The sequence below is a fragment of the Gigantopelta aegis genome, chromosome 6 (genome assembly GCF_016097555.1).
Source record: "Gigantopelta aegis isolate Gae_Host chromosome 6, Gae_host_genome, whole genome shotgun sequence".
NCBI lineage: Eukaryota > Metazoa > Mollusca > Gastropoda > Neomphalida > Peltospiridae > Gigantopelta > Gigantopelta aegis.
The window spans coordinates 75,002,971-75,063,918 of record NC_054704.1 but is presented as its reverse complement, the minus strand read 5'-3'; the positions used below and the strand labels follow the sequence as shown (position 1 = coordinate 75,063,918).

The window sequence follows — 60,948 nt, the reverse complement described above, 5'->3', positions numbered from 1 at the left end:
AGATTTTCGGTGGGGAGGGGAGGGGGCTTGCCCCGGAACCCCTAATATCTTGCGCCTTCCGTTCTCGTTTGTTCAAAGAATTCATCTGCCCCCCACAAACGACTGGTCAAAGGTCGTGGTATGTGCTTTCCTGTCTGTGGGAAAGTGCATATAAAAGATCCCTTGCTGCATTAAGAAAATGTAGCAGGTTTCGTCTATTGAATTACCAAATGTTTGACATCCAATAGCCGATGATTAATATATCAATGTACTCTAGTGGTGTCGTTAAACAAAACAAACTTTTACTGATTATCAGCAAATTTGCTTTTATATACTTTTCATTGGATAGGACAGCACACACCACAACCGTTAATATATACCACCAATGGAGTACTAAGAACTTAGGACACAATATTTGTTTCTTACACAACCTCACATTTACAGAACCCGTGTTGTATCGGAACAATAGGAAGGTTGCAATTCGCGTGTACGGAAAAGTATACACGTAAAAACAGCATATGCGTTTTATATCAAATTCCTGGGCTCTGTACACTGTACAAGTTGTTTTATAGGCTTAAACATTCAATGTCATTTGCAAGTCGTATACGAATGTGTACTTTAGTTGGTAGCTGCACAGTATATACTGAAAAGATATACGAATTACATATTATTTAATTTGTTTGTTTTTTCATATATCGTTCCAGAAATGTATTGCAAAACATATTTCTCGTTATATGTATTGCAAAACGTATTTCTCGTTAAATGTATTGCCAAACGTATTTCTCGTTAAATGTATTGCAAAACATATTTCTCGTTAAATGTATTGCAAAACGTATTTCTCGTTCCAGCCAGTGCTAGACAACTGGTGTAACAAAGGTCGTGGTATGTACCATCCTGTCTATTTTGATTGTGCATATAAAAGATCCCTTGCTGCTAATCGAAAAGAGTAGCCCATGAAGTGAGGACAGCGGGTTTCCTCTTTTAACATCTGTGTGGTCCGTAACCATATGTCCGACGCCATATAACCGTAAATAACATGTGTTGAGCGCGTCGTTAAATAAAACATTTTTTCCTTCCTTCCTATTGCAAAACGACACTACAAAACAGTTTTTAATTAAGTATATGCAACATATGAAATATAATGCACGATACTAATCATGCGTAACCTCCGTAGTAGTTGTTACTCTTAATTCAATTGTTTTGTGCTCAGTGGAAGGCTGATGTTTGCTTGAATTAAATGAAAATGCCCTAATCAGATTCTGGATAACGTTTATTCATATTTACCTTACCAAACGGCAAGGGTTCATACTGAATCGGTACGCATTTTTTTTACATGGATTACAACTAATATTGTGAGTAGAATGATAGAAATACATGGTTAAAAGTTTTCAAGCCAGCTCAATTTGCCCGAATATATCCATCGTTTTTGCCCGAATACGAAGATTTACACCAGCACTGAGGAAGGGGAAGTTGACCACTCCCTCCCGTCTTGTACGCATATAACTAATTCCTTGTATAAACCAAAGTAAGGTACGGTAAAATGGGCACCTCGTGTGGTATTGATTTCCAAGTAGACCTCTGACCTATATACCAAGGTTTGATGGGCATGGACATAGTGTGTCTAGATATTATTTATTTACCCTATCCTTCACCATAATATATTGAAAAAAAATGCTTTGAGCAGGGGTGGGGATAGGAGTCCGACCTCCGAAAAGCCCCACTACACTCGCGCCTATTGTCCCCACCCCTATGTCATTGTCTAAAAGTGTAGTCACAGTAGCTGCTAATGCATGGTAGTGTAGTCTGTTATAGTGTGCCATACGGTTCAATACCTCCAAGTATTTGAGGTTCCTGTTAGGATTACTTCACTTTTGGTCTATATCAGTCTATAGTCTACCCATTGATAATCTAGCTGTCCCCATAAGAAGCTGACGCTCCCGCTGACATAGCTCTCATAGTCACTATGATATGCAAATCCTCTCCTCGCGTCTAAGGATAGACCTCGAAGGTTATTTCAGTATTACACTACCGTAAGTATTTGTCACATTGTGCTAAGATTGAACTAAGAGAACTGGGAACTAATTTTAACACACTGAATTATTAATATTATCGGTAGTGAATAACGCGTATTAAAATTGTATATATCAGATTAATAAACTATTTTTTCCTGTCCCCCGCTGAGTTCATTAATTTGAAAGATTTCGAAGGTTAACTTAAAAGCCAATAATCAAATGGATCAAGCTTTAGTGTGAACCCGCATGAAAGCTGTCCATTAAGTGTAAAATATAAAACACACACAATTCTTCAAATAAATAATGACCGTCAATACGTAAGTGCATTACACGTGGTTAAAGAGAGACGGAAAGGAAGTGTGTCTCACCCCATGCTGTTACAATCATATACGTTGATTTTAACAAAATATAGTCCGCAGAGGTTAATTAATTGCTAGCAATGACGTCGATTGTCGAGCGGTAACGCAACGCGGACATGTAGCTGCATAACCTTGTTGGTAAAAACTCGACCAGAAGGTTTGAAAGTGTCAGTGTGCATAAGGTTGTTAGTGCTAAGAGGATGTTGCATGGGAGTCACTAGATCACAACCATACTTAATAAAACCTAACCTTATTCAGAAGTGAGGTGAGTTGACCGGCGGAATATATCTATTTAATCCTTTTTTAAAGTTTCATTTATTATATTTATGTATTTATTATTATTAAATGTGGGTTTTTTTTTTTTTTTTTTTTACATTTGTTTTCATGTTGCGACTTCTGATTTATTTTATGCGTTTACAAACTGAATCCGCCACACACCGCTCGTGAATGTGCTTATTATTTGGTCGGCGACCTGTTACAGATTTTGTGGAAACCAAGTTTAGCAGTCGAGAGAATAGTCTAGCTAGTTCCCGAGTTGACCAATCCAGTGAGAAGAATCCATGTTCATCAGCGAGCTTTACAATCACGACACTGAAGGTGCGTGTGTGTGTGTGGGGGGGGGGGGGGGGGGGGGGATTCACCATCAAACATTTAAGTATTTTGCCATCTACCAGTTTTGATCGGCATAAATGGTTAGTATTCTTGAAGCGACTGCAGACAGTATGCAGTTTAGTTTTTCAAGCAAAGACCAGAGAATACTACGACAGTGGCCGTCAACTACCATTTATTTTGCAGTGAGATTTTTCAAAACGTATCTAACCAGCAAAAGCGCATTGGAAACGTTTTCAGACGAGTTCTATAATAGCTGGTATTAAAGAGACACGAGTGTACAGGTAGTATTCTATTTCTTACATACGAAGGACAGTCGAAATGTTCATAGAAATAAACACCAAAGTTTGGTACACCATCATAATTTATTTAAGTTATTATGAAAACGGGTCCTTTCATACATCTGTTCTATCAATAATACGACTCTCTTTGTTGTATTTTGTCATAGTATTGCTTAACGGTAACCTACCCTCGTGAAACCGTGAGCCGTCATCAAATTTCTCACCAAGGAAGGTGAACATGCAATCTAAATTCACAAGCGTAAGATTGGTGATTATTGTCTGTTTGAAAGCCTTCCTTCATGGTATCCGATCTGAAGACGATGAAAGTCTGAAGGTTTCAAAAATTGTAGTTGATGGGTCAGCCAGAAGACTTCTAGTTTGCTGGCATCAGTAGCTTGAAGGATAACTGGGTTCAAAGCCGATTATTTTAAAAAGTAACGTTGAAACATTTGTCTGTTATCGTTTTCAGTACCTAGTTCTATGAACGTTTTGATTACATCTCGTATCCCTTAAACAGGTTCAAAAGAAATCTAATCGTCTTTCCAATTACAACTTAGGTTGTAATATAGGTTGTAAACTAGGTTGTATTTGAAAAATACAATTAAATGTCTTGTAATCTTGCTCTTGGACAGATAATTCATGCAGCATGAGTGGATATTGTTACCAATGCAGTGTTATTTTCTGTGGCAATAATTGCATACATTTATTGCAGAGATACCATTTTTAAAAGGGACTATCCTGATTTTTCTGTCATTGGAATATGTTTTCGACTAACAGACCATTTTTAACTGTCTGTATATACAATGTCTCTTTTGTTATCCTAATATTTGTAGAACCCCAAACTGTATTTTACCTCCAATTAATTTCGTGCATAAAAACAAACAAAAATTATATTAGGAAATAAATTGAAATTTGATCTACTACAAACATTAGGACGACCAAAAACACATTCGATATACTCCAGCTGATGTTCTAAGCAATAAACTGTATTCAAGATGTAACTTTAGTTGTTATAAAGGAACACATTCGATATACTCCAGCTGATGTTCTAAGCAATAAACTGTATTCAAGATGTAACTTTAGTTGTTATAAAGGATTTATTATTTATAAATATGTTACAATGGAAGCAAATTCTGGACAGTCAATTTAAACATATACTGTCAAATATGTTACAATGGTTGCAAACTATGGACACTCAATTTAAACATATACTGTCAAATATGTTACAATGGTTGCAAACTCTGGACAGTCATTTTAAACATATACTGTCAAATATGTTACAATGGTTGCAAACTCTGGACTGTCAATTTAAACATATACTGTCAAATATGTTACAATGGTTGCAAACTCTGGAATGTCAATTTAAACATATACTGTCAAATATGTTACAATGGTTGCAAACCCTGGACAGTCAATTTAAACATATACTGTCAAATATCTCACCAGTGGTAGAAATGGCAGTATTAACTACTTTATTATTTTTAGGTTCATTTGAAACATTAACCCAGTCGGATACTACATGTATTTGGTATAAAAGTAAAGTTTGTGTTATTTAACGACGCCACTAGAGCACATTGATTTTTTTATCTTATCATCGGCTATTGGACGTCAAACATATGGTCATTCTGACACTGTTTTTTTTAGAGGAAACCCGCTGTCGCCACATAGGCTACTCTTTTACGACAGGCAGCAAGGGATCTTTTATTTGTGCTTCCCACAGGCAGGATAGCACAAACCATGGCCTTTGTTGAACCAGTTATGGATCACTGGTCGGTGCAAGTGGTTTACACCTACCCATTGAGCCTTGCGGAGCACTCACTCAGGGTTTGGAGTCGGTATCTGGATTAAAAATCCCATGCCTCGACTGGGATCCGAACCCAGTACCTACCAGCCCGTAGACCGATGGCCTAACCACGACGCCACCGAGGCCGGTGCGTATTTGGTATAGTTCTACCTTCAAGCACAATAATACCAAATACATCCATATTAATTCTGGCCAGACAAAGCAACACTTTATGATAATAAGTCCTGTCAGATACCTCGACAATGGCATACACGACAGTATTTAATGCTCTATTGAAAGTTGGTGACGCTGTGAGATTCTATTTGGGATAATGCTATACTCAAAGCCCAAAACGCCCAAAATAACCGTACCAGTTATGGCTGGAACTTGTTAAGAAAAAGCAAATGGAAGGCAACATCAGAGATGCATTTTCTAACAGACCTTGATATCACAGCGCTTAAAGCTGGTGGGTACTGGGTTCGAATCTTAGTACTGGCTTCAACTCTGAGTTAGAACACAGCGCGACGAAAGGTGAAGGACGACTTCTTTCTCAGTTCTATCACGCTCAGACGAAAAATTAAAGTTTGTTTTGTTTAACGACACCATTAGAGCACGATCATCGGCTATTGAATATCGTCAAACATTGGACAGTTGTGACATCTATTCTTAGAAGAAATCTGCAACATTTGTTTTCCATTAACAACAGGGAATCTTTTAAACGCACTTTCTCAAATATAGGACAGCACATACCGCGGCCTTTGATCAATTGCATTTACTTCGAGGGACGATCTGTCTCGGTGGACCCATCGTTTTTTTTTACATCTGAACCAGTGCCTGACGACAGGTACGCCAAAAGCCAGGCTATGTGTCTGTGGGAAAGTGCATCTAAAAGACCCTTTGCCATGTTTCGATAGGAGCAGTTTGTATAGCGACAATGGATTTCTTTTATACTCTGTAGATCAAGTGTCGCAGTAACCATTCGATATTCATCAAATAGACACACGAGTTGTGATTGAAAAGTCCTCGGCCTAACTATGAAGGCACCGTGTACATAAAATGATAATGCAAGACCGACGGCTAACCACCCGATATATAGCTAGTGAAGAAGACATCTCGCAAGAAAGACTTGAGAACATCCCGACGATTGAGTTGCCCATGGCGAATGTTTCACGAAAGGTGTGCTTTTAGAGTCTAGAACAAGCCATACAAACTGAATGCGTGTGACGTCATTACAGATCTGAGTCTAGACTCAAAAGTTTTATAAACACATCCTGTAAAATGAGTTTGCTGACAGGTATTATGCAAATGATAATGATGTCATTTCCGCTGGTGAGTTTTTTTTTTTATCTTCAAGAAGAATCCAGGTATTGCATTACCGTTGGCAGAACTGTGTAGACCTCCAAGGTGACTACTTTAAAACGTAGCAGGTAGGCATGCTCGTAGGGTAAGTTCGTCCCAGTTAGGCCAGGAACATTTCAATCGTCCCTTGTAATTTAAAGCATGCCAGGGTCTTATAAAACATTTGTTCTTTTTATTCCTTCTATTACCAGTCACTAATAACTAACGTCTGTTCTAGACAGTCCAGATAGCTGAGATGTGTTTAGGTCAGCATGCTTGAACTTGAATTAGACAGAAAATATAAACAATTTAAACTCAATTGATGACATTTAAAAAAAATATATATTAGGCCAAAACGATTTATTTGTCTTACAGAAATCAGTTGCGTGGTGGCAGATCATTTAACCTGTGGAGTGAACAATGACGAGATTAGTTGATCGGATTCTAAACTCGTTTTCTCAGACTCACAAACCACTTTCTGAAGATGTCACGAAATCATGGCCCAAAGATAATAAAGAAAATAAAGAGAAACTTTTGAGTTATATAAGAGAAAATGTCATTGGCTGTGATAAAGAGTTCAGGGGTCCGTTTGGATTGCGCAAAGGTATGTTGCAAAATTTAATGTTCATTGGTTACAAGTGTTTTAGAACTGATGTCCTGATTGTCCAGTAATCGTTATTACATTTCCACAAATATACACAATTTCACAACAGTATTAATTTTATTCATTAAAATACACACTGGATCATTTTGGATTATTTATGAAATGTTTTTCAGAAATTTATGAACGTATGTACATAGTAGAAGACAATACCAGCAGATAATATATACTAGTTAATTGATTGTTGATCAATATTACATTATTGATGGTTGAACGTTTTTACCATGTTTTACATGGAATTGTACAAAGGTATGTAAAATTATTCATGGTTGCCAAAAGTTACTGTTTTACATTTGGATTGCACCAAATTATAGTTACTGTTTTACATTTGGATTACACAAAGATATGTTAAACTAATGATGGTTGAAAATATTTCCTATGATTTATATTTGGATTGCACAAAATATATGTACATTTATTGATAGCTGACATATATTTACTGTTTTTGTTTTACATTTAGATTGCGCAAAGGTATGTTATATTACTGAATATTGGTATTTGCTAGTGCTACTATTTTATATGAACTTGCTGGTTATAAACAGTGTAACAAGACAATGACATAAACCGCTAAAATATATTTGTCAAGAACTATAGTATAATAACAGGAGCGGATCCAGGGGAGGGTGCTGGAGTGCGCACCCCTGCACCGAACTTCAAAGAACCATGCAAATCCTCCATGCAATGCTGCAATGCGTGTTAATGTACTTTAGAATACCGTAGGCGCCTTTTTGGACATTGCATCCCCTCCCTAGAAACATTCTGCAGCCGTTTCTGTAATAATAAATTTAAATAAGTAAGAACATAAGTTAAATACCACCAACAATACTACTGTAATAAGTCTTCCGTCTACGACAATATCAAACATAGAACACAGCATGCCTCAGATACTGTTATCAAACTCAGTAACTAACCACAACTTCCTGGTGTGTACGGTCAAGGCTGCTGGTCACAACAGATCAACAGTCGGGTTAGAGAGAAAGATTAAAAAGTAGGAAGGAGAGTGAAAAAGAGTGAGAAAGGGGAGGGGAAACTAGTTTAATAAATCTGTAAACGTGTTTTATGAACCGTTGAGTCTACGTCAGTAAAATGCGAACAAAGTTATATAGTGAATATCAAAGGGTTGAATTTCAACAAATAAACAGAACAAGTTAAAGTTAATTATATATTGCACATGTTCATCATTACAGAAACGTGAATTGTCCGATATTATTAGGTTTAACAAATATATTAGGAAAATCTCACATATAAAATGCAGGGGGTCGAAATGGGTAGATGTCGATATTTAGATCGACAATCTACAAATTCTTCCGGCCCAGATCAAAATCTCTCGGACCAAACATGATTACTAGTAACTCAAACTAATGTCTGAATATAAACGTAAATTAATTACCAGTCCGACGGGACGACATACATTAAAAATCTCCCGGGCCGTGGTGATGTTGACCGGCAAAAAACCGGTCGTGACAGTACTATTTCGACCCCTGAAATGCATGATACGTTAAAAGAAAAGAAATATCCAACCCTGTCAAATCTATGAAATTACGTTTGGACGCAGGGTTGATTTATTATGTGTAGCCTAATTTTGTAACATTCCAAATGTTATTATACGAATAATGTGTCATAGAGCAAGGTTTATATAACTCACAACTAGAAAAAAAGCGCCAATGTGTCAGACGCGGACAAATATTCAGTTGATGAAAGAAGAACACAATACTTAGTACTGTAATCTGTATGCAGATGCATACGCACCAAGCTGGTAATAATGTTGAAAAAAAAACCCCACAACATGTGTAATATGCGTTACTTCTTGTTTATTTTTAAAACCTGTGTTTTGTTTTTAATTTCCAATGCAATGTTGCACATTTCTTGTTTTACAGTCACTTACCTGGATTTCATAGCCTCGGGCAGGTAACTATTTGTTATTATTTTATTTTACTTTTACAACAGCAATACTGTATACATAGACCTATGAGATGACACTTTACTGGGGGAGGGGTCGGAAGAAATCTGCTCTAAAATAGGCCAAACATGAAAGGAAAAGCAAGAATTTAACCCAGCTCAAGAAAATAACTGCCCATGAAGATTTGCCATTAAAATCAGTATTCTGGAATAATTTCAATTCAGTTGTATTGTTGATGGGGCTAACGCTATTCGAGATCCCCCATCACATATACCTATTGTTTTAAAGTAATATTAATTCCAAAAAATATTTAGGCCTATTACGTAACTATTACTTTTAATATGTTCTTCTATTATCAGTTGAAAAATAATAACCTTTCCAACGCTATTTGCTAATTATTTTTAAAAATGTTTATCGTTTCATATGTTATATTTCATTATGTGTGTTGCATACATGGGATGTTTTATCTATCTTAAAAGGACATTCCTGAGTTTGCTGCAATTTTAAAGATGTTATCGACTAACAGATACTTTTTTAACAATTGTAATTGCATATCAATTTTTTTTTTGTGCATAAAATATCTGTGGCTGTATATTAAACATGTTTCTGATCGTTCTAATATTTGTACTAGGTTGAATTTCATTTTATTTCCTAAAATATTTAGTTTTTGTACGTACGAAATTATTTGAAGACAAAATCCAGTTTGAGATTATTACAAATATTAAGACGACCAGAAACACATTGAATATACAGACACTGATATTCTAAACAAGGAAATATATTGAATATGTAAGTTTAATCGTAGAAATATTTTATTAGTCGGAAACATCTTACAATGCCGCAAACTCAGGAATGCCCCTTTAATGTTTAAATAGTTGTGTTTTCTATGTTTCTTCCCTCTTCGGAGGGCCGGGACGTAGCCCAGTGGTAAAGCGTTGCTTGATGCACTGTCGGTCTGGGATCTATCCCCGTCAGTGGGCCCATTGGGCTATTTCTCGCTCCAGCCAGTGCACCACGACTAGTGTATCAAAGGCCGTGGTGTGTGTAATCCTGTCTGTGGGATGGTGCATATAAAAGATCCCTTGCTGCTAATCGAAAAGAGTAGCTCATGAAGTGGCTGTCATTCTGTCTGTGGGGTGGTGCATATAAAAGATCCCTTGCTGCTAATCGGAAAAAGTAGCCCATAAAGTGGCGACAGCGGGTTTCCTCTCTCAATATCTGTGTGGTCCTTAACCATATGTCCGACGCCATATAACCGTAAATAAAATGAGCTGAGTGCGTCGTTAAGTAAAATATTTAATTCCATCCTTCTTCAGAGCTCTGCGGTTCATAGAAGACTACATCCAGGACCAGGTTCTTCCAGACTATGGCAACACACACACGACAACAGGCGTGACCTCGCTACAGACAACACTGTTCCGTCATGAGGCAAGGTTAGTATATACACTTCACTACAGACAACAGTGTTCCGCCAAGAAGCGAGGTTAGTATATACACTTCACTACAGACAACAGTGTTCCGCCAAGAAGCGATGCTAGTATATACGTTTCACTACAAACAACACTGAACCGTCATGAGGCGAGGTTAGTATATTCACTTCACTACAGACAACACTGTTCCGTCACGAGGCGAGGTTAATATATTCACTTCGCTACAGACAACACTGTTCCGTCATGAGGCAAGGTTAGTATATACACTTCTCTACAGACAACAGTGTTCCGCCAAGAAGCGAGGTTAGTATATACACTTCACTACAGACAACAGTGTTCCGCCAAGAAGCGAGGTTAGTATATTCACTTCACTACAGACAACACTGAACCGCCAAGAAGCGATGCTAGTATATACGCTTCACTACAAACAACACTGAACCGTCATGAGGCGAGGTTAGTATATTCACTTCACTACAGACAACACTGTTCCGTCACGAGGCGAGGTTAGTATATACACTTCGCTACAGACAACACTGTTCCGTCACGAGGCGAGGTTAGTATATTCACTTCGCTACAGACAACACTGTTCCGTCACGAGGCGAGGTTAGTATATACACTTCGCTACAGACAACACTGTTCCGTCACGAAGCGAGGTTAGTATATACACTTCGCTACAGACAACACTGTTCCGTCACGAAGCGAGGTTAGTATATACACTTAATTATAAACACCATTTTATCGCCACGATGCGAAGTTAATATTCACCTGACTACTGACAACACCTTACCGCTATAAGGCGATGTTATCTTATATACTTCAATACAGACAACACTTTACTATCACAAAACAGAGAGGTATTTGAACACAACAAAAATATAATACATGTATAGAAGTAATACGAAGTTAAGATACTAGATTTTTTATCGACGGATTTGAATACCGAATACACTACAAACAAGTCAGTGTCACCACGGGACGATATTATTACATACTTTACAATACAAAACACTATACTATCACGAGGCGAGGTTAATATATATGCTTCACTACAGACAACACTACTGTCACGAGGCGAGGTTAATATATATATGCTTCACTACAGACAACACGACTGTCACGAGGCGAGGTTAATATATATGCTTCACTACAGACAATACTGTACTGTCACGAGGCGAGGTTAATATATATGCTTCACTACAGACAACACTGTACTGTCACAAGACGAGGTTAGTATATATGCTTCACTACAGACAGAACTGTACTGACACTAGGCGAGGTTAGTATATATGCTTCACTACAGACAACACTACTGTCACGAGGCGAGGTTAATATATAAGCTTCACTACAGACAACACTGTACTGTCACGTCACGAGGTGAGGTTAATATATATGCTTCACTACAGACAACACTACTGTCACAAGGCGAGGTTAATATATATGCTTCACTACATACAATACTGTACTGTCACAAGACGAGGTTAGTATATATGCTTCACTACAGACAACACTGTACTGTCACGAGGCGAGGTTAATATATATGCTTCACTAAAGACAACACTACTGTCACGAGGCGAGGTTACTATATATGCTTCACTACATACAATACTGTACTGTCACAAGACGAGGTTAGTATATATGCTTCACTACAGACAACACTGTACTGTCACGAAGCGAGGTTAATATATATGCTTCACTACAGACAACACTGTACTGTCACAAGACGAGGTTAGTATATATGCTTCACTACAGACAACACTGTACTGTCACGAGGTGAGGTTAATATATATGCTTCACTACAGACAACACTACTGTCACGAGGCGAGGTTAATATATATGCTTCACTACATACAACACTGTACTGTCACAAGACGAGGTTAGTATATAGGCTTCACTACAGACAACATCGTACTGTCACAAGACGAGGTTAATATATATGCTTCACTACATACAACACTACTGTCACAAGACGAGGTTAATATATATGCTTCACTACATACAACACTGTACTGTCACAAGACGAGGTTAATATATATGCTTCACTACATACAACACTACTGTCACAAGACGAGGTTAGTATATAGGCTTCACTACAGACAACACTGTACTGTCACGAGGCGAAGTTAGTATATATGCTTCACTACATACAATACTGTACTGTCACAAGACGAGGTTAGTATATATGCTTCACTACAGGCAACACTGTACTGTCACGAGGCGAGGTTAGTATATATGCTTCACTACAGACAACACTGTACTGTCACGAGGCGAAGTTAGTATATATGCTTCACTACATACAGTACTGTACTGTCACAAGACGAGGTTAGTATATATGCTTCACTACAGACAACACTGTACTGTCACGAGGCGAAGTTAGTATATAGGCTTCACTACAGACAACACTGTACTGTCACGAGGCGAGGTTAGTATATATGCTTCACTACAGACAACACTGTACTGTCACAAGACGAGGTTAGTATATATGCTTCACTACAGACAACACTGTACCGCCGCAAGATGAGGTTAGTATATATTACTTCAATGTATTGAGGCGATATCATCATTGTTTTTACATTAAAAAAGTTTGTTCAATTTAACGATGCCACCAGAGCACATTGATTTTTTTATCTTATCATCGGCTATTGGACGTCAAACATATGGTCATTCTGACACTGTGTTTTAGCGGAAACCCGTGTCGTCACATAGGCTACTCTTTTACGACAAGCAGCAAGGGATCTTTTATTTGCGCTTCCCACAGGCAGGATAGCACAAACCATGGCCTTTGTTGAACCAGTTATGGATCACTGGTCGATGGAAGTGGTTTACACCTACCCATTGAGCCTTGCGGATCACTCACTCTGGGTTTGTAGTCGGTATCTGGATTAAAAATCCCATGCCTCATGTTTTTACATTAATTCATGAGTGCATGCCCCATCACAACTGTATATATTCCATTGGGCTCTATCTTGTGCAAGTTTGAATTTTCTAGAGAGAGAGGGAGGGAGGGAGGGAGGGAAGAGAATTAGTAAGATAATATTGCACCTCCGTAATGCAAGGTTAGTATTTATATTATGTTGAATTTAAAAATGATCTTCTTGTGTGACAGGGACATAATTCGTAACGCTGTGAATGCCAGCGAGCACGACTCAGTGATATTTGTGGGAAGTGGAACAACTGGCGCAATCCATAAACTTATCCACGGACTCAACCTGAACAGTCCGCCTGTAAGTAGAAACAAAACATGACGATGAAACGGTTTATAATATTATTCGGTGAGCTGCAACAAAGATATAATGCTACAATTTTATATAGTAAGAACAATTAATTAATGTACAGTAAGTAACAACCAAACATATTTATAATATCACGTAAAACCATTTAAGTTATTTATAACATCACAGTGAGTAACATTAACATATTTATTTTAGTACCCAGCACGTAACAATAAAAAATATTTATTATAATTATATGATACAGTATCAACAAACCCAGTTATTATGTGATACATTAAACACCCTCATTAAAAATCACAGTAACTACAAGACTATTTACAATATCAGTAGCAACTATCATATATCATAGTAGGAACATATTTCATTTGTGTTTTCATATAGTGTGTAGTAACGTCTGATGTTACATCCATCATCACAGTGTTGTAACAACACCATTCATAATGTCAAACTATTGACAATAGAAACCGTTTATAGAAAAAGAAAACGTGTGATTCCTTGTGAGTTGTAATAACTTCTGTAACGTTAAAACCACATCTCACTATAGGGTTGAATACATCGGAAATAATAAATCTATATATTATTATTACCGTAAAGGCATACTGTCACGGATTTAAGGACTTTATTTCTCTAAAAATGGATAATAAATAAAAATGACATTACTTGTTGGAAACCAAAACTAACTATCGCATCACCTTAACTGAACCATGGTGAAGTGAAATCCAAGTCAACCATCTCGGCAATTTTAGTTTTCAAATTTCGGTCAAAATCGACATGTATGTATTTTCATTTAACATTGAATTTAGTCACTGCTGAATAACGTTCACATTATTTGAAAGTACACTTTTCAGCATATTTCGTGATTACAGGTCGTGTTCATAGGGCCGTATGAACATCACTCGAACATTCTACCCTGGAAGGAAATCACCCCTGAGGTATGTTTCTTATATAAAAAAATTAATAATCATACACAATACTCTTTCTTTTTATATTTATTTTTAGTGGTCTGTACATATACTAAAAGGCAAAAGTTATTGTGACTCACAAAAGACAAAAGACAAGGATAATTGATGATACGATTTTACTGCCGTGTATGAAACGTTATAACATGGAAAGAGAAATGTCCGAAAGTATGGAAACAAGCAATAGTACATGAAAAGGGCGCACCTGCCATATGCAAATGAGCCACACCACTAGAGAGGGTCCAGAGCGAAGTTCACACAGTCAGTGACGAGTGTGTCCACCTTGAACATTGATACAGGCCTGGCACCGTCGTCTCATTGAGGCCACTAAAAGCTGCAGAAAGGGATGATACGGGCTGTGAGGGTTGCTGGTTGGGCGAGGGGTTGTCACGGGTGGTCGGTCACTACGGGGACGGTCCCTGACCTGGTTGTTTTGTTGATATCGTTGTCATAAGTGCCATATGGTGTTTTTCTGGACGTTGAATTGACGTGCGATGTCACGCTGCGATGTCCCAGATTCAAGCATCCCTATGACTCGCCATCTGTCATTTTCACTGAAGCGTGGCATGACGAAATTGTATCAAACAGTTCACTAATGGTGTTTTTCTGACTTCTGGACTTTTGAAGGCTGCACAGAGTGGCAATGATTTGCGACTGAATGTCTGGCCTTTTATGGTCAACATGTTTCTTGCACAAAGCATGTAATCGCTGTTTTGTTGCATTTCTTCGAGCTGTTTCGTGCACATTTTCTCTGGTTTACATCCATAAATCCATTCACAAATTTATTACTCCAACCAATACATGTCATAATAACTTTTGCCTTTTAGTATATATGATCACGTTGGAACAGCTTTGCAGTATTTGTCTATCACTCGTACGATGTTTGTTTTCAGGTATTCAGAATAAAACAACAGAAGAATGGTTTAGTCGACATTGCTGATTTGGAAAACCACCTAAAGGTATCGTTATTATTTCACTTCATCAAACAGTCGCACCAGTAGCCGATAAAAACTAGTAGAGAACAACAAAACAAAAGTATTCAAGATTAATGAGATTCAAAGATTTCAAAACGATTTCAGAAATCATTACTTCATGTTACAAAGTAACATTAGCTATAATGAAATCTGGGGCCTAATTCACTAAACACTTGCAACTTTGCAATGAAGTGCAAAAACAAACAACAAAAAAAACCAACAACAAGATACACAGACGATGCGATGTTGCTTAAAAGAGTTTAAAGGGACTTTATGAATTAAGCTTCTGATGTTTTACCTTATTTTTACCTAATTCATATGCGTCTGATCAAAATATCGACCTTTACATCGAAACCCCGTGATTATGACGTGTGCGGTAAACGGACAGACAGCCTTATGATAGCGTTAATCAGACAATTACAATCGTCATTTTTACATGTATGTATGTATGTATATACGGAAGTTGTAATTTTGTCTTTTATTATTACTGGATAATTGTTCACTGTTTGTTATAGAAAACCAAGCAAATTACATTTCTAGAGACATGTTTTTTCATTGGTTATTCCAGAAATGGAAAGACAAACAGAGACAAATGATTGGCTCTTTCAGCGCCGCCTCCAACATCACCGGTATCCTGGTTGACGTTGACGCCATCACAGCCTGTCTCCATAGATACGGAGCGCTTGCATTCTGGGACTATGCCACTGCAGCACCATATGTGAAAATAGATATGAATCCTTTTGTTCCTGGGTTAGTGGAAATGGTGAAATGAGAATTAGTAGCATCATTAAGAATGTGCACCGCCATGCTGGTGTCCGACCAATCAAGTCACAAGATGCTGTCGTAACTGTGACAAGCACTCGGGACAATTAAAGGGACATTCCTGAGTTTGCTGCAATTGTTAAGATGTTATCGACTTACAGTGACTTTTTAACGATTGCAATAACAAATCAAATATATATTTCTGCATAAAATATTAGTGGCTGTATATTGAACGTATTTCTGATCGTTCTAATATTTGTACTAGGTTAAATTTCATTTTATTTCTTAAAATATTTGTTTTCGAAATTAATTGAAGATAAAATCCAGTTTGGGCTTCTTACAAATATTAAAACGACCAGAAACACATTGAATATACAGACTCTGATATTCTAAACAAGAAAATATATTTAATAAGTAAGTTTAATCGTAGAAATATTTTATTAGTCAGAAACATCTAACAATGCAGCAAATTCAGGAATGTCCCTTTAACATCACATTCATTCAACAGTTTAGCGAGCGACCGCGAGTGCTAGCCCCCTTGAATAGGCCTCTGGGGTGGTATTTGAAAATGAGAATACACGGAGTGGGATGGGGATGTGGATGGGAATGGAGCTTTTTGGGTGGTACTCTGAGCTAAAGTACTTAATGTCTCACAAAGAACACGTGCTAGCGACGGTCCTGTAGATAACGCGATGTTGGCAGCAGATCAACGCAATATTGGCAGCAGAATACTTTGATGATTCATGTTGGAACTCCGCTAAGAAGTTGCCATGCAGTGCCTTCATTGTTAGCCTTTAAAGGCATACTGTCACAGATTTAAGGACCTTATTTCTCAAAAAATTGATAATAAATAAAATTTACATTAATTGTTGGAAACCAAATCTAGCTATCACATCACCTTAACTGAACCATGATGGAGTGAAATCCATGTCATCCCTCTCGGAAATTTTTTGAATTATGGACCATTGCCACAATTCAAACATTTTTACAAAATGTCATTAATAAATGGAGTATGATGGTTATGCAGATGGTTGAATAAAGTACATTTAGGGACAAATCAAATTATATTGTTCAGGTAATACTTTGTTAGACCATTAAATAAGTCAGTGGTCTGTGACAATATGCTTTTAAGACGAGGAATATCGACCTGTGGCATTTCTTTTATATTTTAATAATTATTCACAAACTAAAGGTCGTCTGGAAAATGTTCAGGTCCTTATGGAACAGAAATCTTATTTCAACGACAGCAAATATTATGATACATTATTATGCAGGGAACATCTACAACAATATACTATTGCATGTACAAAGTGGTAATCTGTTATGCAGTATTGTGCAGACATCATTAATGTTATAGGCCTATAGCATGATACTATCAATGTATATACAATATTATATAGTAAGTTATAGTAACCATATATTATTTTGCAATGACATTATTATTATTATTATTATTATTATTATTATTATCCATCTATATTACCCATTGACCATCTCTTATTATACACCATGAAGTAAGATTAGTTTAAAGAAGCCGACTAATCCAGAAATATTTCACTTGCAAGCTATATTGTTAGGATGGTCTTAGAACTGAAAACCCAACAGTTCTCATGGTCGGGATCAATCTTAATACCTCTCAGACATAATCTTGTTTTGTGTTTCAGCGACAGTGAGAAGCTCGCGTACAAGGACGCAGTGTTTTTGTCAACACACAAGTTCATGGGCGGAGTGTCAACACCAGGTGACGTCATTGTTTGTGGCATTCCTAGACGCCAAACGATCACACTTCTTTTCTATCCTTGAAAGTTCGCCCTCCATTTAGACTTTAAAAAAAATTGAAAACAGTATTTTGTGCACTGTGGCTATTTAGAGCATGCTACCTTAAATATTTCAATGATTTGATAAAAATTACAAATTATTAATAATTTATAAACCATTATGAAAAAGAAATAATAATAATAATAAAAATACAGACAACAATCCCTCCCCCTCCCGAAAACCCCCCAACCCCAAAACTAAATAAATTATCAAACCATGTCTTTAGAAAGGAAACCATAGTCTGTCTAATTTGTTATATCATAAGAGTTATTTTGTGTCTCAAATTCAAGTCGTCAAATATTTTAATATCTGTTAGACTGCTATTTTACAATTGCTTAATATGAGCTCAAATTCATTTGATGATTATTTGTAAGTCATTTTTTTATGACTGCCTGCTACACGGCTATATCCATTTTACTATTACTTCCCTTGGGGTCATATTTATATTCTATTTGCTACGTAATGTTTGCTTGGTAAGAAGACAATGTTCATTTGGAGAAACTATTTGGTGTCATTTCAATTGCTTGGTAAAAGAATCACATCATTGCTTGGTTAGAGGTAGGCTGATGCTCATTACTATTGCTTGGTGAAAGGTAATGTTCGTATTATTATTTCTTGGTTAGAGGTGATGCTCATTTTATTGTTGCTTGATTAGAGGTAATGGTCATATAACTATTGCTTGGTTAGAGGTAAGGTTCATATTACTATTCTTTGGCTAGCGGTATGGTTCATTTTACTATTGATTAGTTAGAGATAATATTCATTTATTATTGCTGGGTGACGTCATGAGGTTATACTCATTTAATATTGCTTGGTAAGAGTTCATGTTCATTTTACTACTGCTTGGTAAAACCCCACAAAGGCCTGATTTCTTTGTAAAAGGCCGTGTTCATTTTACTACAGCTGAGTAAAAACCCATGCTTGTTTTATGATCGCATGGGAAGAGTCTTTTTCACGTTACTACTGCTTGATAAAAATACATGTTTGTTTTATGATTGCTTGGTAAGACGTCTTTTCATTTTACTATTGTTTGGTAAAAATCCATATTTCTTTTATTATTACTTGGTAACAGGCCGAATTTATTTCACTTTTGCTTAGTTTAAGTATATAATGTAATGACTTTTATTTAGTGTTTTTAATGTATTTGTTTTATGGTTGCCCTGTGAAATGACATAGACATAATGGGTATCTTTAAAACAAGGCTCTTATTCATAGGACATAATGTTTATGTTATAGTTGATGTATGAATTAGTTATACAGACTTTAAGCTATATCAACTCAGTCTGTCCTGTTTAGACCACACGCCACTCTAAACTAAAATATATATGGGCTGCAGGCCAAACACAATTTTGCAACAAGACAAACATATTATAATTGTTTTGTAAAACAATATCTACTTGTTTTGAAGTTGCTTAGTAAGAGAACATACACATTTAAAATATTTAATCAGACGATAATACTTGCTTTATGCTTGTAACATGTGGGATATAATATTAGAATTGAATGTAAAAGACAATGTTAGTGTTACGTTTGACTGGTAAGCGGATACGTTGATTATATGTTTACTTAATACATCATATGCATGTTATGTTTGGTTTGAAAGTAAAATGTATTTTTGTAATTGTTTTAACAACAGGCCATATTTATGCTACTGTAATATGTTTTGTAAGAGAATGTTTTTTATACACGAAATTATCTTCATTTTATTATTTGTAAATAAAATATTAATTTAAGCTGATTGACAATAGGATTCCTTCATTTTAAAAATAATATTGACAGCATTATTTGTTACAATCAAGCTATAAGAAATAATTTAAAAGAAACCCTCTCAATAATAATGTCCAAACCAGAAATGTGTTTAAAAATGTGTCTGCATTAGAATTTAGTTTTATTAAGTTCGAGATACCTAACCATAACGTGATGATTACATTGCATGGTTCCTTATTGTTCAGGTGTTCTAATAGCCAAGAACTCTGTGTTTCGTAACATTGTACCAGAAGGAGGAGGGGGAGGCACTGTGTCTTTTGTAAGTATACACCATTCACTATATATCAAAGTAAGATCCGTTGTTTATGCTCTTCAATATGTATGTATGTTAATTATTAATCCAAGCTTTCGTTTCCTATTTCGTATTCTAGTAGCAAGTGTTTATTTCTTCTGTCTAGGAAATTAAGATATTAAAATTATGATTTGCCATAATATTTTTAAGATTATGTTATTAAAATATTAAGATTAGGATATTAGAGTTTAGGATTTGTTTCGGATATCTTCTTTGATAATCTGTTCTTTTCCTATAATTATATACTTACCGAACTAAGATTCTACACTTTATAATTGTACTTTATTATACGTCCAATGCCCTATACCTCTAAATGAACACTGACCTACTATCTGAGTGTCTAGAACCTTACAAATAGGTCAGTATACAATTACAAGTGTAAACTTGTGATTATGTATTGACGTAACAGTAAAGTTATACTTCTGTAATTGTATACTGACCCAAAATTGAATAGCATACTCCTATAATTGTATACTGACCTAACATCCATGTACCATGACATAACGTCTAAGAGTACACACCTGTAAACGAATAGTGATCTAGCGATCAGGGGTATATGCACCTGTAATACACCTGAAATTGCAAAGTGACCTGTCTCAGGTTCGGCGAGATCGACACCACTATCTACAAGATCAGGAGGAGCGCGAGGAGGGAGGAACTCCAGCGATCGTGGAGTCTATCCGAGCGGGTCTCGTGTTCCAGTTAAAGGAAGCCATCACCACAGACACCATCATGGACAGAGAAAGATATCTCTTTGAGTAAGTCAGATACCTGATTTCATGGACTGTATTCTCTGTACTGTGTACTGTATTAATTGTGCTGTATTCTAATTGCAGTGTTTTTGTACTGTGTGTTTTTGTACTATATTGTATTGCAGTAAAGCTAAGACATACTGGCGAGACTGTAAGAATCTAGTTATTCTATGAACTGGTTTTTTTATATGTTTTGTATACTGTTATCTATATTTTATTTCAGTAAAGCTAAGACGTACTGGCAGAACTGTGAGAATGTAGTTATTCTATGAACTGTATTCTATACTGTAATCTGTATTTTATTTCAGTAAAGCTAAGACATACTGGCAGGATTGTGAGAATCTAGTTATTCTGGGTAACCTAAACGTGCCACGACTTCCTGTGTTCTCCTTCCTCATCTACCACCCAGAAACTGGTCGATTCCTACACTACAACTTCGTGAGCGCCGTTCTGAATGACGTCTTTGGAATCCAGGCTCGCGGAGGATGTGCCTGTGCTGGACCATACACTCTGGTAATTGGTGAAATGCCTACTATAAAGACAATACTGAGGATGAACATGTAAATCACGCAAATCTTTCTGGTCTATAACATCACCAGACCCGGTTCTAGGATCGTTTAAGTAGAGGAACCCGTAATATGTTGTTCAGGGTCAACACGACAGCTCAGCTTATACATAGACATACACTATTTGACCAAAAATTCTTGCATGATCATCGCTGTCTTTTAAAACATTTACCACATGCACGCTATCATATTATTGTTGTTTAAGATGATTGTTTATTCTTAAGCCAACATTTGTAGTGAATCGTAAATGGCAACTTGCTCTACTACTCTAAAAGGTGACGAAATAAAGAGCTCACGTCTGTATTGCAGGATCTGTTAGGTTTGGATGAACAAGAGGCAGAGAGGCTGGAACACATGTTGATGGGAGATTGGTGAGTATTATCTATCAGTGTTTCATTCAAGACTTTCAACAAATTTCAAAGATATTTTGACAGGTATTCCATAGCTGGTTATGAACGATTTACAATTAGGTAAAAGTATATATTGCAGTGAGTGGGCAGTTCTGATTAATCAGGTATTGCTTAGATTTGCGGGCTAGTCTTTCTAAGAACTAAATGGAAATTGTTAATCCGAATACACCCTTTGCTATTCCAGGCACATGGAAGGAACTGGCTCATGGAAAGAACAACACTGCTCACACCGAGACGTTCTACGGTAAGCAGTCAGACTGCAGTCATTGCTTTCCCACTTTAGCTTCTATAATTGCTATCAAGACACATTCTACATTTCGTGTCAGGCGAACATACTCGTATTATTAAAGTTTGTTTTTGTTTAACGACACCACTAGAGCACATTTATTAATTAATCATTGGCTATTGGATGTTAAATATTTTGTAATTTTGACATAGTCATAGAGAGGAAACCAGTTATATTTTTCCATTTGTAGCAACGTATCTTTTATATGCACCATCCTACAGACAGGATAGCACATTCCACGGCCTTTGATATACCAGTAGTGGTGCATTGGCTGAAACGAGAAATAGACCAATGGGCCCACCGACGGGGATCGATCCCAGGTCGACTGCGCATCAAGCGAGCGATTTACCACTGGACTACGTCTCGCCCCTCGTATTATTAAGACTTCCTTCAAATACTTTTCCCCAATTTGATTGCACCGAAACTCTACGGACCCGTAGGGAACCGTGGGGTGGTGCGGGGGGTGGCGGGGTGTTAACCCTTTGTCGCTCCTTATATAAATATAGGTCAAAATCTGACCTGTGACCCCACTACAGCTGTTCACTAGGGATTGTGCCCCCCCCCCCCCCTCCCCATAAGGCTCTACCTAAAGTTTCTTCAAATACTTTGTTCAATTTGACTGCTGTCTGCATTCTACTTATTTATAGAAGCAAACCATGGAACAAGATTCATCAATAATGCAGATGTATCGTCCTCAAATCTAAAACAGGTCACTTGTTATTTAAATATGTGATATTATATAACTAATCTGTGGTAATTGTAGCTACGAAAGTCTAGTTATTATATAGTTAGTTTTGAAACTAACTTTTGGAGATTGGTGAGTTCATACTTCGACATACTAAAATTGTCTTATTCTTTACAGATGTTTCAGGCCTGGATTTACTCGACTCAGTCTACCATACTTCATAGATGACGACTGTCTGCAGTTTGTGCTGGAAGCTGTGCAGTTAGTAGCACAGCACGCGCACAGCCTCTTACCACAGGTAAAGTCAATACAGTCAGATATAGTGTCAATATAGTTTGGTCTAAAGTCTATTATCACAGGTAATTCACAGGTAAACGTAATACTTCACACACGCGTACACACGCAGACACACACACACACACACACACACACACACGTACACACACACGCAGACACACACACACACACACACACGTACACACACACACACACACACACACAAACCCATACACACATGCAGGCACATACACATTTACTGTTATTACCGGTTAGTTCCATAAATTAACAACTTAAATTATTATTAGTAAAGTTAATACAGTCAGATATAGTGTCAATATAGTTTGGTCTAAAGTCTATTATCACAGGTAATTCACAGGTAAACGTAATACTTCACACACGCGTACACACACACACGCAGACACACACAGACACACACACACGTACACACACACACACACACACACGCGTACACACACACGCAGACACACACACACACGCGTACACACACACACACACACGCACACACACACACGTACACACACATACGCGTACACACACACGCGCAGACACACAGACACACGTACACACACATACACGTACACACACACACACGCAGACACACACACACACACACACACGCAGACACATACACATTTACTGTTATTACCGGTTAGTTCATAAATTAACAACTTAAATTATTATTATTTTACTACATTAACAAATTATTTTTTATGGCATAATTAAATATATTATTAATTGTCCATTATTTTATTTCTAGTACATGTTCATCCCAGAAACTGGCGACTGGCGACAGAAGAATGCTCAGGTTTATTTTCCTTCTAGTCAGCAACTCATTTAACTATTTCCTCATCCATGTATAAAATCATATATCTCTATACACATTCTATTCAAATATACCAAGTCAGGAGATCAGTTGGTTATACAATGGAACAACAAAAAGTTACAACTTCCCAAAGGTCATAACATTTGGCAATTATATCTTGTGTAGTATGGAAGTTGAACATTACAATTTCGGTTAGTCTGTGAACCAAAGTAGTCCTCATATTATTAAGTTAGATAATTATGTTTTCATTTTGTAGATAAATGATGAATGTTTATTTGATTCAACTTTAAAATTATTTGTGTTATTTACTTACCAGGTGTTTAAAGACCGGAAATGGCTTGGTCACATCTCTTACAAGTCTGGTGAGATGAATTTGAAAGTTCCTCCACAAACTGAAAAAGGTCCTCTTCCATCTGACTATCAGGTATTTAATATATTCCATCTGACTAGCAATAGAAAATAACCATAATAATAATATATTTTACAGCATCAAAACGTGTTATGTAATATGCTTATGTTTTTATTTATTCTTTAGGATTGCTTACTGCTGGCCAAAGATATATTCAAGAAGTCTGAAAAGGTAACTAAAGTTTGTATTGTTTATTTGTTTATGCAAACATCATCCCTGATAACTTTAACTGTCAAATCTGAACGACAAAATCATAACACGTGATCAGGGCCGTATCTCCGCACAATACAGAGTCGAAATGGACATTTGACAAACTAGTGAATTATTCCATTAATCTCTATCCAATGCCTAGTCTATAGGACAGCCACTCACATTCACCTTGCCCAGTTGTAAACAGATTAAGCTATAGGTCAACCAGTGTTTGGTATCTGAATACAGATCGACCAGATATCTCAATTCACGTCAACGAGTGTCAGATGTATCAATAAAAAGTCAATAAGTGTCAGGTATCTCACCAGAACCAGTGCCAGATATCGCAACACAGGTCAACAAGTGTCAGTTAACTCAATACAGGCCAACTGTGCCAAATATATCAATACAGTGTCAGATGTCTTAATACAGGTCAAACAATGCCAGGTATATTAATAAAGGTCAACCAATGTCAGATATATCAGTAAAGTAAACCAGTATCAGCTATCTCAGTTTGTCAGATATTCCAATAGAGCTCAGCCAGTGTCAGATATCTCAACATGAATCAGTCATTTTTGGGTATCTCGAGCTAATCACCAGTGTCAAATTCAATAAGGTTTTTAAAACAAATACCACATCAGTATATTATTATAATGTGCCTCTATCTTTGTATGACAATGTTTACGACATGTGTCAGACTATGGTACCCTCTGTATAATTACAAAATGTTTTACTGAATGTTTCAGACTAAAGTTCCTCTATCTGACCAGACTCTTCTGTTTGACAACGACTCTCAGCCGTTCCGGTGGTTTGTTCTTCCCAGCGAAGCCTATGACTGTTTACATGGCAGCAGAACAACACCTCTTCCTCTGAGTTCGCTCACCGTTGTTCCACAGTCTCTTAAGGCTAAGATGCATCTGGAGTTGGACGATGGAACAGAATCGTCCAATGTAGAAGAAGGAATAACGAGATGCACCACCACTAGCTTGAAATCCTCTTTGAAACTACACCTTGAAGAGTCTTTCGTGTCTGTACAACAAGGTTGTGTCTCTCCTGAAAACAGTGTGGGTCGGGAGAACTCCATATTCACTGTTAGCAAACAGAAAATGTTTACTCGTGGGCAGTGTGTTTGTGCGAAATTCCACAACACCACGTACGTAAACTTGTCAGACCTTCATTGCCAGCTGAATGTATGCCATACCAGGAACGTCAGACAATATATGTCTTCAGAATGTGTACCAAAGACGAAAGAAAAACAAATTCCCTCATCACATTCAGTCTTCAGGTCTGCTCTTCAGGTATGCTAAAATAAACTACCATACGCTAGCTATAATTTCTAGACTTTGGTGAACATGAATTTAAACAAAAACATTTGTGTCCAAACGAATGCTAATGGTGTTGGAGTTTTCGTGCATGGTCTTTATAAAATCTTGGCAAATGGTAGGCCAAGAATGAAAGAGGTATTCTTCATAAACTTTCCAAATGTACTGTTTCAAACAGGTTTACTGTTTTAAATCATTAGAACTTAAAAAAATATTATGTAATAACATAACATGTTATCCAACCAGTGACCCACGACGGTGATATCCTGTGTGTTGGAAACTGCATATAAAAGATCCCTGGGCTTGCTACTAATGGACAAATATAGCAGGTTTCCTCCATGACTATATGTCACATTTACCAAATGTTTGACATATCCAATAGTTGATGTTTAATTAATCATTGTGGTTTAGTGGTGTCGTAAAACAAAGCAAACTTTAACGTTTTACTTTTACTACTCTTAAGCTGTTACTCAATGCTGACTCAAAAGGTGTAATGGATAAATTGTTGCACTTTGTTTTATTTCTGCAGTGTCTGAGAGATAAACTTCCGTGTAACAAAACTGCACAACCTGCAAGCGAGATAGAAGCGATCGCTGAAAACACAACAGACATACAGACCAAAGCTGTACAGAGATGTACCAACGAGTCATCACTTCTGAGACGCCAGACACAGGAAGCCTTTCTCTCCAGACCTCTGCAGCAGGGAGTTATTTACGCCGAACACAAGTCTCCCAACACAAGTAATAATGAGAAAAATAGCTCTGAGTACAACATTGGAAAACTGGACGCAAACGGCCATGGCCATCACAGGCTCAGGGCTGATACAGGTAGCCATTATGTTCTCGGGGCTAATACAGATATCCGGCGTTCTACCTATATTGACATGTCAGACATCTATTATGAATTCGATGTGAGCATCACGACCAGCATTGACAGCTCTGAAACCACAGCAGACTGTAAAGAGAAACAACAGAATAAATGGGTATATCCTTCCAGGACCATATTCAAAGCTGCTGTCAAGGTATGCGTTATTGAAATATGTCATACTATTAGCCATCAGTGATTGGATATTATTAACAGAATATACACGGATTTCATATCTCTCTCTCTGTCTGTTAGTTTGTCATTTGTCTGTCCTTTTTATCTACCTTCAGTCTGTCTATAATCAATATCTCTAAATGGAGAAATCAATCTTTTCAGGCTATGGAGGAGTATGATATGATACAACATGGTGACCGAGTTCTTGTGTGTCTGTCTGGAGGAAAAAATTCCTTATCTCTTCTACACACCATGAGACAGTTCCAGTTCTATGCTAAAGGAAAGGTTAGTATATAATTATATACCATTAGACAGTTTCAATTCTATGCTAAAGGAACGGTTAGTATATAATTATACACCTCTAGACATTTGCAGTTCTATGCTAAAGGAACGGTTAGTATATAATTATATACCATCATACAGTATCAGTTCTATGCTAAATGAAAGGTTGGTATATAATTATACATCATCAGACATTTGCAGTTATATGCTAAAAGAAATGTTATCATATTTAATTAAATTGAGGTAACACCAATTTAATGACTTGTTCGTTAAAGTTTGAATATCTAGAATTAACCATGTAGCTAGCAATCAGCTGTTTGTATTTCTCAGTTGTTATTAATGTTTGTATGTGTGCATGTGCTCTCTCTCTCTCTCTCTCTCTCTCTCTCTCTCTCTCTCTCTCTCTCTCTCTCTCTCTCTCTCTCTCTCTCTCTCTCTCTCTCTATATATATATATATATATGTGTGTGTGTGTGTGTGTGTGTGTGTGTGTGTGTGTGTGTGTGTGTGTGCGTATGTGCGTGCCTGTTACTTAAACTTTGTTTTGTCTATACACTCCAACCAAGAAGTGCTTATTAAAATCACCCTCCTTCATATCAAGCACTAATTGACGTATAAAAAAATAATAGCTGTTAAATCAATGTAATATTTGATAAACATTTGTTTTATACATAATTCATAAGAAAATTAATTGTGGATGTTTAGTGAATATATTGAATGTATTATTATTGATATTGAATATTTTATTATAAGTTACGAATGAAGTGATGTTTTTATGCTATCGTCAGGGTATGAGTTTTGAGTTTGGTGTGGTGACAGTAGACCCCAAGACCCCGGTCTACGATCCGACTCCTCTAAAACAATACCTCTCCGAACTTGGCGTACCTTATTTCTACGAATCTCAAGGTAAGTTACCAGTACTTGTTGCGACTACCGCCTACACACCTTTTAATAACATACTTTTTGTTTATGTATATTATTCAGGTGCGTTTATGTTTGCTGGACACCTATATGCACAGCTTAATATTACACTGTAAAACTTGTTTTAGCCTCAGCAGGGATGTTGACCTGAACACCTCGAACCGTCTCAGTCTACGCTTTTGTTATTGTACTCCTGGAACAGCTCAAATGATTTCTATCATATTATACCTTGGTATATTAGAGTTAGTTGAAGTTACTTGTTCGTGTTACCTCTGTTTTTAACCAGCTGTCATGGGATCAAGTAAAATTATTTGTTTCTGTATACATGTATATTACTTTACATAGGTATCTTGAGAGAGGTAAACTGATTTGCATGTGGTATTATTTTACCAGGTATCCTGGAGACAGCTGAGAATCTGCCGTATGAATGTGCATCAATCTGTAGTTTCTGCAGCCGCATGAAGCGAGGTCGGATATACGCTGTGGCACGGCGGGAAGGCTACAACGTGCTGGCGCTCGGACAACACTTGGACGACCTCGCGGAAAGGTCAGTGTTGACATCTTAATCAGGATCAGGATCTTAATCAGGATCAGAACCTCATTCATGCCTCGACTGGGATCCGAACCCAGTACCTACCAGCCTGTAGACCGATGGCCTAACCACGACACCACCGAGGCCGGTAACTTCGAGTCCAGATGCAGATGGAGAATGTTTGGGGTGATGGTTTACTCCCACAAACATCGAAGGAAACCTGCAACATTTTCCCATTAGCATTATTATCAGAATATTATCTTCTTTTTGTAATCTATAATTTTAAATTATTTTAATAAACAGGGCCGTGCTCGAGTTCAGACTCAATATCTAATGACGTCACACGCATACAATTTGTATCCCGTTGTCATGACAGTAGTGTCTCAGACTGAATTAGAGTCTCGAGTCTAGACTCTAAAAGTTTTATAAGCACCAGGCCATGTATGATAGATATATCACTATTATTTTTCTTCTCTACTAGATAGATCACTGTGTACAAATATATGTCTTCCATACTAGACGTATATAGTAAGGAGATTTTTTTAACTGACGTTTTCCATTATATTTGTCTTTGACGTACATAACATTATCTTTGTTGTAGTTTCCTCCTCTCGTTCTTTCACAATGGAGTAATACGAACAATGGCGGCACAGTACACTTTGCAGTAAGTAAATATTTAATACCATCTTTTTAAAACATTGTATTATCCACAGTTCTGCTAGTTAGTAAAGATTATTCCCAACTGTATGAACAAGTTATATTAGCAACAGTTCATCCAGTTAAGTAAGTAAAGACGTATTGTCAGCTATATGAACACAATCCATTAATCACAGTTTAACTAATTAGTAAATACGTTTTCTAATTGTAGGAATACATCAACTAAAGTTCATTTAGTTCGTACACACATTTTCCTGACTATATTAGCACTTGACATTCCCCACTGTTCAAATAGTAAGCAAATACTTATTCCCGACTATTTTCACATATTACATTAATCATTAACCACAGTCTAACTATTCAGTAGTATTTTATGTGGATTCCATAAACGTACTTTGATCTAGTCGAGTAAACTGATCACTCTACCCTAACCTACCATGTTTTGGCAGCACAATGATCTGATTATCACACAGAGTGGAACTAGGTTTCGGGTGATTGTTCCTAAAGAAATCTCCCGCGTCTTAGCTGCTCAACGTGTGGATCTCAACCAGAAGGATTTCGACAGTTCATATCATTTAAAGTGGTTTTCCTGATTATATCCAACACAGATTCCAGCACGCAGTCCTGGACACACATCTCAGTTACCTGTGCTGTCTGTCCAGGACAGTGGGTTAGTGGTTAGTGAGCAGTCAGTGTAATGACCATTGAGTTCGTTTTTAGTCCCCTCCAATTTAGTAACATCCCCCCCTCCCCCCAAATCCAAGGTAATACAAGTCGTGAAATCATATACAGTGAAACCTCTCAAAACCGGACCCTCTGTAAACCGGAATTCCTCCCAAACCGGACATTTTTCACGGTCCTTTTTTTAAAATCTGTACGGAACTTAACCTCTATAAACGGGATACCTCTTGTAACCGGACATTTTACTTGGTACCGAGGGTGTCCGGTTTAGAGGAGTTTTACTGTAATAATCAGTGAAGACGGATCTAATTGATTTTTCGTCTCTGTTCTTTTTCCCTTTTATAGTCCCCTCCCTCCCCGATCCAGAGTAATATAGATCATGAAATCGTACAATAATCAGTGAAGACAGATCCAATACATTTCCCTGTCTGTGCCTTTGCCCTTTTTCTAGCCCCCATCCTCCGCCGAAGTAACACACATCGTGAAATCCTATAATGAATAGACTGTGATCTTTTCCCCATACTCTCCCCACTGACAAGTGTTTCAGTAGTTTGCTGGCTTGTTAGTAATCTCCAGATACTGGTTAACTCATTGAGAACTGCGACGTCCATCACCCATTTGACCGACTCGATTATCACATTCGTATTATCTGCCAAGCCAGACCAGCAAACACTCATGACTCACTGTCCGAACAGTGATAACATCACCAATACAATGAATCGAGCTCGACCGTGCTTCCCCGGCGTTCTACAAGTGAGACGGTACCGGTCATTGCGTTGTATTAACATTAGTTTAAACAGATTGTCTGAGCAAGACAAAGTTAAAGTTTGGTTTGTTTAACGACACCACTAGAGCACACTGATTTATTAATCTTCGGCTATTGGATGTCAAATATATGGTCATTTTGACACAGTTAAAGAGATAAAACTCGCTACATTTGTTTCACTAGTAGCAAGGGATCTTTTATATGAACCATCTTACAGACAGGATAACACATACAACGGCCTTTGATATACCAGTCGTGGTGCAATGACTGGACAGATCAAGATAACACATCATCTGACAATGCTTTAATACTGCTGGTATCATACAAGTTTTATGCAACACCACATCATCTTTGTTTTTTTTGCAACATCTAGAGAACATCCGACTATTGAAGCATAAATTACTTTTCGTTAACTATTCTGATGCATAGGTTAACTGTCAACTGTAAATATAAAGAATATATATATGTTTTATGATAGTGGAAGCTGGTTACCTGCTGATTTTATTAAACTATTAAGCAGACTACTCACATTACTATATAAAAGTACTGCACTGTTTTATATAATGAACACTAGTTTGTTAATTATTGGCTAAGGCACATTCTTTTTATTTTAATGTATATCTTACAATTATTTTGTTTACAGAGTATAATTATGCATATTGATTTTTACATCCACTACTTTCGCGATTACGTTATCACTGTATGTCACGTAAATTAAATTAAATATGTATTTTTTTCACAGAGAGGGAGATCTTCGGGTAATACGACCCTTTGTTTATGTTCGAGAAAAAGAACTGAGAAACTTTGCCGATCAGGTTTGTTTTAGATGTAATTGTCTTGAAAAATTAATAAATGTCATTAAGAGTAAAATGTTAAACACGTATTTATTGTAGAATGTAAAGTGAAAGTGTAAAAACACATTTTGTTGAACAGAATGCAAATGTATTACTCTGTATTCGTGAACTAGATGAGAAAAGGCACTGATAAAATCAGTAGTGGATTTTCAGTACAAGAGAAAGTCCAGTACCAATTCATTAAAGTTAAATCAATTGTTGACTCCATTGATTAAAACATAAAACTATTTGTGGTTTAGAGAGCAATTAATCAAGTAATTCACCTAGTAACAAACACATGTTTTTCATGCTGATTGAACAAGCCTTAAAGGGCGGTTTTTCTGTTATTCCTATATTGCTCTAAAGAAATAGAGTCTGTTATTCATGTACACCTCAGACTGTCCCTTTGTAAAGATATGTACGTTCACTTGTTAATTGTCACATATTTCAGAACCTCCTTCCAGTAATAACGGAAAACTCGCCAGCATGCTTTGAGCCTCCAAAGGTAAGTGTCTGGTGACTTAATACATCATTTATCAACACAAGGGCCATTGTTTTTATCTATTTACATTTCTTTCATTAGAATATTTGTAAAATTATATTTGCATATAAATACTAAACTTCAAAATGCAATTTCATTGAAAATAACTCTCATGGTTTTGGTAGCGATGGCATTGATGAAACATGTGATATGAGTGATAGGGCATCAGAAGACTTCGATGGTCGAACACCCCCCTCCCCTGCTCAATATACATTTTCCTTTTTAAAATATAATGTTGTTGGGGGGATCATGACCTCCTAGAAACATTGTTCATCACAGTCTACACCCCTTTGCATAATTTCCTGTATTGGCGTGGTTTTGATATGCGAGCTTTGTAATTATGGTCTTGGTGTTTCAGGAACGCCGCAGAATGAAGCAGCTTCTAGCGATACAGGAGTTACTGTTCCCTCGACTCTACCACAGCATGCTGGCCGCCATGAAACCCGTGATGACTCGGGGTAAAATGATGGTGAATTCAACATCCAGTAAAACCCATCAGTCACGGGGTCATATTAACGTGGGATCTGATTATGAGAAACAAAACAACGATGATGGTGATGAAGAGGAGGCTTGTGTCTATTTGTACAACACTCGATTGTGATGCACAGCCTAGATTGTGAAGCACAAAGTGTGACTACGAAGCACAACACTCGAATGTAAGACACATTTGACTGTAATGCACAACACTCTACTCTGAAGCATGGCACTTGATTGTAAAGTTCTTCACTGGACTGTGAAGCACAAATTTAGACTCAACACACCACTCGACTATGACGTACATCGCTATACTGTGAAGAACAACATTCGACTGTGAAGCACAGTTCTCAGTTTTGATGAACAGCACAGGGCCGTGAAACACAACTCTAGACACTTGTTAATCCCAACACTGAACTGTGAAGCACAATACTGTACCACGTCACACACATGGAGATTGAAAATTAAACTATAAAGAAGTCTTTGTTAATATAAAATATTTATGAGAGATGAGGTTCAGTGATGTCAATATGTTAAAGTACTCATTTAAAGGGCTATGATAAAGACTGACTTAGATATGTTTACATTATAACGTAACAGTATAGACGTATCAACTAACTTCAAATATATGTAAACTAATCAAATATTCGTACTTCGAATATATGTACGTTCTCACTTGAAATATATAAACTCTCACTTCAAATTTATGTACATAGACCAAGTAATTATATGAATACTCTCACTTCAATATGTATGTACACTCATTTCAAATATATGAACTCTCACTTTCACTTCAAATATATGTATACTCTTTATCAAATACTGTAAATATACTTTGTACCGGTATTGCATCATGAAAGTATTGCGAACTCTTACTTAAAATATACGTACATTCTCATTTTAAATATGCATGTACACTCACTTATATGAAATGCTACTCTAAATATTTGTGCAGTTACTTCAAATATGTGCATATATTCGTATAAGATAAATGCACATTAATTAGTTCTTATTTGAAACACACATACTTGTTTTGAAATACATTTAGGTAGGCGTTTAAATATATCTATGTGTGTCTTAAAACAGACAAATACACACACAGATGTATTTTTCATCAATGTGTTTAGATTAATTACAAGCAGATTGTAAAGTATACTGTCACGGCTGCAGCCTAGTTTTTCTCCTTTATACTAAATTAATGCTAAATATTTATATATATATTATTTAATTTATATATTACTTAATTTTACAACAAACCTTTATTTTCACTATATTAGAGTGTATTTTTTTATGTTTATATTTGGGCATATTACTTACCCACATTTTATCCGTTAAACCTCTAGGAATCTTATCTTATCTTATCTTCAAATTATGTTTGTGCTTATATCCACTTAAGGTTCAATCACGTTATCCTGGGCACACATCTAAGCTATCTGGACTGTCTGTCCAGGACAGTGGATTAGTTATTAGTGGTTAGTGAGAAAGAAGACGGTGTAGTGATCTTACACCTACCCACTAAGTTGTTAAAACTCGCTCTGGGTAGGAGCCGGTACCGGGATGCGAACCCTGTAACTACCAGCCTTATGGCTAAACCAAGACCCCACCAAGGCTGGTCTTTAGGAATATTATTGTTTTGCCGCATTCACCTTCGCCTTGTACATGTAAGCAAACACTAAATATACACACGCTATAATGCATTATGATAAAAATATACTGACACAAAACACTATATTTTAACAGCATGTTTTATCGAGTTATATTAACTCAACAAACATCCCAGTTTGACCAAGACAGGCAGTCCCTACTGGACTATTTAGTATAATACAGGCACATGGTGATATTTAGAATTATATACAACTTTAAATTATATCTTATTCTTCACCCTCACCTCGCTAATCCCCGTAAATGGATCTGACATTAGTCAATGTTAAAATGACGTTTTGACACGAATAGTAATTTGAAATGCGTTAAGGAGAGAACACCATGTGATATTTTAACTGATATTACACGGAGATCTCCAACGCGTGTGTGTGTGTGTGTGTGTGTGTGTGTGTGTGTGTGTGATATCGATTTAGAGACATCTGATTGGCTGCTCGACGATGATGACCCGGACGCCAAAACCATACCATCCAATGAAATAAGCACGACACAAATTGATTGCTCTGTAACACACAAGTTAAATGCAAGCGTATGCGTCGTCAATACGTTGTAGTTGGACAAAACGTTTAAATTCCATTTAAACCTGCATATATTTGAGGCTATGTAACAAATAGAAAGCTATGTTTGTGTCTGTGAGAATCGGAGATACCATTTATCTTGTAGCTCGTTGTTTAAACACTATATAAAACTGATCCAACTCGCTCTCGATCGCTAGAAGTAACCCGTAAAATAATTGGAATCTTACAACCATCCATGTAGTATTCTCTTTTTAAGCTACTCTCAAGTGTATGCCATAGGCGTCTTGATTGGTCAAATATAAACCAGTTGCAAATAGTGGCAGTGGTTAGATTCTCCAACAGAGATTTGGAGGCGGTCTGACAGTAAGATCTAAAGTTGTTGTTTTTTGTTTTAGTGTCTTTTAGTTACATACTTATAATATTTGTTATATTTTCATTTTGCTTTTGTTTTGTACAAGATTTAATTATACTTTTGTCATTAACGTCATTGCACAACGGCATATATTTAACAGTGTATGGTTTTTCAAAATAGTAGTAAATTATTGAATTGCCCATAAATGTCATAACACCCCCAGAATATGAGCATAACTGGTTGAGGCAGTTCTAAGGCCACCGCATTGGCTTACTTTTTTAACAATTGTCTTTGATTAATTGTGATAATTGTTGTTTTTAAAATAATAATTTTGCTATTTCGAAATATGATTTTAATTACCCCATCCTACCTTTCACTACACTTACAAGACAACCCTACCTTTAGATGGTACTATATTTTACCACGTGTTCGTGATTGTCTGGTCTCTGAAAAAAACCCACTGCTTGTTGTTTCCTTTAAACCCATTGCCCGCCCGATGATACCCCCACCCATGGAACCAAAATGACTATTCTACTAGTTTGGGATTTGCCTTGGCAGTAACACAATCTACTGCATACCCAAGCGAATTGAATTAGGTACGAGTTACGATTCTTTAAGGCTCTGCGTTATTGAGTTGACAAACCGATTATGTTCTGAAATTTTTTTAACAGACAACTATTGTCAGAGTTTTCTCCCTTACATCGTGTTTTGCCTCTTCATGAAGCGCTTGTATAAATTATTAGATGACACTATTTTCTTTTAGGATAAATTGTATAAATTATTAGATGACATCATTTTCTTTTATAGTAAATTGTATAGATTGTTAGTTGGCACTCTTTTCATTAAGGATAAATTGTATAAATTATTAGATGACACTCTATTTTCTTTTAGGATACATTGTATAAATTATTAGATGACACTCTATTTTCTTTTAGGGTAAATTGTATTTGAAGTAAATAAACATTTAATTGAATGAATAAAGTGTTTGTAGTTTATAATTCTACATGAATACTGCTTGGTCTTGACATGCATCGAGAGACGCCCGTAGCTGCACGGCGGTGAAGGCGGAAGGCAGTTATTGAACAACAATAATAATATAGGTAGTACTAAACCAAATAGCTTCCGGCTTGGTTCAAAGTTCGAGGTGCACCCGACTTTTGATAGGGCAGTTAATACCACAAGTCTTGTGATTCGTGATAAATGTGAGTGTGTTGGTTGTAAAAAACAAATAGTTTCATCTGGGCAAAACAAGTATGCAATTGTATTTCATCTGGTACCACTGTATCAAGTAACTATGTAACATATATGGGGTACCTGTAAAAATAAATACGAAAATTTTGTGTGGAACTAGGGTAGTCATAGACGCTACCCGTTGTCTCTGAAATGAGCAGTTTGACTCCCAAATTTTGTTTCTGATTCACTTTAAGGGTGAGGGGAGGTAGTATTTATATCCGTGGTGTTTATGTCGATTGATACGCTTCAGGTATGAATTTTATCCACATATGTTACTATTGTCGTCTATGGGATTTGATTTGATGGTATACGCCCTAGATAAGACTAGTCAGACTGAAATAAAATGATCCGGCTGAGCTACATTCTTGTGAACGTTCCTAAAAATGGTGTAGATTTTTTTTTTTAAATTTAAATTTAATGGAGGGGTGGGTAGGTGCAGAACATATTCAGGCCACGCCAGCTTCTGAGCCCAGGACATTGTCTCCACACCCACACTCATACCCACCGACGCCCACACCCACGCCCACGCCCACGCAGCTTCCTTCGTCTATGCCGAGATGTAAACCCTATTGCTATATTCGATTTCAATGTATGTTCATGTTTATCCCCAATAAAGGTCCAGGAACACTGTTCAGGACAGTGGGTTATAGGTTAGCGGTGAGTGAGAGAGACGTCGGTGTAGCAGTCTTACACCTCACCAATGGGCCGTTAAAGCTCGTTATGAATGGGAGCCCGTACCAGAATGCGAACATAGTACCTATCAGCCTTAAGAGTAATATATGTGGCTAAAACTCCTACCTACAACGAATCAATATACACCACGGTTATAAATACTACCACCCCTCACTCTTAATTTGAATCAGAAAAAAAATGGGGGTTAAGCTGCTCATTTCAGAGCTAACGGGTATCGTCTATGATTATCCTAGTTCCGCACAAACAATTGTCATGCTATTTTAATAGGACCCCGCACATGTTTCAAGCACAAGGCTACTTGAGATAGTGGTACTAGATGAAATACAATTGCATACATGTTTTTGCACAAATGAAACTAATTTAGTTTTTACAAGAAACAGTCACATTTATCACCAGTGGCAGGACTTGTGGTAATAACTGCTCTATCAAACGTTAGGTGCACCTCAAACTTTGACCCAGCCGGATATTATTTTGTTTAAGGCAGATGACTTTAACAGCTACGTCATCGAAGTTGATGTATGGTACCATAGCAAATATAAATGGACCACAATAAAGCTGTTTTCGACATATTCAAATGCGTTCAGCGTCTTCGTCGAGATAAATGGAGAAATAATATTCTGTTCTGATTCAGATAGAAAAAAACACCAGTATTCAAATGAACAAATATAATGACGATTTTTTTCTGATTTGAATGTCCAAAGCTTTTACCAAGTCTCGCTCACTGCAATAATAATAAATCCTTTCTGAAAATATTCTTTTGTTACTGTCATTGGCACGGACTGTTTGCATCAATAATGCTTGCAGGTCGCCGCATTACATGGAAATGCATGCATATTATTACATCTAGCTTCAGCTTAGGGTTCCATTTTAAGTTATGTTCGTGCTTCTGCCTAATTAAGGTTCAAGCGCACTATCCTTGATTCACCTCCCACCTGTCTGGGCTGTCTGTTCAAGGCAGTGGGTTAATGAGTAGTTGCTAGCGGTTAGTGAGAGAGAAGTCGATGTAGAGAGCATAAATCTACCTTTTGAACCGTTAAAGCTCGCTATGGGTGGGAGCTTTTACCGGGCTTGTAAACCCAGTACCTATCAGTCTAAGTCCATTATACAAACAAGATCGGTTAGGATCATCCCATAGAAACCATGACCATGCCTCGCGTGTAATTACTTTGGAGATGATTTCCGTATCTCTAAACAATAGGAAAATAGTCGAGGATAACCTCTCAAAAGATTTTATCAAACCAGCATTCATATCACACTGGACATTTCTGTTACTGAACTGGAGTATTAAATCGTGGCGGCGACCATTTTGGAAAACGATCTCCCCCTCCCCGCCCCATTTGCCGTAGCCCAAACGTTTAAGAGGTTGACTCCAATTATATTCGTAAAAATTGTAAATGATCGTATTGGATGGCGATCGGAGTTATTTTGAACAAAATACTGATTTAGTTATGTTTTAACGGAGAATAAAAGATAGAGAATAAATTTGTTATTACTGGTTCCTCCGTTTGTGGTTTGATTGTTTTGATACTTTTGGTATCATGTTGAGTCATTCAAGATAAACATTTCAGGCCGAATTTAGAAAGCCTGTTTATATCTTGCTCGCGCGTAACTACATACATTTACAAGGCTAAACCACCTGTTTATATCTTGCTCGCGCGTAACTACATACATTTACAAGGCTAAAACACCTGTTTATATCTTGCTCGCGCGTAACTATATACATTTACAAGGCTAAAACACCTGTTTATATCTTGCTCGCGCGTAACTACATACATTTACAAGGCTAAAACACCTGTTTATATCTTACTCCCGCGTAACTACATACATTTACAAGGCTTAAACACCTGCGTTTAACAAAAACGGGCTCCATGAATTCGGCCCTTAATGTTTAGATCTGCGTTCACCTTCCTTAATTTATTTCCTTTTACAATGCACAATATGCCAGTTCGTGTAGATTTGTGTAGGTTGTAGTTTTGTTATCACCTTGTCCTCATTATGAACACGGGGCGGGACTAGCCCAGTGGTAAAGCGTTCGCTTGATGCGCGGTCGGTCTAAGATCGATCCCCGTCGGTGGACCCATTGGGCTATTTTTCATTCCAGCCAGTGCTCCACAACTGGTATAACAAAGGCTGTCATATATACTATCCTGTCTGTGGGATGGTGCATGTAAAATGCCTTGCTGCTAATTGAAAAGAGTAGCCCATGAAGTGGCGACAGCGAATTTCCTCTTTCAATATCTGTGTGGTCCTTAACCATCTGTCTGACGCCATATAACCGTAAATAAAATGAGTTGAGTGCGTCGTTAAATAAAACATTTCCTTCCTTCCTTCATTATGAATACATTTTTCGCTCCAGCCAGTGCACCACGACTGGTATATCAAAGGCCGTGGTATGTGCTAGCCTGTCTATGGGATGGTACATATACAAGATCCCTTGCTGCTTATCGAAAAGAGTAGCCCATGAACTGGCGACAGCGGGTTTCCTTCTTGAATATCCGTGTGGTCCTTAACCATGTCCGACGCCATATAATCGTAAATAAAATGTGTTGAGTGCGTCGATTAATAAAACATTTCTTTCCTTCATTATGAATACATTTGAGCGACATTGTTTTTAATCACATTTAATAAACGAGTTCATAAAGGTATTTATTTTTCATTTCAACTCATTTCCATGCTTATATCCAATTAAGGTTCAAGCACGCTGTCCTGAGCACACAGTTCAGCTATCTGGGCTGTCTATACAGGATAGTGGGTTAATTGTTAGTGGTTAGTGATAGAGAAGAGGGTATAGTGACTTTACACCTACCCATCGAGTCGTTAAAACTCGCTCTGGGTATCTACCCAGTACCTAACCAGCCTTAAGTCCGATGGCTTAACCACGACACCACCGAGGCCAGTAGTATTTATTGTTATGGTCCCCAGATAAAATAGACGGTGTCCGGGTTGAGGATCCCTGAGATTACTGTTTTGCAATTCTCACCTTTACCCAAAATTAGTTTCCATAAATCAAGAGGAAAGTAGTTCCTGGCCTGCCTCATAAAAATTGACATCCCTTGCCATTGACGTTCTAACATTAAATGCGAGATATGATCTAGCGATTGAGTAAAGAAACCCGCAGCTGACATATAATCAGGACCGTAGCTAGGATTTATTATTTGGGGTGGTATGGGGGAACTGAGTAGTTAATAGTCTAAAACTCAAACGGTTAAGAAGAGAATTTTCTTTAAGTTTCTGTAATACCCCCTTGCCCTCTCCCCCCACCCCCACCCCTAGCTACGGCCCTGATAATATACTCTTATCAGTTAGCAGCAAGGGTCCGTCTGTAGTCACCTTTCTCAGACAGGTCGGTACTCCATGATCTTTGATATACCAGTCGTGAAGCATTGATTTGATCAGATAAATCCAACTGACCCAAAGGGCGCGGATCGATTCTAAGACGATATCTACGTTTAGTCAACCGGGGTTTTTTGGTGGGTTTTTTTGCTGAACGTTTGCAAACTATTTTAACTGGTTCCCAAAGTAGTCATGCTGTTTAATAATGCGTATCATAACAAACAACGTACCAAGCGCTATTGAAGAACGGCCAGCTCAACGTACCCCTGAAGCGCGGTCGTGCCACATGATACCACTGTTAAGTGGCACACATTAATATAAAGTTTGTTTTCGTTAACGACACAACTAGAATACACTGATTTATTAATAATCGGCTATTGGATGTCAAACTTTTGTAATCATGACATTTTAGTCTTAGAAAGGAAACCCTCTATATTTTTCCACTAGTAGCAAGAGATCTTTCATATGCACCATATTTTATAAGACAGGATAGCACATACCGCGGCCTTTGATATAACAGTCGTGGTGAACTGGCTGGAATGACTAATAGCCCAAATGGGCTCACCGACGGGGATCGATCCTAAACCGACCGCGCATCAAGCGAACGCTTTACCACTGGGCTACGTCTCTCCTCGCACAAATGAATATAATCGTGATCGACAGAAGTACCTGACTCTACCACTAATCTTAATTCCATTTATTTATTAAATATTATTTTATTAGATATCTATTTCTGTAAATGTCATCACGTTGTCCTGCTGTGTTTGCTAAGAATAGTTACTGCGGACAAATCCCTGAAACCTACAGTAGCTAGTAATCGTTTGGCTGTTGTTTTTGTTTTTGTATTATTATATGTCCGGACAATTAAATGACATCCACAGTCTAAATCTATACGTAATACATACGGGTTTAGTTTTATTTACGGATTGTTAAATCTATATAAAGGCGAATGGTTGACAGGTAGGCGTTGAGAGTACTATAAAGGTAACTAGGTAATAAACCTTAAGTCTCGTCGAGGATATTTAAAGATTAACTCCATATTAAACACACAAAGCCAGCCACACACACAAAAAAACCCAACACCCCAAAAAAACACAAAAAAACCCACCCATAATAAAAATAAAACAAAATAAATAATAATATAAACAAGAAGCTCTAAAACACACACATAAAACAACCCCAAAAAACCCCTTCCCACAAACTGCCTTGGCAAGATGTAGTTAAATATCAGCAGATAACACTGTTACTCCTATTCAAACGGCCCTGGTAAGCTGCCCCCACCCCTCGATTCATGGTCCCGAACCAAAACTGCTAACTCTTGTAATAATTTAAGTCTGAGATTACTAAGTCTTGTAAGACATGTCAGAACAGACTGAACAGACTAAGCGCTGACAGAACAGACTTAACAGACTGCTGTCAGAACAGACAGAGCGCTGTCAGAACAGACTGCTGTCCGAACAGACAGAGCGCTGTTCGAACAGACTGAATAAACTGCTGTCCGAACAAACTGAGCGCTATCAGAACTGACTGCTGTCCGAACAGACAGAGCGCTATCAGAACAGACTGCTGTCCGAACAGACAGAGCGCTATCAGAACAGACTGCTGTCAGAACAGACAGAGCGCTGTCAGAACAGAATGAACAGACTGCTATCAGAACAAACTGAGCGCTATCAGAACAGACTGCTGTCAGAACAGACTGAACAGATTGCTGTCCGAACAGACTGAGCGCTGCCTGAACAGACTGCTGTCAGAACAGACTGAGTGCTGTCAGAACAGACTGCTGACAGAACAGACTGCTGTCAAAAGAGACTAAGAACTGTCAGAAAGGTCTGAGCGCTTTCAGAACAGACTGATCGCTGTGAAAACACATTGAGCGCTGTCAGAACGTTATATACATATATCTCTACATGTATGTATAAAAAGTATTTACTGTTGTAGTACTGTATTGTAGTTACCGTTATTGTTATAATATGTATCATCTTGCCAAAATCGTGTTTCTGATTTAAATGTGTATTATTTTGTTCTTATGTGTCGTAAGGCATAAGGAAAATAAATTAATTGAATTGAATTGAATTAAGTGCTGTCAGAGAATGTTGTCAGACAAGAATGTTAGTACAGGCTGAGATCAGAACAGATGGGCATGGATCAGAGTACATGCATGCAAGTGCTTTGAGCAGGTATGTGCTTACGCGAGTGGTTGTATCTGTGTGTATGCATGGGGGCGTTCATAGGGTGGTAATAAATATGTGGCTACCCCCCCCCCCCCCCCCCAAAAAAAAAAAAAAAAAAAAAAAGAAGAAGAAGAAAAATCTGACATATGAGCCTATATAAATATTTGCTCGAGTAGAACATTAACAATAAAACGATGAGACCCGCCAGTACCGTATCTGTCCTAATGGATCATTTGATTAAATCTGTGCTGGGTCCGAGGTTTTCTCCTAATAGTGTTAGTCCCGAGAAATATCACGTTCTACAGGAAGACCCTCGCCAGCAATATGTGTGTACAGAAACGAGAGAGAGAGAGAGAGAGAGAGAGAGAGAGAGAGAGAGAGAGAGAGAGAGAGAGAGAGAGAGAGAGAGAGCGCATCTTTACCACATGATGGCATTCCGAGTTTGAACAGGAACACGGGATGCGACGGGTGATTGACGGGTTCTTGTGCGAATCATATCAAAGCGAATTATGACCAAACTCTGCAAACGTTTCCCCCTGACAAGTGATTCTAAACGACATGTTTGGCGGAGAAAACGGAGAAAATAACCCAATCTGTAGAAAGAGAGAGAGAGAGGGGTATTCTCCACATCCCCTAGTGCTAGCCCTAAGCATACGTTTATTCCCGGCCTGTTTTGGCGGCGATTGTGTTCGTTTTGTATGAGAGCCGATTTCCAATTACACCACATTGTTGGTTACATCGATCTGTAACGCAACTATTTGATTCCCATCAATTGATAGCGGCTTTGTAGACGATTAAACATTTTTCGTTTTCATCGGGGCGAAGACCTCCATTTGCACTCATTAACTGGAACGGTATCATTACAAAGGTTGGTATTTCGCGTTCCCATTGCAGTGGTAAATGTTCGGAAATGAAAAATTATTGAACAGCGTTTCGCCACCACGCTGAATAATGCTGAGAGTAGTGCACGCCTCGAAATGCGGCCTCGCTGGTTTTCGTTCTATTTCAAATCTAATCGCTGTGTAAATACAAACAGTACTCTGTATGTTAATGGCGTTTAGGTAATGAAGTATTTATTACGAGTTAATTCCACGCGTCATTCGTTAACTATGATAACGTATATAAATAATTATTGTTTAACTATTTAGGGGATGGTCTTCTAACTCGCTCATTCTCATTACCCACGTTTTATTTTAAATCTTGAAGCAGTTTTTCCAATGATTTGAAACGGTTTTTATTTGTCTCAGCTAAAACAGTATTTTTTTTATGATTTCATACAGAATAATTTGTTTTATCTAATTTGAAACAGTAATTTTTCTGAACTGAAACAGTATTTTTCTGATTTGAAACATACATTTTCCAATTTGAATTTGTTTTTCTTTTGAAAGATTTGTTTTTTTCTAACTTGAAATAGTATTTTCCCTAAACGGAAACAGTATTTTTCTGATTTGAAGCAATTTATTTGTGATTTGAACCGGTATTTTTCTGATTTGAAACGATATTTTCTAATTTGAAACAATATTTTTGTGATTTGAAACATTTATTTTTATTTGAAACAGATTTGGTTTTTACTTCAAACAGTATTTTCTGATACAAAACTGTATTTTCTGATTTCAGAAACAAATTCTCTTAAAATCTTCAAAAGTATTATTCATCACACTGTATAGCGATATGGTTCTTATGTCTCTATTCCATTTTTTCTTCTTCTAAATCAGTGTCTTCCTATAAGTTGGAATAAAATCATATCTCAGTATAAAACAACTTCAAAAACTTCTACGACTCTCACTACTGATGGTATATCCGATTAAAACAATAAATCTGCCTCAACAATTTACTATAGAGTACATGCATGTGACCCAATATTCTACGTCGGTGGGCCCATTGAGCTATTTCTCGTTCCAACCAGTACACCACGACTGGTATATCAAAGGCCGTGATATGTGCTATTCTGTAAAGTGTGGTAGTGTATATAAAAGATCCCTTACTACTAATCGAAAAAAGTAGCCCATGTGAAGTGGCGACAACGGGTTTCCTCTCTCAATATCTGTGTGGTTCTTAACCATATGTCTGACGCCATATAACCGTAAATAAAATGTGTTAAGTGCGTCGTTAAATAAAACATTTCCCGCCTTCCCAATATTCTACCGAATATATACTTAAAAATAATCAAGGGACACAAATGAAAGATTCTGCCGTTGTAAGTTATCGATGTTGTGGCATGTTCTTAAACTTAATGATTTAAACAGCAATTTAGAATGAACAAAATGCCAAGGATCGTCAGGAATCAATGTGTAACAAATCCCAGTGGAAGGCACATTTCAGTAGTTTTCACAAAATAAAAAAACAAATGTTTTATTTAACGACGCACTCAGCACATTTTATTTACAGTTATATGGCGTAAGACATATGGTTAAGGACCACACAGATATTGAGAGAGGAAACCCGCTGTCGCCACTTCACGGGCTACTCTTTTCGATTAGCAGCAAGGGATCTTTTATATGCACCACCCCACAGACAGGGTAGTACATAGCACGGCCTTTGATATACCAGTCGTGGTGCAGTGGCTGGAACGAGAAATAGCCCAATGGGCCCACCGACGGGGATCGATCCCACACCGACCGCGCATCGAGCGAGTGCTGTACCACTGGGCTACGACCCGACCCTAGTTTTCATAAATGAACGAAAACACCACCATGTATAAAGATGTTTGCGTATATCATGGGTCAAATGTTACTGAAATATTGTTTAGAAGTCATCTGACGAAAACTTGCGAAAACACCACCATGTATAAAGATGTTTGCGTATATCATGGGTCAAATGTTACTGAAATATTGTTTAGAAGTCATCTGACGAAAACTTGCGAAAACACCACCATGTATAAAGATTTTTGCGTATATCATGGGTCAAATGTTACTGAAATATTGTTTGGAAGTCATCTGACGAAAACTTGCGAAAACACCACCATGTATAAAGATGTTTGCGTGTATCATGGGTCAAATGTTACTGAAATATTGTTTAGAAGTCATCTGACGAAAACTTGCGAAAATAATATGGCACTAACAAGAATAATCATCGAGTTTAAATTGGTCTTTATTTAATTAATTTTGTAGAGTTGTCTCGATTTGTCGACAGTCCACGCCAGTCAGACGGAAATGGGTAACGGCGGGCTTACGACACATCTTGAGTTTTGTATTATGAAAAAGAGTTACGTTACCAGTGGCAAGAATAGTTCTCATATATTTACAAAAGACAAGACATAATATTTATTTCATCGGTCTATAATGAAAAACAAAACCATTTAACAATGATTGTATTTATTCCCATTTGCCCCCTCAATTTAAGCTACACGACGAAATGACGTATATAAACTAGTGACACGATCTAACGGCAGAGTAGGTCCCCCATTGGTGACCTTCAGTTAAGTCCACACTCGGTGGTAATGGTGGTGTGATTTGTAACGTCCACAAATACGATTTGCTCCCCGCCTTCACGAAAGTGACAACCAAGGACGTCTTTACAAATGTTCACTTTACCCACACAAGTGATTTAGCAAACCGACGTCACTGACAGCTCATAGCTTTATTGTATTTGCCGCCTAACCAAGTGCTCTCATGGTGTCTGAGGTTTTCTGGAAAATACGCACGGCTTTGGATGTTTGTAGTGTACAGTTTTAAAGTCACATATCCTAGTTTTTAAACCATACAGTGTATTTTTCAATATTAGAGCCGTTTATGATCAATGAAACAGAATTTACCTACATTTTATTGTTTAGATTATCCATGCCCATAAATCCGAAGTGTTTCTGGTCATCCTGGTGTTTCTAATGGTAGCAGGGAATTCCCGCCGGTAATTTCCCCCGGTCTCCCCCCGATATTCCCCCCATGTCATCCCCCCCCGGTCATTTCCCCCCAGTCATTAGTGGTATAAATAAATAACACTATTATTTTATAATATTTTATGTGAAACATTGAAAACAACTTCCCCATCTAAAACTTGTATTTTAGCTTTACACTGACCATGTTTAGTTTTCCTTTTTTTCGCAACTCACATTCAAAAGAAATAACACCGCCTACAAGATAGTTCTGTTTTACATAAATATAACCCTCATGAATTATTTTAGCTTTACACTGACCACTGTTTAGTTTTCCTTTTTTTTTGCAACTCACATTCATAAGAAATAACACCGCCTACACGATAGTTCTGTTTTACATAAATATAACCCTCATGAATTATTTTAGCTTTACCCCTGGTGGAGTTAACACTCTCCATGGTGTGTGTATCTAGAACACAATATTTCTAATGCCAGTATCCAGGTTATTGTAAAGCTTCAGACTTCACACTAATTGCTTAGGTTGATGTAACCATTTAGTATCCTTGATTGTTTCTTTAATGTAGTCTTTACTTGCTAATCAAATTAAGAGGATTAACAATTAACAAATTGCAACTTCAAACATTGCTCTTTAGTAGACAATAGCAAAAGTACTAATCTTACCTGGAAATTGAATTAAGAAGATTAGAAAGTAACTTTTCTACTTCAAAGGTTCTCTATTACTGTATAAAATCAATTTCAGTTAAAGTCTTTATTAACGTTTAGCTATACAGCTCATCTCTATAAACAAGATTACAATTATAATACATTTACAGGAGAAACAAAACACAAGCAAACAATACATAAACATATAAAGATGTCATATATCAAAACTGGGTGGGTGGGGGGAGATTGTACTAGGGAAAATATACCAGGGGGAATTGTCCTGGGGGAATATCCGTGGGTGAGTGGGGGGAAATGTCCGGGGGATGGGGAATGTCCTAGAATCGTTTCTAATACCACGAAATGCATTTTTCATTTTTTTAAACACACGTACTTTTATCGTCACAGATTCAGAATGCATATCATTGTAATACTCCATTTCAGTGTCAGGCGGACTGTTTACCAAGACAGCAATTAGGCGTAACCAGATCAGATACTTATGGTAGTACTAGACCAAATAACTTCCGGCTGGGTCAAAGTTGGAGGTGCACCGAACTTTTGATAGAGAAGTGAACACCACAAGTCCTGTGATTGGTTATAAATGTGAGTGTGTTGGTTGTAAAAAATAATAGTTTTATCTGGGTTAAAAAAAAATGCAATTTTATTTCATCTAGTACCAATGTGTCAAGTAGCCTTGTGCTTGAAACATGTATGGGGTACCTGTAAAAAAAAGTACTCGAATTTTGTGCGGAACTAGGGTAGTCATAGACGCTACCCGTTATCTCAGAAACGAGCAGCTTGACCCCCATTTTTTTCTGATTCACTTTAAGTGTGAGGGGTGGTAGTAGTTATATCCGTGGCGTTTATGTCGGTTGATACGTTGCAGGTAGGAGTTTTAGCCACATATGTTACTATTGTCGTCTATGGGATTTGATTTGGTAATATACACCCTATAGCACATATTCAGTGCATAATAAAAAATATTATGATTTTGTCATTTTATTTAATTAAACTATACTGGTTGATTAATTAGCCATCACTTGACCATGCAAGTTCACAATGACCTTGACCGTGACAATAATCTCTGTACATGGCTCTGAATGGAGTTTGAATCAAAGTTAGCACTGAAGAAAAGTTGGTTTTGGCCTATAATTCATACTGTAAAGATTTCAATAATTTCTTTTTACATGGTATTTGACTTGCCATATACAACTGTTCTTAAATATGGTATTATATATAGGCAACCTGAACTAAGATTTTAATAGCAATTTATTTTTATATTAAAAATAGCATGTGCCAATAGTGGGTTAATGTCTTTAGTTTCCATTAACATTGTTAATTTTTTATGTATGAAATTCTGAAAACTCAAATTTGTAAAGAACTTGATTTTTATTGTCATTTTGACATATTTATAGGATGCTAAGTTATATTTTAGAAAAAATAGTAGTTTTCTGAAAAAAATGTAAGTAAATTTGAAGAAAAACTTTACCAAAAACATAATTAAATTTGTTGTCACTATTGTGCCTTCTATTCTTATTTGTACATAACAATAAGGTTGATAAACATATACTTAGATCTCCAGATCATTTTTTTCTTAATAATCACTTAGTTAGCTCTCATGAAAAGCATTTTGAGTTTATACTAGATTCAGAACCAATTTTTTCAGATTTGATTATCTGCCTTGGATTAAGTTGATAATTTATTTTATTGTTAAAGCTGTATTACCTAATGTTACTAGCTAAATAAAATGCTGGATTACAGATTGTAGGAATACATCTAATATACATATTGTATTCATCCGGATTAGAAAATAATGCAAGAAAATAGATGTTAGGGTAATTTTGTCATTTAAAAATAGTTTTTTTTTCAGTAATTAATCAAAAATAAATGTGTGAAAGCTGCATGATAATTCCAGATATCACAACTATTAAAACCTCCAACTACAGTAGGCTATAAATAAAATATTGTCAGGAATATTGGTGGCTGCCAATGGTTTTCATGGTTCATTATGAAAATCAGCATGGCCGATGGATTAGAAATTCCCACACCTGGTAACTTGAAGACACCCACACCCAGCATACAGGATTTCCTCCCAACACTAATGTTCAGGACATTAAGTCATTACTTCATACAGGTACAGTCATGTTTGTGTTTCCTTCCTCAGACAGTGTATTTTTTTAATACTGATATTTCTTTGATGTGCCTGTTAAGGTCTTCATAATCTAGGGGTCAATCATGTGCATGTGTTTTAATGGAATTCTTTAAAGGGGTAGAGGTACTCTGACTATCTTTGTTGTCTCTATATATATACCTGAGTACACAAACCCAACTGAAAGTAAATATCTTCAGGAGTTTTATTTTAAAACATTTTGTTGTTTAATATGACATATTGCATTTGTACAAAACTATATGCAATATATATGTTTTTTGAGGTGTACATTATATTAGGTTGCACTGTAGAAACAACAGTATCAGTGAGGTTGTCAGTTTATGTCAGAATACACCAGATCCTGGTTGTCATAAAGACACATAGCTGGACACTTTTTGAAAAATGTATGTTATCAGTATAGGTAGTACTAGACCAAATAACTTCCGGCTGGGTCAAAGTTGGAGGTGCACCGAACTTTTGATAGAGAAGTGAACACCACAAGTCCTGTGATTGGTTATAAATGTGAGTGTGTTGGTTGTAAAAAATAATAGTTTTATCTGGGTTAAAAAAAAGCAATTTTCTTTCATCTAGTACCAATGTGTCAAGTAGCCTTGTGCTTGAAACATGTATGGGGTACCTGTAAAAAAAAGTACTCGAATTTTGTGCGGAACTAGGGTAGTCATAGACGCTACCCGTTATCTCAGAAACGAGCAGCTTGACCCCCATTTTTTTCTGATTCACTTTAAGTGTGAGGGGTGGTAGTAGTTATATCCGTGGCGTTTATGTCGGTTGATACGTTGCAGGTAGGAGTTTTAGCCACATATGTTACTATTGTCGTCTATGGGATTTGATTTGGTAGTATACACCCTTATAGGACAGTATGGTCCTTCAGGGCCGTAGCTAGGATTTTTTGTTGGGGGGGGGGGGGGCAACTGAGTAGTTAATAGTCTAAACGGTTAAGAAGTGAATTTTGGGGGGGGGGGGGGCAACTGCCCCCTTGTCCCCCCGCTAGCTACAGTCCTGTCATTGACTGCTCATTCATTTACCAGACTTACTAAAAGCTCTGCCTGTTTGTTCAGCCCCAGTATTTTCAATGTCAGCATGCTGACAGTATTATTATATTTGCTTCATGGAAAGATCGTGGATCACTAGCTGGCGTTATGGAGCGACCACTGTCGTTAAATGACGATGTTGAACACACACCAATGTCTCGTGAAGATGGAAACAATATCCCAAGGCTGCTGCAGTGGTTAATGGCCGAGTTAGCTAGTTCCGTTAGGCATCTGCTGCAAGACCACAGGATGTGACAACTAGGTGTTTTACTATGCTTTGGAGTATACATATTCACCAAGGGAAAGTATCAGTGGCATCTATCACCGTTCGATGTGTAAGAACATTATTGTTGATGCTACACACTTTCAGGGAACTTGCTTCGCAAGTTTCAGAGATCGCTACACAATTAAACAGTAGTTGATAATCAATTTTCAATTGACCAGGAATATCAGTAATCAAAATTTTGAAAGCAAAATGTTCCTTGTCAAACATTTTGCCTACAGTGGTCGTAGTATGTTTTGCAGTTATACTGCTAATTATCTTACTAGTGTCACATTCAAAAGTAGATACCATAAGTAGAAAATAAAATGGTATTAAAATTTAAGGGGTTCCTGTGTAAACACTGCACCTAAGGATAACACACGCAAACTACGGCTGAAGGTGATGGTTTTTATAATTTCACGCGTTCAAAAGGACCAATTTCAGATTGACCCGGTATTAAAGGGACATTCCTGAGTTTGCTGCACTTTTTAAGATGTCATTGACTAACAGAGACTTTTTAACGATTGTAATTACATATCAAATATATCTTTATGCATAAAATATTAGTGGCTGTATAATACACGTGTTTCTGATCGTTCTAATGTTTGTACTAGGTTACATTTCATCTTATTTCCTAAACTATTGGGTTTGTTTCGTACGTACGAAATTATTTGAAAATAAAATCCAGTTTGGGCTTCTTAAAAATATTAAGACGACCAGAAACACATTGAATATACAGACACTGATATTTTAAACAAGAAAATATATTTAATATGTAAGTTTAATCGTAGAAATATTTTATTAGTTGGAAACATCTTACAATACATCAAACTCAGGAATGTCCCTTTAAATTGTGTTCTGCATATAATGGCTGTTAGCATAAAACAGGACAACGGACACCTACGTACCCACCAGAAACGAAATAATAATAAATATAGACTTTGGTTGTCATGCAAAAATCAGCTTGGTTTTTGGCGTTAATACATGTTTACACTATTTGTTTTTCAAACTTATGCTGTTAGCTATGTTTTCATTTGCAATAGTATTGTCGATGCAATTTGTGTATAATAATGATTTACCGATGATAAAAGGTGACATTTCACACCAACATTAACCTATTTACGACAGAAACGAAAAATCGGTACATTTGACGATATTAGGAAATATGCGATAACCTGTGATGCCATTGTCTACGTTACTGCCACCTTTCAGAAAGCCTGCCCTCGATTGTTGACCCTTCTGCGTGGTCTAGATAAATAATCTGAAGAATATATCTCTATAGCTAAAAGTGGACACGGAACCCGTCTCGATGACTGGACTAATGGTCATTATTTGCTGCCTAACACGGTTACTAGTACTTCGACACTTGGACAAAAACAAATAGATAGATAGATAGATGGATAGATAGATAGATAGATAGATAGATAGGTGGATAGGTAGATAAGATAGATAAGATAGATAAGATAAGATAGGTAGATATGTAGATAAGATAGATAAGATAGATAAGATAGGTAGATAGATATATATGTAGTTATGTAGATAAGATAAATAAGATAGATATGTAGATAAAATAGATAAGATAGATAGGTAGATAGGTAGATAAGATAGATAAGATAGATAGATATGTAGATAAGATGGATAAGATAGATAGATATGTAGATAAGATAGATAGGTAGATAGGTAGATAAGAAAGATAAGATAGATAGGTAGATAGGTAGATAAGATAGATAAGATAGATGGGTAGATATGTAAATAAGATAGATAAGATAGATAGGTAGCTAGGTAGATAAGATAGATAAATAGATAGGTAGATAAGATAGATAAGATAGATAAATAGATGGGTAGATAAGATAGATAAGATAGACAGACAGACAGACAGATAGATAGATAGATAGATAGATAGATAGATAGATAGATAGATAGATAGACAGACAGACAGACAGACAGACAGACAGATAGATAGATAGAAAGATAGGTGGATAGGTAGATAAGATAGATAAGATAGATAAGATAGGTAGATATGTAGATAGATAGATAAGATAGGTAGATAGATAGATAGATAGGTAGATAGGTAGATAAGATAAATAAGATAGACAGATAGATAGATAGATAAATAGATAGATAGATAGATAGATAAATAGATAGATCGATTGTTAGCTAACAGATACACACACACACACACACAGTCTCTCTCTCTCTCTCTCTCTCTCTCTCTCTCTCTCTCTCTCTCTCTCTCTCTCTCTCTCTCTCTCTCTCTCATCCCTAATGATTACTTAACATTCATTCTGAAGCTGGTGTCTCCAGTATATATATATATTTTTTTTGGGGTATTATTTAACCATTTAAAAAACAAAACAAAAACAAACAAAAACAAAAACAACAGGGTAGACTGGTATGCTGTATGAAAACAGTTGATGATAGTTGTTCATAGTAAAAACTCTGAGTCTATTAAAATGGTAGTTGTAAAGGGCCGTACCCTTGTGGGGGGGGGGGGGCTTTGGGCAATTGCCCCCCCCCCCTGAGAATCTCACCTTTTTTTACTACAGAAAATAGCATACACATCTCAGGGTTTAATTTGTATAGTGTTTCATTTGTTTATAAAAAGTAGTGCTCCCCCTAGGATTTTGATCAGGGTACGGCCCTTAAGATCGATTATGTGTAATAAATAAGATATTAAACTCGCTAACATTACGTATCATGTTTATGTCCCTCGTGAAATAAGTTTCACTGTCACTCGCTAAGCTCGTGACAACTGAAAATTATTTCACTCGGGGCATACACATGATACGAAATGGAAGCTCGTTTAATATCCTATAAATATGTCGAGCAAGAATGTAGCTTTAAAATGTTATTTTTTAAATATCTTTTTTTTTTATATAAAAGAGTGCGCCGATATTTTTTTTTCAAATACTTCTCTATAACCATTAAAATATAATCCTTGGAGGAATTCTTGTCAGAACGAGTCCACAGTCCGCACATAAATATCGATGTAACGTTTTTTTGTTTGAAAGAAGAAAAAACTCATTGATTACATTTACGAATTCGTTGATAAGCTTGGATAAATTTTTTAAACGAATTAAATCGCATTGCAAATTAAATGGTTGTTTTTTCAGTTTGAGAACCAAGGAATCATTAATTTAGTTAAGACCTATAGAAGGAACAGGAAAATTAAAATGGAAAGGGATGATAAATGGATATCGTCAGAAGAAAGAAATTCCGTGTAAAGGGACCAGTACACATTGAAGACTATTAGTTGGTTATTACAGCATAGCGTGAAGGAAGGAAGGAAATGTTTTTATTTAACGACGCACTCAACACATTTTATTTACGGTTATATGGCATCAAACATATGGTTAAGGACCACACAGATATTGAGAGAGGAAACCCGCTGTCGCCACTTCATGGAATACTCTTTTCGATTAGCAGCAAGGGATATTTTATGTGGAAGGAAATGTTTTATTTAACGACTCACTCAACACATTTTATTTACGGTTATATGGCGTCGGAGTATCTTTTATATGTACCATCCCATAGACAGGATAGCACATACCACGGCCTTTGATGTACCAGTTGTGGTGCACTGGCTGGAGCGAGAAATAGCCCAATGGACCCACTGACGGGGATCGATCCCAAACCGACCGCACATCAAGCGAGCGCTGTACCACTGGGCTACGCCTCGACCCAGCATAACGTGAAAGGGTGAATACGCCTACAAGGCTATATAATAGTGTTAAAGTTTGTTTTGTTTAACGACACCACTAGAGCACATTGATAGTAATCATCGACTAATGGATGTCAAACATTTGGCAATTTTGACATATAGTCTAAGAAAGGAAACCCGCTACATTTTTCCATTGGTAGCAAGGGATATTTTATATGTTAAAGTTTGTTTTGTTTAACGACACCACTAGAGCACATTGATAGTAATCATCGACTATGGGATGTCAAATATTTGATAATTTTGATATATAGTTTTAGAGAGGAAACCCGCTATATTTTTCCATTAGTAGCAAGGGATCTTTTATATGCACAATCCCACAGACATAATAGTACATACCCCTTCCCTCAACTTCTGCCCCGGACCCAGTCACTGGCGAAGTCGGAGATTGTGCCCGGGAGAGATGTGCTTGAACCGTAATTGGATATAGGCATGTTAATATGTTATCTATCCATCCAGCACATACCACAACCTTTGATATACCAGTCTTGGAATGAGAAATAACCCAATGTGCCCACCGACGGGGATCGATCCCAAACCGACCGCGCATCAAGCGAGCGCTTTACCACTGAGCTACGTCGCGCCCCATATAGTAGTGTTGTTATCATTCCAAATGATCCAACAAATATTCATATGACTGTATCTCTTCTATATAACCTCGTCTTTCTTCCAAGTCTTTGGGACGGGATGCATGTTAGTGATATACAGAACTCACCCCACGACTGGTACACCAAAGGCTGTGGTATGTACTGTCATGTCTGCGGGAAAGTGTTTTTCGGTAGGAATAGCCTAGGCAGCTTGTTGTATCTCTCTCTCTCTCTCTCTCTCTCTCTCTCTCTCTCTCTCTCTCTCTCTCTCTCTCTCTCTCTCTCTCAAAAATTAGCAAATATCCATTTCTCTCTAGTTATATATGTTTCTGTTTTTATGTAAATATATATGTCTGGCCATATGCTGGTTTGTGTGTCAGTATTAGTCTGTGCCTCTCATTAATTAATTAATTAATTCACCCATCCATCTATCCATTCTTCCTTAATTTAGCTATTCATTCATTCATTCATTCATTCATTTATTCAGTCAGTCAGTCAGTAAATCATTCCTTAAGTCATCCATTGATTCAACATTCTTTCATTCATTCATTCGATCATTCATTCATTCATTAGGTCATTCCTTCCTTCCTTCCTTCATTCATTCATCCAATAAGCCTCACTTAGTCAGTCTTCGTATTTTCTTCTTCTCCCAGAAGCTGTCTGTTATGCATACACAGAGTATGTTTGAAACAAGTGTAAATAAGTTACAGCAGTATCACTGTTGGTAATTTGATGTGGGTCAGATTTAAGGATTAACCACACGATAAACTGATGAATTGCTTTCCAAATACACGTATCTGTGAACGACTAATTGTAATAAATGCAGCGCCGACAATGACAGATCGACGATGATGTCAATTATAGCAAACGGAAAGAGATTTGTCACACCAATAACCGTAAAGTCAGAGCCTGATTTAAACAAACGAGTGATGATCAAACACTGTACCCGTACCAGACAACAGATTGAGTGTCAGCGGCGACACAGTGACTTTTTTTTAACTTAGGGGAGGTGGAGAGGAGGGTATGGGGGTGGTACAGCGCTCGCTTGATGCGCGGTCGGTCTGGGATCGATCCCCGTTGGTGCGCCCATTGGTGGTATATCCGATTAAAAGAATAAATCTGCCCCAACAATTTATTATAGAGTACATGCATGTAACCTAATATTCTACGTCTGTGGGCCCATTGAGCTATTTCTCGTTCCAGCCAGTGCATCACAACTGGTATATCAAAGGCCGTGGTATGTGTTATCCTGTCTGCGGGATGGTGCATATAAAAGATCCCTTGCTGCTAATCGAAAAGAGTAGCCAATGAAGTGGCGACAGCGGGTTTTCTCTCTCAATATATGTGTGGTCCTTAACCACATGTCCGACGCCATATAACCGTAAATAAAATGTGTTGAGTGCGTCGTTAAATAAAACATTTCCTTCCTTCCTTCCTTTTAACCGGTCTCGTTGGCGTCTTAGTTAAGGCTGGTAGGTACAGGGTTCGCAGCTCTCATCCAGAGTGAGATTTAACGACTCAGTGAGTAGGTGTAAGGCCACTACTCTCTTTTCTTTCTCACTAACTAACCCACTGTTCTGGGCAGATACTGAGATAGCCCAGATAGCTGATGTGTGTGCCCAGGACAACGTGCTTGAACCTTAATTGGATATAAGCACGAAAATAAGTTGAAATGAAATGACTCTTTTCAACCGTACAAGCCAAGGTTACAGAGACTGTCCTGAGTGTGCTGCCATTGTCACACATTCCCGATAGACAGAGCCTTTAAAATGACTAAATTTAAATATGAAAGCATTTGGATGTTTAGAATATTTATTAGTGTCTTAGTAAGTAAAATGGAGTTTGAGATGCTACAAACGTATGTCTCGAGTGAAATAAGTTTCACTTGTCACGAGCTTTAGCAAGTTTGTTATTCTATTTATTATCCACATGGTTCAACATAACCGGGTTAATAATAGTCATACGACGCACACGTGTAATAACAGTGTAATGACGTAATTTTGGGAAGCGACGTCATAACATGACGTTGCTTCCCCAGTCCTAGGTCAGTCTGTGCATGTAAAATATGACTCAATTCCCGATGGCCTAACCACGACGCCACGGAGGCCGGTCTAATCTCTATTTATTACTATTCGTATTCATACGAAGCAAACGTGTAATAACAAATTTAATGACGTAATTTTGGGAAGCGACGTCATAACATGACGTTTTTTCTCCAGTCCTAGCTCAGACAGGGCAGTTGAAATTTGACGTCATTTCGTCGTCTCCTAGTTATGGCTGAAACATTTTGAGTTGGGTCTTGTTATAGATAAAGAAAACAACAATAATAATATGGATAATAACGAAATTATTACACTCGCGTGTGAGTAGCGCTGATTTTACTGATTTTACGAAACTCGTGTCAGGATTCATGTATTACCCTCGCTCTTGCTCGGGCAATACAAAAATCCTGACACTCGTTTCGTAAAATCAGTACGACACACAAGCTCGTTTAATAATCTCTATATATATCATTGTAGATGTTAAAAGGGCTCTGTTAGAAATTACAGAAAATTCAGGATAATACCTTTAAAGGCGACGTCACACAATACGAGGGCAATAGCCGATTGCACAGCAACCGATGAAATCGTGATGTTTGTCTGGTCACAATCGGTTACGGCGACACAACACGACACGAGTGCTTCGTACGAGAATAGCCACGAGATTAGCTGACCGACAAGACAAGTTCAAGTTCGAGTTCTTTATTACTTTATGTTTTTACAACTTATCAGCATAATACGAACTGATGTACTACAAAATAATAAATATATGTAGGATATGTACAGGATTATGGTGGAGACTGATTTAATAAATAATAATAATAATAATAATAATAATAATAATAATAATAATGACAATGACAATGACAATGATAATAATAATAATAATAATAATAAATAAATAAAGGTTCTATTGACTTATATTATTTAATACATACAAGTCATTATTAAGTATACTGTGAGATACTTGTATTATTGGTTTAATATACATGTAAACGAATAGTACTATATTGAATAAATAGAATTAATGTTATTATTAACCAATTTGCTCCAATAGCTGATCTCTAACGGCACTTGCTCTAAATAAATATTTTCCGAGATTATTAAGTTCTTTAGCATTGTCAGACGCTAATAGTTTAAAAACGCTTGGACGTCTATGGCAATATCTCGCTCCAGCCAGTGCACCACGACCGGTACACCAAAGGCTGTGGTTTATTCTACCCTGTCTGTGACATGATGCATATAAAATATCCCTTACTGCTAATCGAAAAGAGTAGCCCATGAAGTGGCAACAGCTGGTTTCCTCCCTCAATATCTGTCTGGTCCTTAACCATAATGTCCGACGCCATATAACCGTAAATAAAATATGTTGAGTGCTTCGTTATATAAGCCATTTCCTTCTATCGTAATATGTTTTAATAAACATTACAATTTAGGAAATCGGTTATTCTCGTGGCTATAATTATTATCGTCTGAGACACTCGTATCGTGTGGCATTTCCTTTACTTTCGTGGACGTTCTCGTATGAGAAACTCGTATCGTGTGGCATCACCTTAAGAGTGCATACCACCAAATCAAATCACACTGAAGACAGTTGTAACATATGTGACTAATAGAGAATATATATACGAGTGATCGTTAGGTAGGCCTACGATTTATCTTAAGAGTTGTTTGAAAACGTGTCTAACGATCAAAAGCGTTTGCGGGAACTTGTGTTCATATAAATGTCACATTTGGTGACAGTTTTTGTCTAATTCTGGATACCAAGTGGGTCCTTTCCAAAGACACCAGTCTGAGTATAGGATCAAACCAGAATTCACTGACAACAAAAATATATTTTATAGCCGATGTAGCCAATTTTAGGTCCATCCAGACCACAGATATTAACTTACTTTGGGTTAACGTTTCAGCTTTCCCGATCCGTCAGAGTTCCATCGAAGACCAGTTTGTTTCTTTTGTTTAACGATACCACTAGAACACCAGGGGCGTAGGCTGGGGGGGTGGGGGGGGTGGGGGGGATGGGGGGGTTGGATGGGGGGGGGTGTGTGTGTGTTCGGACGAACCCCCCTCCCCCGCTGAAGCAAATGGTCTGCTTTCAGAACTAAAAGATACGGGTTTATACATATGGAGTTTCTGGTGGTGCAAAACCAAAATAGAAAAAGGGTTCACTTGATTCATATTCGAACCCCCCCCCCCCCCAGGTCCAGATCACGCTACGCCCCTGAACACATTGATTTGTTAATCATCAGCTATAGAATGTCTTACATTTGGTAATTGTGACATATAGTCTTGGAGGAAACCCGCTACATTTTTCCATTGGTAGCAAGGGATCTTTTATATGCACCATCCCACAGACAGAACAGCACATACCACGGCCTTTGATATAGGCCTACCGGTTGTGATGCACTGGCTAGAACGAAAAAAGCTATTTTCACTATTAACTGATAACACTATTATTTCACTAATAAATATTTAAAAGATAGTTTACTAAGATATCCACACAGCAGAACATAACTGAAAGTAGCAGCTAACCGTTATGTCAGCTTGGACCATTCTCACAATTATACAAAGTAATTTAATGTTTGCTTGTACACGTTAAATATCTTCATAGACGTCAAAATTAATGGCGATACCCGTCACATATTTCTAAATTTACGCTAAACTTAGAAGACTATACGTCATGGGCGGATCCAAGAAATATTTTTAGGGGGGGACCAAAAAAGAAGGGCACATTGACTCGTCAAAAGGGCACCTTACTACAAGTTTTGATATTTACAATTAATATGAATTCCTACAGTTCTACGTCATAATATACTAGCAATAATGAAGTAAATTGGCGTCACTCGCGTTAGAACCTCAATGGGGCCCCATTGAGACTCAATAACACAGACACATATCTGCAAGCTTGCGCATGTACACGAAAATCTTGATTTCATTTATCTACAATATAATTATTGTTTACTTAAAAAAAAAAAAATTCTACAAACAAAAAGGGCACTTGGACATTTTGAGGGCACTTGAACAATTTTTTGGGGGGACGCGTCCCCCTGGTCCCCCCCCCCCCCCCCCCCCCTTGGATCCGCCCAAGATACGTAACGTATCTAGCAATTTTGACATCTATAACCATATTGAAACGTCATCGTATTATTGTTGACGTAATATAGTTATGTTTCGGGCAAAGTCCGTAATATATGAAAACCATCGTCTTTCATTGTTTCAAAGTGTCTTATTATTATTATTATTATTATTATTATTATTATTATTTTACAGTTTTAATAACAAAATAAAAACTGATTTGCAGACTCATGGGCCTACATCTCTAATTTTACTTATTAAATAAGACAGGAATAACCCGACATCGCTATAGGCTACAGATTTCGCAAGATTTGGTTGATAACCTACTAAAACTGAAAACCAAATCTCGTTTATCAGAAGGGGTTTGTTGCTGTAGTGTTTTGTTTTGTTTATCGATTAATTTGTTTAATTATTTTATTTATTTATTTACTTTTTTATATAGATTTATTTAAAATAAAATTAAAATACTGGTTACATCCCGACGGGTATTTGTGTTGAGTCTGAACAAATAAAATGAACGTAATCTTGCAGTAGAGGCCACCAAAAATGAAATATACCGGTGTCACATATAATTTGCACTCCCCTGGATTTGCACTCCCCAGTTAACATTATACGTAGAATAAGCACTCCCCAGTCCATATTATACATGTAATAAACACTCCCCCAGTCTATATTATATGTATAATAAGCACTCCCTCTGAATAATATGCACTCCCCCAGATTATATTACACGTTGGCTATCATAATTTGTTAACCACTCACAAAATTATATGTTTGGAGTGTTTTTGATGTTTATAAAAGCTGGTATAAATCTTAGTGGCGAATCTAGACAAGGGTATTGGGTATATGAATCAGGGGCGAACCCAAGGGGACCAAAACTTTCCTTGATACACCCTTGCAAATTTGCAGAATACAAATAACTCATCGTGTGTGGTGATCGCGATCCCAGAATCTGCTTGTTTAAAGACCTTTATAAAAAAAAAAAAAAATAACTAAAGGAAGTTACAGGGACGATA

At 37.1% G+C, this 60,948-nt stretch overlaps 1 protein-coding gene across 1 annotated transcript; it reads left to right on the top strand.

The window, feature by feature from the left end:
• Positions 1–6,781: 6,781 nt before the first annotated feature.
• Positions 6,782–32,747, top strand: LOC121374723. The gene is made up of 26 exons (XM_041501830.1): positions 6,782–6,965; positions 8,900–8,930; positions 10,239–10,355; positions 13,456–13,573; positions 14,449–14,514; positions 15,435–15,500; positions 16,084–16,278; positions 17,952–18,018; positions 20,048–20,121; positions 20,755–20,912; positions 21,215–21,419; positions 21,782–21,843; positions 22,067–22,126; positions 23,031–23,151; positions 23,911–23,958; positions 24,293–24,400; positions 24,512–24,569; positions 25,328–25,701; positions 26,426–26,917; positions 27,097–27,219; positions 28,004–28,121; positions 28,530–28,683; positions 29,270–29,332; positions 31,515–31,587; positions 32,057–32,110; positions 32,505–32,747. Exons 1-26 carry the CDS (start codon positions 6,782–6,784, stop codon positions 32,745–32,747), a joined length of 3,432 nt encoding a protein of 1,143 aa, XP_041357764.1.
• Positions 32,748–60,948: the final 28,201 nt, after the last annotated feature.

Bases quoted from the DNA above. Each gene is read 5' to 3' on its own strand.
- LOC121374723 (XM_041501830.1), top strand. From the start codon at position 6,782: ATGACGAGATTAGTTGATCGGATTCTAAACTCGTTTTCTCAGACTCAC. The intron at 15,501-16,083 runs GTATCGTTATTA...TGGTTATTCCAG, and splicing joins ATTTGGAAAACCACCTAAAG to AAATGGAAAGACAAACAGAG. The intron at 20,913-21,214 runs GTAAGTCAGATA...ATTTTATTTCAG, and splicing joins AGAGAAAGATATCTCTTTGA to TAAAGCTAAGACATACTGGC.